The sequence below is a fragment of the Piliocolobus tephrosceles genome, chromosome 10 (assembly GCF_002776525.5).
Source record: "Piliocolobus tephrosceles isolate RC106 chromosome 10, ASM277652v3, whole genome shotgun sequence".
Taxonomy (NCBI): Eukaryota; Metazoa; Chordata; class Mammalia; order Primates; family Cercopithecidae; genus Piliocolobus; species Piliocolobus tephrosceles.
The window spans coordinates 6,828,349-6,896,831 of record NC_045443.1 but is presented as its reverse complement, the minus strand read 5'-3'; the positions used below and the strand labels follow the sequence as shown (position 1 = coordinate 6,896,831).

Here is a 68,483-nt window from a genome sequence, read left to right as displayed (position 1 = left end):
ACCTCTGCCTCCTGGGTTCAAGGGATTATCTTGCCTCATGCTCCCGAGTAGCTGGGATTATGGGCACCTACCACCACACCTGGCTAATTTTTGCATTTTTAGTAGAGATGGGGTTTCACCATGTTGGCCAGGCTCGCCTTGAACTCCTGACGTCGTGATCCACCCGCCTTGGTCTCCCAAAGTGCTGGAATTACAGGCCTGAGCCATCGTGCCTGACCTCAGTCTCAGTTCCCAAGACGCAGGCGGGGCCCATTTCCCTGTCAGGGTGGGGTTGGAGAGAGTTCAGCCCCTGCCGCTCCCTCGCCATCCCGCGGCCCCGCCCTCGCTTCCGGTACTTCTCACCTGCTGCCAGAGGATGAGGCAGCAGGAAGAGGAGTGCCGTCTTCAGGATTCCTGCCCGCCCCAAGGTTGACGACTGGTGTTTTTTTCTAGAAAGTCTCCTGCTTTCACTGCGGTCCCGCTTAGCGACCCGCCGCCGCCGCCAAGCGAGGCTGAGGACTCCGATCGCGATGTCTCATCTGATAGCTCCATGAGATAGAGACCTGCCTCTCCCTCGCACCCGAGGCCCTCGCAGCTGGGAACTCAGCAAGGCAGAGGGTGGGGCTGCACAGAGGGGAGCATCAGCTGCAGCAGTGCACCAGGCCTGGCCCCTGGGGACGGGCGCCCCTCCCTCGGGCTTCCTCCCTCGGTCTTGGCTTCTCCAGGGCTCTGGGGTGTCTGGAGCTAGGCTTGGCCCTCCCATTCTGGGGCCATTTCCACCACAGTTGGGGCTCTCCTGCCTTCACGTGTGGGTGTCTGCTACTTCCCCATCTTTAAAATGCTGCCAGAGCGATTGCGGCCCCTCACCTTGTCCACCTATCAGGAATGTGAATGTGGGAACTTTCCTCCATCCCTGTTGTCCGGAGCCAGCTCACTGTCTTCCGCACTGGTGCTGACTGGCCCAGGCACTGGCGTGGAATAGAACGCCGTTGGAGGCTACACATGGCCTCTGTAGCACACGCAGCTGGAGAGGGCTTCTGTCCCTGTCAGCGGCGGAGGGCGTTGGGGCTGGCCGGGGCACCTTGTCCCTGCTTTGGTCCACATGCTCATGCTGTCCACCTGCTGGGTGGAGTGTATGTGGCTGTGGCCCTCCCTCGTGGATGTGCCGTGCTTTAAAGAGGCCTTAGTGCCCGGGATGGGCACAGTATTTTGATGGGAGGTGGGAGCTCTTGCTCTCCTGGTCACTGCAGAATGACAGAGAAGGTGAAGCTCCGGGCATGCGTGCGCAGGTGTATGTGCGCTCAGGGTCTCTGTTTAAGTATTAGCTAAACATGTGCCTCCTCCGTGTCTGTCATACTCTGAGACCAACAGGCTACAGTGTCCCTGATTCTTCAAAAAGCCTAGAGAATCGGGGGAGATGCAATTCACAATGCCTTGGTATAGGAGGCTGTGTTGAGCTGACATTCAAATGGATTCTTTAATAATAATGAAACTGGCGAGTATTTAATGTGCACTTTGGTGTCACTGTCTCAAGCACTTCCTAATATTCACTAGTTTGAACTCTGAGGTAGGTACCTTTTTTTTTGAGATGGAGTCTCATACTCTGTTGCCCAGGCTGGAGTGCAGTGGTGTGGTCTCAGCTAACTGCAGCCTCCCCCTCCCGGGTTCAAGCGATTCTCCTGCTTCAGTACGCCTGTAGCTGGGACTGTAGGTGTGCACCATCACTCCCGGCTAATTTTTGTAGTTTTAGTAGAAACGGGGTTTCACCATGTTGGCCAGGCTGGTCTCAAACCGCTGACCCCAGGTGAGCCGCCCACCTTGGCCTCCCAAAGTGCTGGGATTACAGGTGCGTGTGCTCTACCGAGGTATGTACTTTTGTCTCCACTAGGTAAGTGCACGTGCAAAATGAGGCCTGGGAGTAACTGCCCAAAGCAATTGAGCCTTTCAGTGGCACAGCCAGGGGTCTGGACCTAGGTCCCAGCGACACGCCTTGCCCCTACCCAAGCTCCCTTAAGGGTGATGATGGAAAGTCACCTTGACACATCTCTTCCTCAAAACCGTGCGAGGTGGGTGTTAACTTTTAAAAATTTTAAAAGATTTAAGATTTTAAATCTTTTAAGATTCTATAGCGCTGCCCATCTGGGGCATGGTTTTAGGTTGTTTACCTAGATGAAGCCTCCTGAAGACCTTAGGGGCTGGTCACAGTGACGTCCTCAGATAAGACAGGCGGGCACAGCAAGCAAGAGTCCTTGCTCAAGACCTCACAGCTGGGGAGGCCAAGCTGGAATTACCCGCTGCAGCTCAGCTCCAGGCTGAGATCTACGAACCAGTCACCAGCCCAGCGTGAACCCCGACTTCCTCCACCAGTCACCCTCCCTGGGGCTGTCCCTAGAATAGCTTCTTCCATGTTTGGCCAACAGCAGCAGATAGCCTAGGACTAGAGCAAGGACAGGAAAAGGCCTTGTTCTCTGAGGTAGTGGTGCCAGCTTTCTGTAGCACTCAGTCTGAGCAGGAAGCCAATGGTAAGCAAGGCTGTTTGGAGGCCCTACCCTCCATCTGAGGGGAACGTACCAGGTCCCCCCCAGCAAGAATGTCTCACCTTGGCGCAAGCCCAGCTTCCCTTCCCTCCGCCCTAGACCCTAGGATAAGACAGGACAAAGAACCGGCTGAGCACAGGGGATTTTATTGATGGTACACGACAAGGTGGGGCTCCCTAGGCCCCTCCCCTCTTCAAGGGGTCTACATGGAAACTGTGAGGGGAGATTCAGTGGCGGGGGACTGAGTGTGGCAGGGACTCCCCAGCAGTGAGGGCCTCTCTCTTCCTCTTGTGCTCTCGCTGGGGCTGGTGGTCCAGGGGTCTTACTCCTTGGAGGCCATGTGGGCCATGAGGTCCACCACCCTGTTGCTGTAGCCAAATTCGTTGTCATACCTAGAAGATGAAGAGAGTCGTTAGGGCCCTTTTTCTGAGCCGGTCACCAGAGGGCGCCAGACTCTGCACCACTTTTTAAGAGCCTGTCTCTGGGCCCAGCCACATACCAGGAAATGAGCTTGACAAAGTGGTCGTTGAGGGCAATGCCAGCCCCAGCGTCGAAGGTGGAAGAGTGGGTGTCGCTGTTGAAGTCGGAGGAGACCACCTGGTGCTCAGTGTAGCCCAGGATGCCCTTGAGGGGGCCCTCCGACGCCTGCTTCACCACCTTCTTGATGTCATCATATTTGGCAGGTTTTTCCAGACGGCAGGTCAGGTCCACCACTGACACGTTGGCAGTGGGGACACGGAAGGCCATGCCAGTGAGCTTCCCGTTCAGCTCAGGGATGACCTTGCCCACAGCCTTGGCAGCGCCAGTAGAGGCAGGGATGATGTTCTGGAGAGCACCGCGGCCATCACGCCACAGTTTCCCGGAGGGCCCATCCACAGTCTTCTGGGTGGCAGTGATGGCGTGGACTGTGGTCTGGAAAAGGAGGGAGTGAGGCCCTGCACAGTGCTCCCCACATCACCACCCCTCTCCCTCCCTCCCTCCCTTGAAAAGAAATTATGGGAGAGCCAGTCCCCAGAAAAGCCCCAACCCCCAGGGTTGCATGCAGCCCTGGCACGGAGGAGGAGCCAGTCCTGGATGAGAAAGGCAGGAGCCTCCGTCCCATTCCCCAGCTCTCATACCATGAGTCCTTCCACGATACCAAAGTTGTCATGGATGACCTTGGCCAGGGGTGCTAAGCAGTTGGTGGTGCAGGAGGCGTTGCTGCAAACAAAGGGGGGGTGCAAGTCAGGGGAGCGTGGCCACAGGGTGCCAGGCTGGCCGCTTCTCCCCTGGCCCTGCCTTCCTCACCTGACGATCTTGAGGCTGTTGTCGTACTTCTCATGGTTCACACCCATGACGAACATGGGGGCGTCAGCAGAGGGAGCAGAGATGATGACTCTCTTGGCTCCCCCCTGCAAATGAGCCTACAGCAGAGAAGTAGACAGTTATAAACCCGGGTTCTGCCTCTGCAGGGCTCAGCCAGCTTCCCCTACCGCGGGCCCTCCTGCACTCACCCCAGCCTTCTCCGTGGTGGTGAAGACGCCAGTGGACTCCACGACGTACTCAGCGCCAGCATCGCCCCACTTGATTTTGGAGGGATCTCGCCTGTGGGGTGGGAGAGACAGGGATAGGACATATTGAGGGACAGGAGGTTACCATGTACCCAGGGGAGCCACACCACCCTAGCTGCCCCCCACAGCACATTTCTCCCACTGCCTTCCACTCACTCCTGGAAGATGGTGATGGGGCTTCCGTTGATGACAAGCTTCCCGTTCTCAGCCTTCACGGTGCCATGGAACTTGCCATGGGTGGAATCATACTGGAACATGTAAACCTGCGGGAATACGCGAGGGTGTGAAGGGGCTGCCTGGCAGCCAGGTGGCTCGTCCCACACCAGCTTTGGGGCAGCACTCACCATGTAGTTGAGGTCAATGAAGGGGTCATTGATGGCAACAATATCCACTTTACCAGAGTTAAAAGCAGCCCTGGTGACCAGGCGCCCAATACGACCAAATCTAAGAGACAAGGAAGAAGGCATGAGGAGGGGAGGCTTCTCCACAGTATGGGAGCTGCCCTAGGACACCTCCCCATTAAGAGGGCGAATGCAGCATCTCCTTACCCCCAGGAGGGCCCAAGAGGTCGAACTGTATCTCCCTTAAGCTCCCCTGCCAGGCTGGCCTGGCTTTACAGCATGGCTGCAACTGAAGGCTCCACTGCTGCCTAACACCCCCAGTCATAGGAAGCCCTTTCCAGGAGAAGCGGCCATGTGGGGCACTGCCACCCACAGTCTGGGCACAAGCTTTGCACGTGGCATTCAGCACCCTACTATGCCACCCCAGGAATGCTTGCTGCTGCCTGGCTCAGCTTCAAACTGCACCGTTTAAGAAGACTTGGACACTCAGCATCACCAAACTCAAAGGGCAGGAGTAAAGGTCAGAAATTAATTGGACAGGGCAAGCCCACCCCTTCTCTAAGTCCCTCCTACAAAAGGGATAAATTTTGGGCCCGGGCCGGGAGGGGGTGGGGGGAGTTGTTTTTTAACCCCCTAGTCCCAGGGCTTTAATTTGCAAGCTTCCTGTCCTTTCCTAGCTCTTTTCCAGAAATCAGGAGTGAGAGCACAGGTGTGTGTATGTGTGTGGGGAGAAGGGATGGGAGACAGCCCAAGCCCAGGCCCCCAGTTACAGAAAGGTCAGCAGCTATATTTATCCTCAGACCAGGGTGCGGTGGGAGATCTGGTTTCTGGAAGATGGAATGGGGAGAAGGGCAGGTTTCCCGAGGTTCCCAGACACCCAATCCTCCCGGTGACATTTACAGCCTGGCCTTTGGGGTCGGGTCAACGCTAGGCTGGCAGGGAAAGGGGGGGCCATGAGGTGAGCCGCCGCTGCAGGAAGGGGCCACCGCCAGAGGGGCCATTTTGCGGTGGAAATGTCCTTTTCCAATTACCGATGACTCAGCTCCCCCCGGCTTGGCACCAAGCCACAGCCACCACACCTCTGGAGAGAGGGGCCAAAGGAGGACCGCCATAAACCCACTTCTTTGATTTACCAGAGAATTATCTAGAAAAAGCATCACCCGAGGGGAAATCGGGCTTGCAGCTCAGGGGCCGACTTGAGAGCAGGGGCCGGGAAGCCTCGCTCCACCTGACTTCCCCGCCGCACGCGACTCCACCCACCGAGGCAGGAGCGCAGGGTTAGTCACCGGCTGGGTTTCCTAACGGCGGCCCATTCATTTCCTTCCCGGTTGCAACATGGCGGCCGCTCTACCGCAGGCGCAGCCTCCGGACGGGGATGCACCCGCTGCGCACTAGCATCCCCGGGCCTGCGGTGCCGGAGGCCATGGGGGAGGGGCTCCTCTGCGTCACGTGACCTCACAGAGCGCGAAAGGAAAGAAAGCGTCCCCAGCTAGGGGTCCGCGTCGGATGGGATCTCGGGCGGGAGTAGGGACCTCCTGTTCCTGGGGACTAGGGAAGGAAGGCTCCGGGGAGATGCCGCCGCAAGGGCGGAGCTGCACCGGGAGCCACAGCCTGGGTGCGGGGCTCCGCCAGGTCCGAGCGCTGACCTTGAGCTCTCCTTGCCGGGCACAGCTACCCTACCCCCATACGACAGCAAAGACCTGGAGCCCGCAAGGCTCGTGGACGCAGTTCGTGGGCGGCCCAGGGCCCCCCAGCCACCCACGAACTCACCCGTTGACTCCGACCTTCACCTTCCCCATGGTGTCTCAGGGATGCGCTGCGCGGAAAGAGAGAACAGTGAGCGCCTAGTGGTCCCGGTCGACACCCACGCCTCCCCTCCCCTCCCCCCACCAGCCTCCATGCCCAGCCCGCGCCGCATCACGTCCTCCGCCCGCCCCTGCAATGCGGAGGCCGCCAGGCCCGGGCCCGAGCCCGAGCTCACGCCCGCGCCCACCCCGCAGCGGCGCGAACCCGTCCGGCCCGCGCCCGCCCCTGCGGCCTTCAGGCCCGTCCCTAGTCTCCCGGGCTCCTCTCCGCCCGTCTTCACCTGGCGATGCAAAAGAAGATGCGACTGACTCTCGAACAGGAGGAGCAGAGAGCGTAGGGGGAGGCTGCGGGCTCAATTTATAGAAACCGGGGGGGCGCGGCGGCAGGCGGTGACTCTGACCCCGCCTCCCGCCGGGCTCAGCCAGTCCCAGCCCAAGGACTTGAGGCCTGAGCTACGTGCGCCCGTAAAACCGCGAGTAGCCGGGCCCTGCTTTCTCCCTGCTCTTTTTTTTTTTTTTTTTTTTCCCGCAGCCGCCTAGTTCAACTGGGCACGCATCAAGCGTGTGGGCCCCGACGGAGGGGGGAAGGGACTGAGACTGGCCCGATGGGAGGTGATCGGTGTTGGTTCCCAGGACTGGAGTGTGGGCAGCAGGAGACTAGGGAGTCAAGGACGGGGGCCCTTACACGCACGGATGAAACAGGACTTTGGGAGCGACTGCGATGGGGAATTGGAGCCGGAGCCCTGCACGTCTCGCGGCTGCACGCGGCCTGCCCCCTCCCCTTTCTTTCAAAGGCTGAGAGGCGGGAAAGTTGGGGAACTTCTCCTCGAGGCTCTGCGGTAGTGACACCGGAATAGCTGAGGCAAAGGGCTAGGAGGGGCCCGTGGGCCCTTCCCAGCCCCCACTTCCCCCTCCCCATCTCCTGGCTCCTGGCCTCTCTGGGACCGAGGCCTGGGCTGGGCACTGGGCAGTGGGGGCCTGGAGAGGAAGGAGGCTCGGGAGGCGGCTTGAGGGGGAGGTTTCTGCACGGAAGGTCACGATGTCCTGCAGCCCTGTAGCCTGGACCTGATGATTAGGGCAGACAATCCAGGCCCTGTGTGCGCCAGCGGCTCTCCCCGGGCTGGGGCCCCAGGCGGAGTTCAGGATGGCTGGTGGGGGCCCGGAGGCCTCCCACAAAGTCACTCCTGGAGACCCGTGGGCTGTGCTGCCTAGGGTGAGAGACAGTGTGCCTTTCACTCCATCCAGCCCGGGGCGAAGAGCGGGACGTGAGGGCGGAAGTCCCTCCCCGCCCTGGGACGTGCAGGCGAGCCAGGAGCCGGGGACTCCCCTTCGCTGGCTTCGCTGGGGGTATGGAGGGCAGGGTGAGTCAAGAAGAGGGAAAAAGTGGGAAAAGAGGTCTTGGGCACATGGTGGGAACAGGCCCCCTGCCCCTTCCCCCAGGGGATCCATTTCTCTGGTAGGAGGGCAGAGGGCCAGGCTTGTGAGTGTGGGGGGGGGAGCGTGCTGAACACTTGTAAGGAAGGGGGTGGGGTGGCCTTGGCCCATCAGCAGGTGCATGGGAGGGGGATCCTGGGCCTTTTGCTGGCCCAGCATAACCTGACACCAGCCCCCTGCCCTTCTAGCTAAAAGCCGTTTGCTAAGTTTAGCCCGCCTGGTGATAATCGTTGCTTAAAAGGCACCCACAGGACTCCAGTCCTCGTCCCTGCCTTTCTGGGATTGCCTTTCCTCCTGGGACCCAGCACCCGGCTGTGTCCTGGTCTGGCTGCCATTGGCATGGTTGGTGCGGGCTTTTCACAATGACCACCCAGAGCAGAGTAGCAAGAGCAAGGCAAGAGGGTCCTAAATGGGGGGGGGGGGGGGGGGGGGAGTGGAGGAAGCCCCACCTCTGACTCAGCTATTCCTGCATCTAGGACCATTAACCCTTTCCCATCCAGAGCGTTAAGAGCACCTCCATGCTCCTGCACCACCCAAGCGTGATTTGGGTGCGCCATCTTCCCCTCTGCCTCATGCTTGTCATTTTTCATTACTGTCTTCTCCCCGCAAACAGGGAGCACTACTGACGTAGTGTGCTGTTGTCATGACAGCCGAGGCACCAGTGTGGTCACGACAGCCAGCTCACAGCCTCCGGTTCTAAGGTGACTCAGCAGAGACTTGAGGAGCTGGAGAGGGGTGGGCAGGCTTCAGGAGCAGCCGGCCTGCAGCATAGCCCGCGCCCCCTGCAGACCTGGGAACAGTGAGGAATGCGGGAGACAGACCTTGTCTCCTGCAGAGCTGGAGGGGATCATGACCTGACCTGCGACCAGCCTGGCCCAGTCTGCTGCCAGCCTTTGGAGATGGGATTAGGGAACACGAGTGGGGGTGGGGTGAGGCACACAGAGGAGAGCAACCCTTGGTCTAGAGCAGGTTTTCTCGACTGTGACACTATTGACATTCTGGGCTGTGTAATTCTCTGTTGAGGGGCTGCCCTGTGCACTGCAGGATGTTCAGCTACATCCCTGACCTCCGCCCGCCAATGCTGCTAGCATTCTTCCCCCGCAGGCTATGACAGGAAAGGCCCCAGGTGTTGTCACATGTCCTCTGGCAGGCACAACTGCCCCCGTTCAGAAGCGCTGATCTGGAGCCGAGGCACTGCATAATTCTCCCCAGAGGCTGGCTGGTCACTGTGCAGGGTCCGGAGGTTGAGAGGGGAAAGGTGGCAGTGACGGGGCAGGAAGCTCATCTGCCATCCTGGGACAGGCCCTAGTTCTCTGGGCTCACTCATCTCTCTGCACTGATAACCCTCTCTCTGCTGCGTGAATCTGGGCTAATGTGAAAGATGAAACAAAAGACAAGCTTAGGAAAAAATGTCTAAAAGTATATAAAAATATTTATTCATTAGAAAACAAGGAGATTGGCAAACATATTCCAAAGTGAAAGCGGCTCAATGCAGTTCAATTAGGCTAATTTAAGAGAAAGGCCTTACATTTTAAAGATCATGTGTATTTTTTTTTTTTTTTTTAACAGAGTTTCACTCTTGTTGCCCAGGCTGGAGTGCAGTAGGGTGATCTCGGTTCACCGCAACCTCTGCCTCCCGGGTTCAAGCGATTCTCCTGCCTCACCCTCCCGGGTAGCTGGGATTACAGGTGCCCGCTATCACGCCTGGCTAATTTCTTATTTTTAGTAGAGACAGGGTTTCTCCACGTTGGTCAGGCTCGAACTCCCGACCTCAAGTGATTCACCTGCCTCAGTGTCCCAAAGTGCTGGGATTACAGGTGTGAGTCACTGCACCCGGCCAGTTTTTTTTGTTTTTTTTGTTTCTAAAAGACAAATATTTTACAAGGGAAACAATTCGAATTCCAGGTGACCCTACAGGACCCCTGCACAGGGAAGACGGGAGCGCGCTTCCTAGGGTCTGCGCCTGCGGGCCGATGCTCTGAGAATGGGGGTTGTTTTCTTGGGTGTCTCGTCTTCTGTCATCTCTGCTGAAAGATCTATGCAAAGAATTAGAGGAATAAGAAAAAGCTGAGTCACAAAGATGGTGAAAAATAGATACCAGAATCCAGGCTGTATGGGACAGAGCATCTACACTCAGCACAGCGGGTCCCGTGGAAACCAGCCCTCCGCACCCTGGCTGCGTGCCTTCTGGGCCGGGGACAGGCGGGAGCATCATACCTTCCTCACTGGACTCATCGCTTGAGAAGACAACTTTGGGTTTCTTTTTGGAAGCTCGCTGCTGGGTGTTTGGATGCCGACGGGTAGTACGGCGGGGCTCTGGTGTGACAAAGTCATTGTCTGAGGCTGTAGAAGCCAGAGGTTGGTGCCTAGAAACTAGAAAAGGCAGGAAAATGTGATTTAAAAAAGAAGAGACAAATCACTGCAGGAGGGGAAGGCCCAGTCTGGTCTCGCCAGTACAGCCTGCCTTACGCACCAGTGGATGGTTTCTTGGCTGATGGGGCTCTCTGGCTACCTGCTTGGCCAATCTCAAGCTCGTCGATTCCATCCAAACCTCTGGTATGACAGGCCCGAAGCTTCTGCTCAAATTCATCTATTACAGCCTGGAGGGAGAAAAGGCGATTAAGAGCAGGCCTGAAAACAGTTACTTCTGATTAAAAAGAAACAAGGCCATGGAAGACATGGAGGTGATACATTCTGGAAAAGACAAAGCGACCGCAACAGTAAAAAGATCAGGGGTTGTGGGGAGAGAGGGATAAATAGGTGGAGTGCAGGGGATTTGTAGGGCAGTGAAACTCTTCTGTATGATACTGCAATGGTGGGTACGTGTCATTACGTACAGTGAACCCCAATGTAAACCGTGATTTTGGGAGATGAGGTGTCAATGTAGGTTCAGCGTAACAAATGTACCTCCCTGGCGCAGGATGTTGACGGTGGGGAAGGCTGTGATGTGTAGGAGCAAGGGGTAGATGGGGACTCCCTGTACTTTCTGCTCAGTTTTGCTTTGAACCTAAAACTGCTCTGAAAAAGAAAAACTAAAACAAGAATTGGATGAGACACTGCTTTGGTTGTGTTTTTGGAGTAATAAAAAAAGAACTGGAGACAGAAAGATCTGGTCTTGGGTCACTCTGGCAATTTGGTTGCAACCAAGCTGGGGATAAGTAGGACGGGAACGCGACTGCAAGAGCTGGAGGCTGCCCAGGGTCGGCAGATGTCTCAGCCAGCCCGGATCCCGACAGGCACGGCAGTGTCCCGCACTGCTCACCTTGCTCTCAGGCTTGGCCCAACGTCGCAGCTTGCCCACAACTGACAGAAAAGCACTGAAGATGGACTCATCTGACAGTTTGTCTCCAAAACAGTCAAAATTGTCGAGCATCTTGCGGAGGCCTCGCTCTGTGAGGGGCAGCTGTGACACACAGTAGGCCAGGTCTCGCTGCTGCCGCTCAGTTCTGCAGACAGGAAGGGCTTTGTGAGGAACCGCGAGATCCAGCCAGTAAAGGCTCAACCTTCCCCATCCGCCTTCCCAGTCCCAGGGATGCCTGGTGCTGGCAGGGAAGGGGTGGGGAATGGACCTTTCTCCCCTGCAGGGCCCTGCTCAGTACAAAGAACCCTCAGGGAGGGCAGATACCGGGCTGTGCGGAACCGCTGACACAGCTTTTCCACCAGGCTCTCTGTCTGCTTGTCCTTGGTGATGTAGGAGAGGAGCTGTCTGCAGGAAGGGGAGATGAGGATGTGCGATGGCCCAGGGCCAGCTCTGCCATCCACCAGGACCAACCCTGGACCCTCCCCCAGCCCCATCTTCCCTGATGTTCTCTGCCAGGGCCTCTGCCTCACCCCTCCCCTTCAGCAGAGTCCCATTCAGCAGAGAAGGACCCCCCACCTCAGGAATTTTCACTGTGAATGGACATTAACAGGAACAGCTGCTCGGCAGTGAGTGCTACTGTGTGCCTGCCACCATCTTAGGAACTTTATCTTATTTAATATTTTCAAGAACTAAGGGTTAAGTATCATCAGCCTCAGAGGAAGAGGAAATAGGCACAAAGAGGCTAAGTTATTGCTGAAGGCTGTACAGCTAAAAAGTAGCCGAGGTGGAATTGAAAGACAGGTGTGCCTGATTCCTAAGCCTGTGCTATGTGGAAAATGTGCCCCAGGGCCCGGGGAACAATACTTCATGATGGTGTGGAAAGGCTCTTCCTCCACCCCCAGCTCGGGGTCTGACAGGCGGCTGATGATATCTGGAAGGAGATTATAGATTGCGTTGCCCTGTAAGACAGAGAGAGCGTGTTAAGGAGATGAGGTGACCGACATATTCGCTCTGCAGCAAGCCCTCAGTGCCTCGCTGCCTCTCACCTTGTGGGAGAGCTCGTTGAAGAAGTTCTTGGCCAGGGCAGCAATCTGAGGCTCGGGGTCGATGAGTAGCACTGCCATCTCGCTCACCTGCCCCTTCACCTTCACCATGTCCTTGAGGATCAGGTGGGTCATCACCAGCCCCGCTGTTTTCCGCACTTGGTGAGCAGGGTCCCGGAGGCTAGGAATGGAATTGCGGGTCATGGGGACCGAGACCTCCGGACTACACCCTAACCCTGGTAGAAAAGGCCCTCAGCCGGAATGGACCATCCCATGCTCCGCCACTCCAGAAGCAGAAAGCTGTCTAGAGTTGAAAGCTGGAGTGGGGGAAAGAGGTGAAGCTTCTAACCAGAAGTGTCAGTCCCACTGGGGTGACTCTTAGCCAGGGGCCTGTACAGGTCAAGTATCAAGCAGATGTTCGCAGTGAGGCCAAAGCCTAGGGGAAGAGCCCTGGTGATTCTCACACTGACTCTGAACAGACTCCGGAGCTCTTGGGAGCTGCCACCACGTTGTGAGGGGTCTCTTACCGAGCATACAGATGAGGAGTCCAGGGGTCCACCAGATTGGGAAAGCGGATGGCCAGATCCCCAGTGGCAACCATGAGGTTAGACCGGACAATGGGAAGTGGAGACTTTTCCAGCATGGTGAACAGAAGACGAAGCTGGGAGTCACAGAAAGTGGCACTAGGAACAAGAAGAGGATCATCAGGGAAGCCACTTCATCCCCATCTTCCTTGAGAAGGTGGTACCAACCCCACGGCCTACCTGATCATGCAGAACTTGCCAAGGGCAAGTGAAGCAGCTGCAGAGAGGTCTGGGTTGCTATAGAGGCCTGGGTTGTTGCAGACTTTAAGCAAGAGTGGAACAAAGGCAGCCAGTGTCTGTTTGCCTGTTGGAAGAGTAACTGCAGGTTTGGGACAGGTTATCTCAATTGGGAAGAAACTGCTGAGTGCAGCAAGTTTTCTCACCATCCAACAGTTCCATCTCGCAGATGCCGCGGATGAGTTCTGCTTCTGTGTCATCTGCTGTTGCCCCAGCCAGCCCCAGCTCCTCCTCCATGGTGGTCTCAGAGCTGGTATTCTAAAGGGAAGGAAGGCGGGGATCATGGATACGCAGACATCATTTCTGATTCCAGCCCATACTTTATTTGGCATGAACAATGTGAGGAAGGGCAAATTCTACAAAACCATTTAGAGAATTGTCAAATGTGTCTGTAGAGAGAAAGGATTCCTGAATTAAACAGGGAAACAGTGAGGTCCCCATTTGTTTTTAAGTTGCCAAAGCGTGTTTCTACACCTCTTCCTCATGGAACACATCGTTTCCTATGTATGGTAAACAGACGGATCATGCCAGACAATGGTTCAAAGTCACAGAGGTCAGACTTTTCTCCAGTGCTGCAAGGCTCTGTGTCTTATTTGTCTGCAAGACATCACTGCCTCTAGTGGAGAGAACACAAGGCCCCTCCCAGGCCAGGCCAGCAATGAAGGCTGATGGAAAGGGCGGGCGGGTCTGTGTGTGTTCTAACAAACCCTGCCTCAGACAAAAAGCCTCTATCTTATGCTGAGGTGTCTAACTCCACACTCTGCATTGACCTGAATCTTTCCTTCCTGGGTGATCACTGACAGTTTCATCATTGTTCACACGAACGTTTCCTAGGGTAGTAGCCACAGAGACGCAAATTCTTCGCTTCGTGTAACAGCAGAGGAGCAGATTGCCGGAAGGGGATCAGCCCAGCTCTGAGATGAGGTAATGAGATAATCTGGGAAGGGCTGAGGACATTCACACACCTTCTCCTTGGGATCTTTGGTCTTGTGCTCCTGCTCTTCCCGGAGAACTCGGCGCCGACAGAGCTCTCCACTCACTGCCTGCTCCAAGTGGACCAGCTGCTGCAGAGCCACATCCCCAGCCAGGGACAGCAGGTTCATCAACAGGAAAGTGGGGAGCATTGCGGGGGACTCCTCTAGAGGAGAGGGAGAGGGAAGGCGGGCAAAGAGACATTTTTAAGTCCCATCAAACCTGAATCTGATTTTTACTGATCTTCCCTTTGCTCACGTGCTATTCAAACTAGTGAAGTCAGAGTTGGGGGTGGGAACTGGCCCAACTTCAACTTGGACAAAACAAGACGGTGTACACTGAGGGTCGTCGCAGACAGTGGTGGTGGCAGTGGCTCCTGGCCCTGCAGGGAAACAGAAGCTGGCTGCCGCAGTGGCTCAACCCCTGCCCACTTACTCGGGTCCTGCTGACTGGTTCTCTTCTCTTCTAGCTTCTCCAGGGCCTGTTTCGCACAGCCCTGCAATATCTGGGCACAGATCACTTCGGGGCCCTCTGCCAGTTGGTAAATGAGGGTCACCGCCACCTCTTTGAATGGGATCCACAGTGGGTCTGGGTGGACAAAGCCTGCAGGGGAGAAAGAAGGGAGAAGCTGTTCACTGCAACAAAGGGCCCAAATCTGCCCAAGGCCTTTCCCGAGAGCTCACCTTTTGTGACCGTCTCCCGCAGTCGCTCAAACAATCTGTGTTCCTGAGGCAGCCGGAAGGGGGGGTGACGTTTGCCCAGAGAAGGCTGTGGAGAACAAGACAACATGGGTGTGTGTGCAGGGTGGACACAAGGATCTCCACTCTCCTTAGTTTAGAACCACCCCCACATACCTTCCTCCTGTCAGAGATGTTGGCAATGGCATGGCACACCTGCTGGGCCAGCCTGTAGTCCTGTGGAAGCTTCTCATCCAGCCCTATGCTCACCAGTGTGTCTAAATTGCTTCCCACAATTTCTGGCTTTCCTCTAGGGGAAGGAAGTCACAGAGTGAAAGGCAGTCATGGACTGGACTCAACGGGGGAGAAAGGACCAACAGGGATAGGTCCCAGCAGCCCACGCGGTGTCTAGAGCCTTGGAACACTATAGCGAGGCTCTGGCGCAAGGCCAGCCCCTTGGGTCCCGTTGCTTTACTGAATCCCACTACTTCTACTAGGCAAGAGGGCTGCTACTCTCACTATTCTCTTTTCCATTTAGGTGGCATTACAACTCACAGCAGAGCTCAGCTGGGCCTCACTGTGACAATGTCACTGAAGGAAAACGAGCCTTCTCAGAACCTTCCTTTGCTCTCCCACCCCTTTGCCTGAGGATTTGAGCCTCACCGTGCCATCATGCCAAGAAGCATGACAGAGGAACAGCGCTCCAGGGGACAGCAGGCGACCTTCTCGGTGGCCCGCTCCCACAGCAGCTGGGTCACTGCTGGTTTCAACTCATCGTTCCGCACAAACTCACAGAGCTAAGGAGAAAAGAAAAAGGGCTCAAGCCAAAAATGAACAATTCCTTGATCTTTGGTCTGCTTTTCTGAAGATGACATTGAGAACCTGAAGTAGAAAAAAGTAGTATTTAGGAATGGAAAAAGAAAGAGGAGGCTCAAAATGTAAGGCAGGGGTTTGAGAGGCACTTCTCTTTCCATTCTCTGCTTTTCTACTCCCATGTCTCCAAAACTATTTTATTCAAGTGACATATCGAAACTGACCTTTTGAGTTCCATGTGGGTCCACAGTTCTAAGTCTAGAGATTTCGAACAGGTTTTCTTGCCGTTATCACAAACTAAACATGTCTAACGTGGACGCCATCATCCTTCCTTGCCTTTTCATTTTGCCAGTGGTATCAACACTCTATCAGTTACATATGCTTAAAATTTCAGTCACCTAATTTTTTTACAAATCAGTCACTATTTTTCCTTTAAAAATTTGTCTTCAGTTAAGCCCATTCTGTCGTGATTTCTCCAATCCCCAAGTCCAGCCCCTCGTTACTGCCCACTGCAGCAGCCTCCACCGGCCTTCCTATCCCATAGGTTGGTCTCAGCCTCTGCCTCCCCACACCACTTCTGCTGCACCCCAGTTTGCAGCTGCTCTCCCCTGCCTCTTGTAGGGCTGTTGCCAGTAACTGGCCTATGACATCGTGGCCAATCACCACCACCAGGCTCTTTTCTTTTCCCCAGTGAGGAGAAAAATGTGGCTGGCAGGAGCACTCTTCCCAGCGGGAGCTGGAGGTCAGTGCCACCTCCACTCTCTGTGCCCACAGTGCAAACGCTACAAAGCAGAATGGTCTCACTCAAATGCTGGGTGCCTGGCTAACACAGTTAAAGTCCTAGACTCCTGAAGTCATTAAGGGACTTTCACAGTTTAGTTCCAACCTACATTCACAACTTTCTTACCTTTTCCAAATAATTTTTATTTTTTGAGACTGTCTCCCTCTGTCGCCCAGGCTGGAGTGCAGTGGTGTGATCTCGGCTCACTGCTACCTCCCCCTCCTGGATTCAAGTGACTCTACTGCCTCAGCCTCCCGAGTAGCTGGGACTACAGGTGCCCACCACCACACCCGGCTAATTTTGTTGTATTTTTAGTAGAGACGGGGTTTCGCCATGTTGGTCAGCCTGGTCTCGAACTCCTGATCTCAGACCTCAGGTAATCTGCCACCTTGGCCTCCCAAAGTACTGGGATTACAGGCATGAGCCACCGCGCCCGGCCTTTACCAGATAATTTGAACCAGAACACAATCTTCTTTGTTCTACAATGTGAACTGTGCTTTTTCTTGGGTTCTGTTTGAAATGCCCTCCCTCCTTGCTGATTCTCTAAATCCTACTCATCTTTCGAGACCCAGCTTAAGTCCTACTACCTTCAGGAAGCTTCCTTGACCATCTTACCCCAAACCGCTCTCTTTCCTACTCTGTACCCCTCAGTAGAACACAGAAGTTAAGAGTATGTTTTCTAGAGCTCTTACTGCCCGAGTTTGAATCTCAAACTTTGCCACTAACTAACTGTAACCAGCCAAGTTCAGTAACTTCTCTGTGCCTCAGATTTCCTATTGTAAAATGCAGGTAATACTACCTCACAGGGCTGTCGTTGAGGATTAAACAAGTTACTGTGAGTAACATGTGAGTGCCTGTCATATATGAAATACCATATAAGTGATGTTGTTATGTTATTGCTGTGACAACCATTACCTATACGACTTATTCTGGCACTTTATTATCTACCTACTGCATTGTTCTAAAAATGTTCTGTGGTTTTTGACTACTAACTAGACTGTTGGTTCCTTTAAAGTTGGCAACATGAAAGCAAATAGTCTTATACTTCTTTCTGGGGCTAAGTAAATTGCTAAATACATAGTAATAACTCAATAATACTTGTTGCCAGGCGTGCTGGCTCACACCTGTAATCCCAGCACTTTGGGAGGTTGAGGCGGGTGGATCATGAGGTCAAGGGTTCAAGACCAGTCCGGCCAACATGGTGAAATCCCGTCTTTACTAAAGACACAAAAAATTAGCTGGGCATGGTGGCACATGCCTGTAATCTCAGCTACTCAGGAGGCTGAGGCAGGAGAATCGCTTGAACCTGGGAGGCAGAGGTTGCAGTGAGCCGAGATCACGCCACTGCACTCCAGCCTGGGTAACAGGGCGAGACTCCATCTCAAAACAAAAAAACAAAAAACCCCCAAAATACTTGTTGAATGAATAAAGAAAGAGAAAGCAGGAAGCCTTACAATTTCCTCAAGACACTGAATGGTCCCAACCGAGGCATCCACTAGCAGCAGAGAGAGATTCTGAATCAAAGTCTGGGCCTTGGCTCTGTGGGAACAGCAGAGATCAGCGGTCGTTATAAGATTGGGGAGCTGAACTTGGCCAACAGTGATTAGGGCTATCCCACCAGTGTTAAATAACTGCTCTCCCTGGAAACCGAGCCCCACCCTAAGCCCCATTATGATGGACTGCCTATGGATCTGGAACTCCCTGGGAGACATACACTTCTTCCTTTAGGAGACAAGGAAAGTCCTGTGAGAAGCTGACCTTGGAAAAGTCAGCAAAGGCAAAAGTACCCCATATACCTGGCAGAGTCCCCTTTGGGGTTGAGGTAGAGTTGGCGGAAGGCATTAAGCACAGCTTCCCGGACACCAGGCTCCTTAGACCAGATGAGAGGCAGCATACGGCGCACCCCAAACAGGGCCTGGGGTACCCCAAATTGGAAGACCATCACAAAGAATTCAATCACCTCCTGCACCACTGAGAGAACATGTACAAATGTCACCCATCTACTTCGCAAAACCCCCTCAATACCTAAAGACAGAACCTTTCTGAATGTAGCAAGATGCAAATGGAGGCCTTCCTCATTTTCCCTGAGAATGTCGACTCCTCTTGTAATGCCTTATCATGAACCACTATATGCATTAAAATGTATAAGCTAGAGGAAGCAAATAGAAATAAAGAACCCCTGCCTTTTTTTTTTCTTTTTTTAAGACACAGGTTCTTATTCTGTTGCTCTGGCTAGAGTGCAGTGGCATGACCACAGCTCACTATAGCCTCAAACTCCTGGGCTCAAGCAGTCCTCCTGCCCAGGCTTCCGAGTACCTGGAACTACAAGTGTGTGCCATCAAGCCCAGCTAATTTTTGTTTCTTTGTAGAAATGGGGTCTTGCTATGTTGCCCAGGCTGCTCTCGAACGCCTGGCCTCAACCTATCCTCCTGCTTTGGCCTTCCAATGTGTTGGGATTACAGGCATAAGCCATCGCGCCCAACCGAGAACCCCTGCCTTTTAAAGGAGGAGATAGATGTATCAATAAAATATAGACAAGAACTCCAAGATCCATGGCCGAGTGCAGTGGCTCACACCTGTAATACCAGCACTTTGGGAGGCTGATGCAGAAGAACTGCCTGAGCCCAGGAGTTGGAGACCAGCCTGGGCAACAAAGGAAGGTCCCATATCTATTATTAATAAAAATTTAAAAAATTTTAAAATCCAAAAGAACCCCAAGGCTGTCCTTACAGAAAGGGACTCTGGCTTACCTGTAGTTGTGTTTTCATACATCATCTTGCTGGTAATGCCAATGGCCGCTGTAATCTTCCGGGAGAAGCTGTAGGCATCCTGCAGATACTGCACCAGCATCTCCTGCTTCACCAGTTCATCACTTCCCCTGGACTCCTCAGGCTCCAACACACTGGGCTTATTTTTACAGACAGTCTGTCCTGTGACCATGTTTCCTACAGACTCCTGGGGATTCTTTTCTTGTGTGGAAGCTGCTGGGCCTAAGGAGTTAGAGAAGTACAGGATGGTTTCTTTCGTTCAAGGGGATACAGGGAACTCCAATAGCTGTCAACATTCCTGGATATTTACTTATTTATTATTTTATTATTATTATTTTGGAGACAGAGTCTCACTCTGTCGCCCAGGCTGGAGTGCAGCGACACGATCTCGGCTCACTGCAAGCTCCGCCTCCCAGGTTCATGCCATTCTCCTGCCTCAGCCTCCCGAGTAGCTGGGACTGCAGGCGCCCGCCACCACGCCCGGCTAATCTTTTTTGTCTTTTTAGTAGAGACGGGGTTTCACCGTGTTAGCCAGGATGGTCTCGATCTCCTGACCTCGTGATCTGCCCGCCTCGGCCTCCCAAAGTGCTGGGATTACAGGCGTGAGCCACTGCGCCTGGCCTACTTATTTATTTTCCTTCTTTTTTTTCTTTTGAGATGGGGTCTCACTCTGTTGCCCAGGCTGTGCAGTGGCATGGTCACCGCTCACTGCAGCCTCAACTTCCCTGGGCTCAGGTGATTCTCTCACTTCAGCCTCCTGAGCAGCTGGGACTACAGGTGTATGCCATCACATCTGGCTAATTTTTTTTGTTATCTCTTACAGAGATGGAGGTTTTGTCATATTGCTCAGGCTGATTTTGAACTCCTGGGCTCAAGCAATCCTCCTGCCTTGGCCTCCCAAAGTGCTAGGATTACAGGCATAAGCCATCACATCTGGCCCTGGATATCTCTTTTCACAATGTGAAGATATGAAATTAGAACTTACTCTAAAATATCCTAATTTCTCAAAAACTATACCTAAAGTCCTGTATGGTCTGGATGGTCACCCTGTGACTATCAATCTTAGGCCCGTGGGCTGCTTCCATTCCAGAGCAAAGGCAATGCCAATTCATCTCTGGGCTCTTCAGCACCAGGTTCTGTTAACCAGGCCAATGATGGCATAAAGTAAATGCTCAGTAAATACTAGTTGACATGTGTTATTTATTGACTGAAGAAGGAAAATGATTACCTTTGAAGATAAGTCCTAAGATATTCAAGAGCCTGGTCTCCTCTGACTCCTCTGGGTCTATATGACTGAAGGGTTCGGACTCCTGGAAGTGGCCTGTGGCTTCTCGAGTGAGACTGATGGCCTGCCTAAAAGAACACGAACACCAGCCTGTTAGCACCCAGAAGAATGTCACTGCAGCCTTTCGTAAGAGAGCTTACCTCATGATTCCATCAAGTCCCTGGACCTACTGCCCAGAGAAAAGGAGCACTTAACATGCTTAAAAAAGTTGTGACAGGCCGGGCGCGGTGGCTCAAGCCTGTAATCCCAGCACTTTGGGAGGCCGAGACGGGCGGATCACGAGGTCAGGAGATCGAGACCATCCTGGCTAACACGGTGAAACCCCGTCTCTACTAAAAATACAAAAACTAGCCGGGCGAGGTGGCGGGCGCCTGTAGTCCCAGCTACTCCGGAGGCTGAGGCAGGAGAATGGCGTAAACCCGGGAGGCGGAGCTTGCAGTGAGCTGAGATCCGGCCACTGCACTCCAGTCCAGGCGACAGAGCGAGACTCCGCCTCAAAAAAAAAAAAAAAAAAAAAAAAAAAAAGTTGTGACAGCACCTGCTAAGGGGTAGGGCTCAAAACACTTTTCCTATTTTTTGCCCCGACTGCTCATCTGCAAACATTTTTCTTATTTCTGAAGCTACAAGGCATTACTACGGTCTTCAAAAAAACTCCAATAAGGCTTTGTAACGTTTTAAAATCATAAACCTACTCCAAACACCTGTTTAAAACTTTTCCTAAGTTTAGAAACAATAAACTTTCAATAATTAGTTAATTCGGGCACACGCAGACAGTAAGATTCTACGGAGTCATAAAAAATAACGGGGACATGTGAGCCCAGGAGTTCGAGATCAGTCTGGGCAGCACAGGAAGACCCATCTATACAACAAGTGAAAAAAGTTAGCCGGGTGTGATGCTGTGTGCTTGTGGGCTCAGCTCCTCGAGGGAGCTGAGGTGGGAGGATCACTGGAGCCTGGGAGATCAAAGCTGCAGTGAGTTGTGATCATACCACTGTACTCCAGCATGGGCAACAGAGTGAGACACTCTCTCTCTCAAAAAAAGATGAGAGTGGGAAACTATGTATAAATGTGTATATATATATATATTTTTTTTTAGAGACAGAGTATTGTTCTGTCACCTAGGCTGAAGTGTAGTGGCACGATCTTGGCTCACTATAACCTCTGCTTCCTAGGTTCAAGTGATTCTCATGCCTCAGCTCCCCAAATAGCTAGGATTACAGGTATGTGCCATCAGACCTGGCCAATTTTTGTAATTTTAGTAGAGATGGGGTTTCGCCATGTTGGCCAGGCTGGCCTCAAACTCCTGGCCTCAAGAGATCCACCAGCCGTGGGCTCCCAAAGTGCTGGGATTACAAGTGTGAGCCACTGCACCCGGCCATCTATAAATTTCTTTTTTTTTTTCTTTGAGACGGAGTCTTGCTCTGTCACCCAGGGTGGAGTGTAATGGAGCAATCTCGGCTCACTGCAACCTCTGCCTCCTGGGTTCAAGCAATTCTCCTGCCTCAGCCTCCCAAGTAGCTGGGATTACAGGCATGAGCCACTGCGCCCAGCCATAAATATTTTTAAAAACCACTGAGACACATAGTTAAGTGAAAAAAACAAGATGGTAGATCAGTGGGTACAGAATTCTATCAGTCATGTAAAAGGGGGAAAAAAGAATACATGTTTGACTGCTTATCTACATGTCATCTTCTTGCCATGTTGCCCAGGCTGGCAAAAGCCAGGCTTGGTGGTGTGTACCTGTAATCCCAGCTACTTGAGAGGCTGAGGCAGGAGAATCGCTTATTTTTTAAAATACATTTCCGCTTTTAACAAAACTTAAAAATCATTTAAGTCAGGCACGGTGGCTCACGCTTGTAATCCCAGCACTTTGAAAGGCCGCGGTGGGTATACCCCTTGAGTCCAGGAGTTCGAGACCAGCCTGGGAAACATGGCAAAACCCCATCTCTACCGAAAAAAAACAAATACAAAAAACTTAGCCAGGCATTGTGGCGCACACCTATAGTCCTAGCTACCTGGGAGGCTGAGGCGGGAGGAGCACATGAGCCTGGGAGGTGGAGGCTGCAATGAGCTCTGATTGTGCCACTGCTCTCCAACCTAGGTGACAGAGTGAAACCTTGTCTCGAAAAAAAAAAAAAAAAAAAAAAACAAAAAGTTTTGTTCTAAGCCAAGTGTGGTGGCATGTCCCAGTTAGTACTTGGGAGGCTAATGTAGGAGGATCACATCAACCCAGAAGTTCAAGTTCAGCCTGGGCAACACAGTGAGGCCCTGACTCCATTAAAAAAAAAGAAAAGAAAAAAGAAAAAGCAAGTTTTGTACCAATGTATGTTTATTTATTTATTTTATTTTATTTTATTATTATTATTTTTTGAGATGGAGTCTTGCCCTGTGACCCAGGCTGGAGTGCAATGCATTGATCTCGGCTCACTGCAACCTCCGCCTCCTGAGTTCAGACGATTTTCCTGCCTCAGCCTCCTGAGTAGCTGGGATTACAGGCGCCCACCACCACGCCCAACTAATTATTGTATTTTTAGTAGAGATGGGGTTTCACCATGTTGGGCAGGATGGTCTCGATCTCCTGACCTTGTGATCCGCCCGCCTTGGCCTCCCAAAGTGCTGGGATTACAGGCACGAGCCACCGCGCCTGGACTGTTTAAATTTGTAACTGGAAGCAATACAACTCTGGATTTGTAATCTGAATACTTGGGGCCAGCTCTGCTATTTACTTAGCTGTTTGTGACGGTCAAGTTATCTAACTTGATCTCTGTTTCTCCTTATCTGCAAAATGGGAAAGACAATCTGATAATATCAGCTACCTCCAAAATTGTGTAAAGAAACCATAAAACGTTATACAAACTTAAGGCAGACAATATAAAAAGCAGAGAGGAAAAGCTGCTGGTTGTGAGGCAAAAAACCTAGTTATTAAGAACTTAAGCTCCAGCATTTACTGCTGAGGATTTCTGAAGGAGGGGCAAAATCTTTAACATGAGAAGAAACCTTCTTCAGGCTGGGCCGGGGGGGCTCATGCCTGTAATCCTGACACTTTAGGAGGCCGAGGCAGGCGGATTACTTGGGCCCAGAAGTTCGAGACCAGCCTGCACAACTTGGCAAAACCCCATCTCTACCGAAAATATAAAGATTAGCCGGGCACGGTGGTTCATGCCTGTAATCCCAGCACTTTGGGAGGCCGAGGCAGGCAGATCACCTGAGGTGGGGAGTTCGAGACCAGCCTGACCAACATAGAGAAACCCTGTCTCTACTAAAAATACAAAATGAGCCAGGTGTGGTGGCGCATGCCTGTAATCCCAGCTACTTGGGAGGCTGAGGCAGGAGAATCGCTTTAACTCAGGGGGGTGGAGGTTGCGGTGAGCTGAGATCGCGCCATTACACTCCAGCCTGGGCAACAAGAGTGAAACTCGGTCTAAAAAAAAAAAAAAAAAATTAAAAAAAAAAAAAAGTGTGTGTGTGTGTGTGTGTGTGTATATATATATATATATAAAAATTAGCCAGGCTACTCAGGAGGCTAAGTGGGAGATTGCTTGAGCCCCAGCAGGTTGAGGCTATAGTGAGAGGCTGCAGTGAGCTGTGATTGCGCTACTGTACTCGAGCCTGGGCAACAGTGAGATTCTGTCTCAAAAACAAACAATCCTCTTCTAATTGACAGGAGAAAATAGTAGAATGCTTGGTGGAACATGCACTTATAAAACTATAGTCTCTATTTTTGCTTTAGCAAAATAAAAAAGAGAGACACTAAAGAAACATAAGGGACTCATAGGGCAAACAAGCCACTCTCCAGCCTTTTAAAAACAGCCCAATTAGGTAATAAGTAAATAAATACCAAGTAACTTGTGGCTGAGGTTTAAGAATACTTGTTGGCAGCTGAGTGCAGTGCCTCACACCTGTAATCACGGCACTTTGGGAGGCTGAGACGGGTGGATCACCTGAGGTCAGGAGTTCAAGACCAGCCTGGCCAACATGGTGAAACCCCGTCTCCACTAAAAATAAAAAAAATAAGCCAGGTGTGGTGCCGCGCGCCACTTGGGAGGCTGAGGCACGAGAATTGCTTGAACCTGGGAGGCTGAGGTTGCAGTGAACCAAGATCGTGTCACTGTACTCTAGCCTGGGCAACAGAGTGAGTGAGACTCCATTTCAAAAAAAAAGAAAGAAAAGAAAACAACTTGTTGACGGCTATAAAGGCTTTTGTTGTTAAGTTCTAGAGTCACAAAAACACTAGGAGAAATCTTTTCTCTAAGATCAGGATTCATACTAGGTTTGAAGATTAAGGTAGTATTAAGCATGTTTGATATTATTAGCTCATGAAATTTAGAATTAGAAAGTCCTTAGAGATCGTAAGATCTAATCAATTTCTTATTTTATAGATAATGAAACTGAGGCCCAGAAAGTTAAGCAACTTATTCAAGATCATGCAACTAGAACTTATTTATAGGTGCTCTTCTTCAATTGAAGGAGGACTAATGTTCAATTACAATATTGTTAACATTTAATTGTTTCAGTCGTTTCTTTAAACATTTATAAAGTAGAAACACATGCTTAATTGTGGACTATGCCTAGAGTCAGACGATTACTACATGAAAACATCTACCACCATCTGGCGGCAGCATATCTGAGTGCAGTTCATTTAAAAGAAACATATAAGTTTCTCAAAAGTTAACTCTAAACATAAACAGATCATGAAGAATATCCCATTCTTTTGCCTACTTGTAACTAGCTTTGGCAAGCAGTTGATGGATGCGTCCTTTCACCTCTTCAGTCGTCTCTGTATTGGCAATTTGCTCAGGAATCTCCTCCTCTCCCTGGGGAAGCCGTAGAAGCTGCTGCAGGGTAGACCTCAACTCTGGCAGCATGGCTTCCCACTCCTCCTCTGGGTCCAGCACTGCAGCTAAATTAGAGTGTCACTCAGTCTCTTTCATTGGAGGTTTTTATTTTTATTTTTTTTTGAGACGGAGTCTCGCACTCTCGCCCAGGCTGGAGTGCAGCGGCGCCACCTCGGCTCACTGCAAGCTCCACCTCCCGGGTTCACACCATTCTCCTGCCTCGGCCTCCCGAGTAGCTGGGACTACAGGCGCCCACCACCACGCCCGGCTACTTTTTTGGATTTTTAGTAGAGACGGGGTTTCACCGTGTTAGCCAGGATGGGCTCGATCTCCTGACCTCGTGATCCGCCCGCCTCGGCCTCCCAAAGTGCTGGGATTCCAGGCCTGAGCCACCGCGCCCAGCCACATTGGAGTCGCGCTCCTCCATTGCAAGGAGAAGCCTGTCTGGGGTTGGGACTCCAAGGCAGTAACTACTTACAAGCTGCTGCAGTTCGCCTCTGGGCCCTCATCTCTTGTAATTTCTGGGTCTCCTTCTGCAGTGGTCCAGCAAGGTCAGTATCACTAAGCTATCAGGTAAAATGAATAGCAGGGTCAGTAAATGACATACTTTCATACCTGTTTCCATTTAATTCCTTCTCTTTTGGTGGACCAAGTCTACTTACCTTGCAGGAAAAAGGATTATTGGCTAGAAAACTGGCCAGCAGCTGGATGGCATTTTTACATACTAGCACTGACTTGTCTGCCAGACGTCCCACAGCTAAAGCCACCACTGCCTGGAAACGTGTCAAGGGGAGAGCCTGTGTAGGGTAGGAAGAGAAGAATCTGCTCAAGTCCCACATCATCCATTTTGTTCAAGATGATCTTTAAGAATACTCTAAACTGAGCTACCCACTCACTCTAAATTACCTTTCTACAGAATATAAATTAGAAGTAATCCCTGTAGTGGTAAGACACATTAGAGTCCTTAAAGGGAGCCAGACATCCTTGTCCTTGGTAGAGGAAGACTTTTACTACTGATAATAAAAATGTGAATTCTAGACTTTTTGGGGCAGATATTTATCTTCAACACTGGATTCGTCTTTACACTGGTATATAGAGAGGCACCATATGTCTTTGCCACATAGAAAGTTGCTTACCTTCTGCTGGACAATTCGGGTGAAGAGCTGCAAAACACGGCTCCGCACAAAGGAGTTGACATCATGGCCATGGGCTTGTAAAGTATCCAGGAATTGGTCTCTGGTGTCTCGGGCTGCTGCTTCCAGTTGATCGCCATTGAGAACCTGCAGCACCATCTCTGCCATGGCTGCGAGCACAGCATTACGCATCATGTAATTCTGAGAGAGAGCAGCGTAAAGGGGGAAAACCTTTAGTCAAGGCGAAGCTTGCTTGTGCTTGGCCATAACTTTTTCGATTAACTGCCTAGGTATTCACTCTCAAGGTCACAGGAAAAAGCTGAATCCCGAAGAGGACTTGTTGCTCAGAGAATGCTAGAACAAACAAGGGCCAAAACCAATTTTTCCTCATAGGTCTCACACAGGAAAGCATGGTAGTAGCTAAATAAAAAAATCACATCCACTCACCAGCGCACATTTGAAAAGCATTTTTTACTACCTTTCAGCTGAGGTCTCAAAGCCTTTGTTATTTTTTATTTTTTTTTTGAGACGGAGTCTCACTCTGTCGCCAGGCTGGAGTGCTGTGGCACCATCTTGGCTCACTGCAACCTCTGACTTCCTGGTTCAAGTAATTCTCCTGCCTCAGTCTCCCAAGTAGCTGGGATTACAGGCATGAGCCACCACACCCAGCTAATTTTTGTATTTTTAGTAGAGACAGGGTTTCACCATGTTGGCCAGGGTGGTCTCAATCTCCTGACCTCATGTTCCGCCCACCTCAGCCTCCCAAAGTGCTGGGATTACAGGCGTGAGCCACCACGCCCGTCTGTGTGTTTTTTTTTTGAGACGTTGTCTTGCTTTGTTGCCCAGGCTGGAGTGTAGTGGAGCAATCTCGGCTTACTGCAACCTCAGTCTCCCGGGTTCAAGCGATTCTCCTGCTTCAGCCTCCCAAGTAGCTGGGATTATAGGTGCCCACCATCATGCCCGGCTACGTTTTGTATTAATAGTGATGGGGTTTCACCATATTGGCCAGGCTAGTCTCAAACTCCTGACCTCGTGATCCGCCCTCCTTGGCCTCTCAAAGTGCTGAGATTACAGGCGTGAACCACTGCGCCTGTCTGTGTTTTGTTTTTTGAGACAGAGTCTCGTTTTGTCACCCAGGCTGGAGTGCAGTTGTGCAATCTCAGCTCACTGCAACCTCCATTTCCCGGGTTCAAGCAACCCTCCCACCTCAGCCTCCCGAGTAGCTGGGATTACAGGCGTGCACCACCACACCCAGCTAATTTTTTTTGTATTTTTAGTAGAGATGGGGTTTCACCACGTTGGCCAGGCTAGTCTTAAACTCCTGATCTCAAGTGATCTGCCCACCTCAGCCTCCCAAAGTGCTGGGATTACAGGCATGAGCCACCACACTAGGCTTCAAAGCCTTTGATCCTTACTAGTAAATATCCCCTCCTTACCCTCCCACTCTCCTTTCCACCCTTTACTGACAGAAAATGAGACAGAAACATGGAAATCAGCCTTAGAGTGCCAGCAAGTCCAATATATAATGTTGTTGCCAGGCCAAGAACCGGAGAATAGGGTCTTGCACAAAAAGTTAAAGTAAATTAGATGAACAAGTGGACTGTCTTTGTCCTTGACATTCATCTAGGAGTGCCTAACATCAGTATGGGAATCAGCCAGGTTAGCATTCAGGGATGAAAGAGAACGGAGAGAGATGACATGGGTTGATTTGAGAAAGCTCAGTGAGGAAGCAAGGCAAGTCAGTTGGTGGGAAGACGCTTTATCCTGAGGAATAGATGGGACTCAGAGTCAAAGCTGAAGGCTAAGCATGGTAGTGCCTGTAATCCCAGCACTTTGGGGGGCTGAGGCAGGAGGGTTGCTTGAGACCAGGAGTTTGACACTAGCCTGGGCAATATGGCAAGACCCCATCTCTACAAAAACTAAAAAAATTAGCTGGGCATGGTAGTATGTGCCTGAAGTCCCAGCTACTTGGGAGGCTGAGGTGGGAGGATTGCTTGAGACCAGGAGATCGAGGCTGCAATGAGCTATGATTGTGCTCCAGTATGGGTGACAGAGCCAGATCCTGCCTCCAAAAAAAAAAAAAAATCAAAGCTGAGTTGCTCTTACTAGACTTAAGCTGTGGAAATGTCATCTCCTTTATCAGAACCTGGATAAAAGCAATGTGAATTGAAAAATTAACAGATTAATAAAGAGCTCTTTATTCAACAAACTTGAACTGCTTCTCTATAGAAAGGAAATGTCACAATGATAAATCTAGACAACTTGTCAAAACTACTTTCTTGTTCTGTTAAGAAACGGCCTTTCAACACTGGACTTAAAATTCCCAGAAAAAGCTCAGCGATCCCTAGTGGACCACCTACCTCTCCATCCAGGTGATCTAGCAAAATGCACATGCTGGACATCAGGATAGCTGGGACACGTTCTGCTAGTTCTGTCAGGAATGCTGCAAAGCCCTTTGTCCCTGAAGGGTCTCGACTCAGCTCTTGGGGACACTTTTGTCCAATCTCTCTACACAGGGAAGAAAACACAGCCATAGCAACATAGATCAATTATTCAGATCCTAGTAAAGGTACTACAGGGTAAGACAGGTATCTAATATCTGAAGGAATCTACGGTTGCACAGATAATGTATTTCCAATATTTCTTTATTCCCTCCCCAAGGAAAATGAGCATAAGAAACTTCGAGAAGGAAGATTCACCTTACAATCTCGCCTACTATGCTCTTCATTCCATAGTCAGTTGCCCACAGACTCACAGCTGCAACCAGTACAGGTGCCAGGTGTTCAAAGTGCTGCAGCATCTGGATGATCTTCACTGTAGCACCTGTGGAAGCACTAAACATGAGAAATTATGGGCAATATAAAAAAGGTGGGGCAAAGCAACGGGTAACTTACTGAGCATATGGTTATAACGCGTCAAGGCTACACCAAGCAGGTGTGTTATGGCGTCCCGAGTGGGGCGGTTCTTCTGGTGACTAATGGTGGGATTCTCCAGAAGGCGGTAGCAACAGCCAGTAACCAAACTGAGAAAGGAAGAGTTTGAGATGATGAAAGCAGCTGTCTGGATCCAATCATATCAGAGCCCTGCCTCATTCATTCTGTCGCCACTGCTCCCAAAGTCAAGGTTTTCTTTATTCTAGCCATTATCTTCTATAACAAGTTGCTTTGCTTTGCTGACCCCGGTTAGGTACTCCTTCCTTCAAGATTACCAACTTTCAACCAGTTGTGATGCTGACAAACAACCTGAATATATGATAAAAATATGACAGAGTTGGCTGGTATGGTGGCTCATGCCTGTAATCCCAGCACTTTGGGAGGCTGAGGCAGGTGGATCACAAGGTCAGGCATTGGAGACGATCTTGGCCAACATAGTGAAACCCTGTCTCTACTAAAAACACAAAAAATTAGCTGGGTGTGGTGGTGGGCGCCTGTAATCCCAGCTACTTGGGAGGCTGAGGCAGGAGAATCCCTTGAACCTGAGAGGCGGAGGCTGCAGTGAGCTGAGATCATGCCACTGCACTCCAGCCCACGCGATGTTGCGAGACTCCATCTCAAAAAAGAAAAAGAAAAAGAAAAAGAAAAAAAAGACAAAGTCACCAATGACTTCTCATTCCTAAATATAACGACTGACTCAATCCTCATTGCAAGTGATCTTTCACAGCTGCATGTGATACAGTTAATCACTTTCTCCTTGAAATATGTGCTTTATCTTGCTTCCAGAACACAAGAACAAGACTCCTTTCCCAGTGTCTTTGGCTAGTTCCTCTTCACACTCTTTTTTTTGAGACAGGGTATGCCTCTGTTGCCCAGGCTGGAGTGCAGTGGTGCGAACATGGCTCACTGCATCCTTGACCTCCTCATAGCTCAGGTGATGCTCCCACCTCAGCCTCCACCACGCCCAGCTAATTTTTCTATTTTTTGTAGAGACACAGTTTCAGTATGCTGACCTGGCTGATCTCAAACTCCTGGGCTCAAGTGATCCTCCTGCCTCAGCCTCCCAAAGTGCTAGGATTATAGGCGAGCCGTGAGCCATGCACCCGGCCTCCTCACTCTTCATGCTGGAGTGCCCTAGGGTACCAGACCTTGGATTCCTGCTCTCTTTTAGCTACACTTATTGATTTGGTGATTTCATTCAGTCTCACGGCTTTGAATTATATTATATTCCCAAAGTGCTATCTCTAGCCCAGACCTCTCCCCTGAACTCCAGATCTATATATTCAACAGCCGAATCTGACTTTACGTGGCTGTCTAATAAACACTTCGAACTTTGTATGTCCAAAACAGAACATCTGATCTTCCTCCCAAAACACCTATTCACAGCCTTCTCCCTATCTCAGTTATGGTTAACTCCAGTCTTCCAAATGCTCAGACCAAAACCCGGGAGAGTCCCCCTTGACTGAACTCTCCCTCACACCTCACACCCAGTCTGTTAGCAAATCCTGTAAGCTCTACCTTAAGGAACAAGTATATAATCCAACTACTTCTCCCCATCTCCACTGCCACGCCTTGGTCTAAGAGACCATCATTTCTTGCTTGAGTTATTGGAACAGCCTCTTAACTGGTCTCTTGCTTCCCCTTTCCCTCCATAGTCTATCTCAATACAACAGCTAGGGTGCCCCTGTTAAAGTACAAGTCAGATCACCTCACTTCCCTGCTTGTGGCTCCCCAGTGGCTCCATTTCACTCTGAAGAAATCCCAAAGTCACCATGATGACCTGCGGTCTGGCTCCCACTGCTCCCATGGCCTCATAGCCTAGCCCTCTTACCTGCTCTCAGCTGCCAACTCTCTGGCCTCCTTGCTATTGCTCGTACATGCTGGACACACTCCCTCCTCAAGGTCTTCGCATTTGCTATTCCTTTTCCTTGCCCTTCCTATTCCTCCACATATTCTCATAGCGCTCAGTCACCTCCTCTGGGTCTTTGCTCAAATGTCACCATCTCAAAGAACTTTTACTAGAGTAGCTTATCTATCTATCTATCTATCTGTCTGTCTGTCTGTCTATTGTTTTTGAGACGGGATTTTGCTCGTCACCCAGGATAGAGTGCAGTGGTGCGATCTCGGCTCATTGCAACCTCCCCTTTCAGGTTCAAGTGATTCTCCTGCCTCAGCCTCCCAAGTAGCTGGGATTACAGGCACCCGCCACCATGCGCAGCTAATTTTTATATTTTTTTAGTAGAGACAAGGTTTCACCATGTTGGCCAGGCCAGTCTTAAACTCCTGACCTCAGGTGATCCACCCACTTCGGCCTCCCAAAGTGCTGCGATTATAGGCGTGAGCCACTGCACCTGGCCTAGGGTAGCTGATTTAAAATCACAACCTTCTTCCATCACACTTATTTTACTTATTTTAAAAGTAGACTTCTGGTCTGGTGCGGTGGCTCACGCCTGTAATCCCAGCACTTTGGAAGGCCAAGACGGGCAGATCACCCGAGGTTGGGAGTTCGACACCAGCCTGGCCAACACGGAGAAACCCTGTCTCTACTAAAAATACAAAATTAGCCAGGCGTCGTGGCTCATGCCTGTAATCCCATAATCCCAGCTACTCGGGAGGCTGAGACCTCCAATCGCTTGAACCCAGGAGGCGGAGGTTGTGGTGAGCCAAGATTGCACCATTGCACTCCAGTCTGGGCAACAAGAGTGAAACTCTGTCTCAAAAGAAAAAAAAAAAAAAAAAAAAAAAGACTTCTGCTCTATAGTACAAACTCTAAAAGGGCAGAAACTTTTGTTTCCAGTGCCTGTAATGATGCCGGCTGCACAAGAAGGAGATTCTCCGTAAATACTGCTTCAGGAATAAACAGGCATTTAGAGATGAGAGGAATTCACATCAGTTTCTAACATTCCATTATCTAGTTCTTAGCAACTCCATGTTATGATTATACTTTTATTACTGATAGAACTGAGACATGAAATGAAGTATTTAAAAGGCAGATCAGCCGGGCACAGGGGCTCATGCCTGTAATCCCAGCACTTTGGGAGGCCAAGGTGGGTAGATCACCTGAGGTCAGGAGTTCGAGACCAGCCTGGCCAACATGACACAACCCCATCTCTACTAAAAATACAAAAATCAGCTTGTGGTGGCAGGTACCTGTAATCCCAGCTACTCGAGAGGCTGAGACAGGAAAATCACTTGAACCCAGGAGGTGGAGGTTGCAGTGAGCCGAGATTGTGCCATTGCACTCCAGCCTGGGCAACAAGAGCAAAGCTCTGTCTCAAAAAAAAGAAAAAAAAAAAAGGCATATCTAGCAACAGAGCCTCACTCTCACAGCTCAGTATTATCTGTAGCCATCCTCCCTACCCACCTGACAAATTCTTCTTCAATCATTGAGTGTTTCCACAGGTGACGGATGTCCAACTGAAGTAGCTGTGTTAAAAGCTGAAGAACTGGTTGCCGCTCTTCTTCCCAGTCAAAGCCATGGGCTGCCTTGGTCCGAGCTTTCTTACCCTAAAAAGGATCGTGTACACATTGAGGAAAAAATAAGGGAAAAAAGAGGGCCAAGATCTGCCAGTCTGAGTGCCCAAACAATCTAGTATGAAGACAAGATAGAAGGTAATATGGAAGAAATATTACAGGTTCCACAGTGCTACTTGTCCAGGAAGAAAATGTGTGACACTTTTGAGTTCTTTCTCCTAAACTCTCAATGAGGACAGAAAGGATTCATGGATCATTGGATTCCCTTCTTTCCCATCTATTCCCCTTTCTCCCCAGACCCCATATAACGTGAGCCCAAAACTCCAAATTACCTTCCCACCAAGGTCCAGGTCCACGAGGTTTGTCTGACTGGTCTCAAAGGATTCCAGGAGACGTATCAGAGCATAACAGTTCATTTTGAGGGCATTTAGATGGGCGTTTCTATCTGATCCACTCAAAGTTGTATCATCCAGGATAGCTGGAAGCTCCTGGGAGTGGCGGGACACCACTGAGGGGCAGAATATTGGAATCAGTTTCACTCACTTCTTTCATATACCCCAACTTCAGAACACCCAGCACTTACAGCCATCAGATTACCAAAGATCTGTGTTTCATCTCTCAGTGGCCATAACACAAGCTAAGTCCTTTGAGACCCTTGGCCCTGATAGCCTGAACATGCCCTGTTCCTACTCTCTCACTCCAGTCACCACAATTTCTCTCCAGCAACTGGAAGAATCACCCCCATTAAAAAGAGGTAGTTCAAAAGTAGGAAAAAGTTCTTGTTGGTCTGCCCTTACAGTGGACACACATCACTCTGTATTGCCCACCAAGATTACAGACCTTTAACAGGCCAAAGGTCCCTGGGCTTAGCCATACCAACTGAATCACAACAGCCTTGATATCATCACGTGGCTGATACAATGTAGGAAAAACAAACAAATAAACGATAACAAACACCTTCCATCCCCTACCCCCGACCCATCAACACCTTTTATCAGGAATTCCAGAGTATCTTCTTTGAGGCCAGGATCTATACTTCGAAAGTGACTATGAGGGAAAGAAAGTGTGGGGGTGAGATAGGAAGGAGCCTGCAGAGCCCTTTCTAACAGATCAGATCTAACCCGTTAATCTAATGTTTAAAAACACACGTGAAATTGTTCAACTGAATTAATATGGTGGCAAGTTGGGTACATGCTCATCAGTAGAGATATCAACATCCAGAAGCATTTATCAGTGAACCTATAACTTGGAATTTCAGGACTAACATGCACAGTTAGGACAAACAGCCACCCATTCTTTTTAAAGTACCAGTTGGGGGGCCGGGCGCGGTGGCTCAAGCCTGTAATCCCAGCACTTTGGGAAGCCAAGACAGGCGGATCACGAGGTCAGGAGATCGAGACCATCCTGGCTAACACGGTGAAACCCCGTCTCTACTAAAAATACAAAAAACTAGCCGGGCGAGGTGGCAGGCGCCTGTAGTCCAAGCTACTTGGGAGGCTGAGGCAGGAGAATGGCGGGAACCCGGGAGGCGGAGCTTGCAGTGAGCTGAGATCCGGCCACTGCACTCCAGCCTCCGCGACAGAGCGAGACTCCGTCTTAAAAAAAAAAAAAAAAAAAAAAGTACCAGTTGGGTGTTTCACTTACTGCAAAATGCTGTAGATAGTGTCAAAGTGCTCCAGCATAGCCAGCGGCCCCTGAGCTCGAAAGGCAGCTTGAAATGCTATGAAGATGGAAAAAACAAATCAATTTGGAGGGAAGAGAGATCTTTTTAGTAAATTCTGTCCGTGGCAGAAAACTAGGCTTATTGCTTGTATTGGTAGAATCACAAAAAAGAGACAAACAGTCCACTTCAATGTAACCTATAATGACGACGAGAGCCAGGCATGGTGGCTCACGCCTGTAATCCCAGCACTTTGGGAGGCTGAGGCAGGTGGATTACCTGCGGCTAGAAGTTCGAGACCAGCCTGGCCAACATAGTGAGACCTTGTCTCTACTAAAAATACAAAAAATTGGCTGGGTTTTGTAGCAGGCACGTGTAATCCCAGCTACTAGGGAGGCTGAGGCAGGAGAATTGCTTGAACCGAGGAGGTGGAGGTTGCAGTGAGCCAAGATTGTGTCATCGCACTCTAGCCTGGGCAACAAGAGTGAAACTCTATCTCATCTCAAAAAATAAATAAAATAAAATAATGATGATATCTTATATTTGTGCTACTATTAAAGCCTTGTTAGAGCTTCACCACACCTGAGCAAAAGCAGACAGTACCACGCCTACTTTACACCTTAGAGTGGTTGCACGACTTGTCCAACTTACAGTAGTTAAGAGGGAACACAAACTCAGGATCTTTAAAAAAAAAACAAACCAGTTTACCCTATTTGTGTCCTTTTTCTGCTTCAGGATCCCACAGTGCTTTTGACTGTCAGGTCTCCTTCGTCTCCTCCCGTCTTTATCTTTCATCATCTTGACACTTCTTTGAGGAGTACTTGTCACTTATTTTGTAGACTGTCCCTCAATTTGGGTTTGCCTGTTTTCTCACGATATGTTGAGGTTATGTATTTTTGTAAGATTACAGCAGAAGGGAGGGTCGGTCCTCAGGCATCGTATCGAGGTGCATGAAGTGAATGTCTTATTACTGCTGATGTTAACTTTGATCACTTCATAGTGCCTGCCACATTTCTCCACTGTAACATTATTTTCCCCTTTGCAATCAGTATTTTTGTGGGAAGATGCTTTCAGACTACGTAAATATCCTGTTTCACATCACATTTGCCCACTAATGTAAGCATCCATGAATGATTCTTGCCTGCCACAATTACTGCTGTGTTTACTAAATCGTGATTTTCTATCTCTATTATTCCTTCCACATTTACTAATGGGAATGCTGCTGTAACGATTAGTTGTCCCTTTCTCTTTATTTAGTTATTCACTTATTTATAGCAGAACGGACTTATGGATATTTCTCTTATTCTGTGCTTTAATCCATTACTATTTATTTTCGCTCAAATTGTCCAATACTTGGTCTCTGCGATCTCCTTCAACTTGGCCTGTGTCCTTTGAACATGCCTCCTTTTTTTTTTTTTTCCCCCAAGACAGGGTCTTGCTTTGTTGCCCGGGCCAGAGTGCAGTGATGCAAACATAGCTCACTGTAGCCTTGACCTCCTGGGCTCAGGTGATCCTACCGCCTACTCCCTACTGCCTCAGCCTCCCGAGTAGCTGGGACTACAGGCGCTTGCCACTACACCCGGCTAATTTTTTGTATATTTAGTACAGAGGGGGTTGCACCATGTTAGCCAGGATGGTCTTGATCTCCTGACCTCATGATCCACCCACCTCAGCCTCCTAAAGTTCTGGGATTACAGGCGTGAGCCACTGCGCCCAGCCCAGCTAATTTTTTTTTTATGTTAATTTTTTGTAGTGATGGGGTCTCACTTTGGTGCCCAGGCTGGTCTCGAACTCCTGGGCTCAATTGATCTGCTGCCTCAGCCTCCTGTGGGATATGATGGGGTTTCTCTTCAAATAGCCTGATCAATCCTTTATTCTTTAATTCGTAGTACCTCCCCCACTACCTTTTTTCCTTTTTCTCTGTTTTCCCTTTCTGCCTTTGTTACATGCCCGGACACACCACAGTACCAGGCTTATCAGTACCAGTACGCTCACATTCCCTTCCTTATTTGGAAAGAAGACTAGCTTTCCTTTATTACTATTTATTTTCTTTCTTACTATTACTTTTTTTTACTATTTCTTACTATTACTATTCCTTTCCTTATTTGGAAAGAAGACTAGCTCTCTAGCTCATTGCAGACACCCCTTCACCTTTTCCCCTCTCTCCCTTATGCACCCACCTTATCTAAAGTTCAAATGTCTGGCCAACTGGGCTAAATGTGCGACCCGACCCCGGCCAATGGGAAAAGGGTACAGGGGCAGGACTTGCATGAGGAATAAAGGCTCTCGTGCCCCTCTGTTCAGGTGTGCTCTCATGGCAACTGGCCAAGGAGAAGCACCCCTCTGTGTAGAAGTAAAATTGCTTTGCTAAGAATCCTTTGTTTGAACGTTCATTTTCCTTAGGATTTTCAGCGTTATTCCCAACACTTCCAAAGTACTGGGATTAAAGGCGTGGGCGACTGCACCCAGTTTCCCTTCACCTTTGTTCCCTGTCTTGTATCATGAGAGGGGCTGGGCTCATGCCTGTAATCCCAGCACTTTGGAAGGTGGAGGCAGTAGGATCGCTTGGGCCCAGGAGTTCAAGATCTGCCTGGGCAACATGGTAAGGCTCCATCTCAAAAATAAATAAATAAAATAAAAGATGTTCTGGGCTCATCTTGTACTTTCCCTGGCCCAGTCCTGTAATCAACCATTCTCAGTGGAATCCTGGCTCCTATTATGGAATAACAGTATGTAGAAGCCAAACTCTAGGCACTACTTGCACTCATTTCTATTACAGTATTACTGCCTTTGGCCCTCTCACTGGAGAAAAGTAGGACACATATGTATGTCTACAATTAATCTTCGAACAAGAAGATTTGAATTATGTAGGTCCACTTATATGCTAATTTTTTTCAATAAATATACTGGAATTTTTTCTTTCTTCCTTTTGAGACAAAGTCTCACTCTGTCTCCCAGGCTGGAGTGCAGTGGCATGATCATAGCTTACTGCAGCCTCAAACTCCTGGGCTCAAGCAATCCGGCTGCCTCAGCTTCCTGAGTAGCTAGGACAACAGGTGTGCTCTACCATATCCGGCTAATTTTTTTTTAAAGCTAGGTATGTCATGAATGCATAAAATATATGTAGATCCTAGTCTACTGTATCATTTACTACCATAAAATATATATGTCTATTTTTTTTTTGAGACGGAGTCTCTCTCTGTTGCCCAGGCTGGAGTGCAGTGGCACTATCTCGGCTCACTGCAAGCTCTGCCTCCTGGATTCACGCCATTCTCCTGCCTCAGCCTCCCAATTAGCTGGGACTACAGGCGCCCACCACCACACCCAGCTAATATTTTGTATTTTTAGTAGAGACGGGGTTTCACCGTGTTAGCCAGGATGGTCTTGATCTCCTGACCTCGTGATCCACCCGCCTTGGCCTCCCAAAGTGCTGGGTTTACAGGCATGAGCCACTGCACCTGGCCAAATATATATGTCTCTTATAAAGTTAAAACTTATCAAAACTTGATGCAGGCTGGATGTGATGGTTCACACTTATAACCCCACCACTTTGAGAGACTGAGGCAGGAGGATTGCTTGAGGTCAGGAGCTCCAGACCAGCTTGGGGAACATGGCAAGACCCCATCTCTACAAAAAATAAAAAATTAGCTAAGCGCAGTGGGGTGCACCTATAGTCCTAGCTGTTCCAGAGGCTGAGGTGGGAGGACTGCTTGAGCCTAGGAGGTTGAGGCTGCAGTGAGCTGTGATCATACCACTGTACTCCAGGATGGGTGACAGAGTGAGACCCTGTCTCAAAAAAAAACCCAAAAAAACCCACACACAAACACAGATAGTACATGGCATCATTCACAGCCCAAGAGAAATGGAAACAAATATAAAGATGCAATATTATGCCAGGCGCAGTGGCTCAAGCCTGTAATCCCAGCACTTTGGGAGGCCGAGACAGGTGGATCACGAGGTCAGGAGATTGAGACCATCCTGGCTAACCTGGTGAAACCCCGTCTCTACTAAAACATACAAAAAACTAGCCAGGCGAGGTGGCGGGCGCCTGTAATCCCAGCTACTCGGGAGGCTGAGGCAGGAGAATGGCCTAAAAAACCCGGGAGGCGGAGCTTGCAGTGAGCTGAGATCCGGCCACTGCACTCCAGCCTGGGCGACAGAGCGAGACTCCATCTCAAAAAAAAAAAAAAAGATGCAATATTATTTGTTTTTGTTTTTTTGAGACAGGTTCTTGCTCTGTCACCAAGGCTAGAGTGCAGTGACACTATCTCACACTCTCTTACCTACTAAAGGCACTGCTTCAATGACTGTTCCTTCTTCCTTCTGCATCATCAGCTTTCCCCTCTCTGATCATTCCTACTCAACATACACACATGTAATGCTGCCCATCTTAAAAGAAATACATTATATAAATTCATCATCTCTAATCTCTGTCATTCCATTTTCTTAAAAACCTATTCCAAGCAGGCTTTTGCCCCCACTATCTTCTGAAACAGCTTTGTCAAGGTTACCAGTGACTATGACATCAATAAATCCAGTAGTTAATCTGCAGTTGACCTCTCCTTTGTTTTTGAAAGACTCTCTTTATTTAGCGTCCATTTAGCTCCTTCATTCACTTTCTGCCCCAATGACTGCTTCTTAATTTCTTCTACTGGTTCTTCTTCATCCTCCTAGCCTCTAAATGCTGGACTATCTCAGGTCTTGGTCTTCAAACTGCTTCTCTTCTCCATCTACACTCACTCCAATCTTATGGCTTTAAGTGCTGTCTACATGCAGAGTATATTAAATCCTAAATGTGTATCTTTAGCTGACAACCTCTCCCTTGAACTCCACACTCACATTACCAACAATCTAAACCTCTCCCTCCCATATGCTACCCCATCTCAGTAAATGGCAACTTCATTCTTCTAGTTGCTCAAGTCAAAAAGCCTTGTAAGGCCGGGCATGGTGGCCCATGCCTGTAATCCTAGCATTTTGGGAGGCCAAGGCAGGCAGAGCACTTGAAGCCAGAAGTTCAAGACCAGCCTGGACAACATGGCAAAACCCCATCTCTACTAAAAATACAAAAATTAGCCAGGTGTGGTGGTGCACACCTGTAATCCTAGATACTCAGGTGGCTGAGGCATGAGAATTGCTTGAACCTGGGAGGCAGAGGTTGCAGTGAGCCAAGATCACGCCACTGCACGCCAACCTGGGTGACAGAGCCAACAGAGCAAGACTGTCAAAAAAAAAAAAAAAAAAAAAAAAGCCTTGTAATCATTCTCATTTCAGATTCCTTTACTAACCCTATAAATCCAATCCAATTCATCAGCATTCCTGTCAGCTCTACTTTGAAAATATATCCGAATCATGTTATCACCACTTCCCCTGCTATCCCTCCAGTCCAGTCTACTTGGTATTACCGTATTAGCCACTTAACTAGTCTCCCTGCTTCTCTCCTTGCCTTTTATAGTCTCTGCTCAACACAGTAGCCAGTGAATCTTTTGAAATGTCAGACCATGTCACTCCCATGCTCAAAACCCAATGGCTTTCAAGTTCATTCACATTGAAGTTCAAGTTTTTGCCATGATCTAAGAGGCTCTCTCAGTGCTTCTCAAACTAATAATTGCATCCAAATTGCCTGGGGGATCTTCTTAAAATACAGATTTCCTGGCCAGGTGCGGTGGCTCAAGCCTGTAATCCCAGCACTTTGGGAGGCCGAGACAGGCGGATCACGAGGTCAGGAGATCGAGACCATCCTGGCTAACACGGTGAAACCCCGTCTCCACTAAAAAATACAAAAAACTATCCGGGCGAGGTGACGGGTGCCTGTAGTCCCAGTTACTTGGGAGGCTGAGGCAGAAGAATGGCGTAAACCGGGGAGGCGGAGCTTGCAGTGAGCTGAGATCCGGCCACTGCACTCCAGCCTGGGCAACAGAGCAAGACACCGTCTCAAAAAAAAAAAAAAAAGATTTCCTGATTCAGCAGCTTTGACATCCTGGGTCTTGACATCCTGCATTTCTAATAAGATCCCAGCTCATGAGATCATGATATTAACACTGCTGATCTGAGGACCACATTTTGAGGAGCAAGATTCTACAATAATCTGTACCACTTCCTACCTAATCTCTTTTTCCTAGCTTACTCCAACTCTATTGGCATTCGCTCACCTCAAGGCCTTTGCATAGGCTTTTCTGTTTGCTTGGAGTGCCCTTCCCTGACAATCTGCATAGTTTATTTCCTTACTTTAAGGTCTCTGCTCAAACGTGACATAACAAACAGCAAGGCTTCTCTGATGATCCAACATGAAATGGCAGGCCCTACTATCTTTCTTCTTTATTATTATTTATTTATTTATTTATTTATTTTTTGAGACGGAGTCTCGCTCTGTCGCCCGGGCTGGAGTGCAGTGGCTGGATCTCAGCTCACTGCAAGCTCCTCCTCTCGGGTTTACGCCATTCTCCTGCCTCAGCCTCCCGAGTAGCTGGGACTACAGGCGCCCGCCACCTCGCCCGGCTAGTTTTTTGTATTTTTTAGTAGAGACGGGGTTTCACCGTGTTAGCCAGGATGGTCTCGATCTTCTGACCTTGTGATCCGCCTGTCTCGGCCTCCCAAAGTGCTGGGATTACAGGCTTGAGCCACTACGCCCGGCCATGTTATTTATTTTTAAGCTTTGTATAATTAATTTTAGAGACTATGTTGCCCAGGCTGGTCTCGAACTCGTGGCCTTAACAATCCTCCTGCCTCTGCCTCCCAAGTGGCTGGGATTACAGGGATGAGCCACCATTTGCAGTACACTTCTTTTTTTCTTTTTTGAAACAGGGTCTAGCTCTGTGGCCCAGGTTGCAGTGCAGTGGCATGATCATGGCTCACTGCAGCCCCTGCCTCCTGGGCTCAAGCAATTCTCCCACCTCAGCCTCCCAGGTAGCTGGAACTAGAGGTGCGCACCACCACACCTGGCTAACTTTTTTGTAATTTTGGTAGAGATGGGGTTTCACCATGTTGGCCAGGCTGGTCTCAAACCCCTGAGCTCAAGCAATCCAACTGCCTCGGCTTCCCAAAGTGCTAGGATTACAGGTGTGAGCCACTGAGCCTGGCCACACTGTCTTCTTTATTTTTCTCTTTGGCTCTTACAACCATCTGACATACAGTGGTCCTCAATAATCTGTGTTCTCACTTTCTGAGGTTTCAGTTACCCGTGGTCAATCTCAAGTCTGAAAATATTAAATGAAATATTCCAGAAATAGGCTGGGCGCCGTAGCTCACACCTGTAATCCCAGAACTTTGGGAGGCCAAGGTGGGCAGATCACATGAGGTCAGGAGTTCGAGACCAGCCTGGCCAACATGGTGAAACCTCGGCTCTACTAAAAAATAAAAAAAAAAATAGCTGGATATGGTGGTGGGCACCGGTAATTCCAGCCACTTGGGAGGCTGAGGCAGGAGAATTGCTTGAACCCAGGAGATAGAGGTTGCAGTGAGCCAATATCTTGCCAGTGAACTCCAACCTGGGCAACAGAGCAAAACTCCGTCTCCAGAACAACAACAAAAAAAAAACCCAAAAAATTAGCCAGGCGTGGTGGCACTCGCCTGTAGTCCCAGCTACTTGGGAAGCTGAGGCAGAAGAATTGCTTGAGCGCAGGAGGTGGAAGTTGCAGTGAGCTGAGACCGAGCCACTGCACTCCAGCCTGGGCAACAACGCGAGACTCTTATCTTAAATAAAAAAAGAAACATTCCAGAGATAAACAATTCATAAATTATAGGTTGTGTGCCATTCTCAGTAGCATAAAATCTGGTGCTGCCCTGCCGCCTCCTGCCTGGGATGTAAATCATCCCTTTGTCCAGCACATCCACACAGTATATGCAACCCTACTCACCCGTTAGTAGAACCACCTTGATTATCGTATCAACTGTTGCAGGGCTTCTGTTCAAGGAACCTTTATTTTACTTAATAATGGCCCCAAAGTGCAAGGGTAGTGATGCTGGCATAGTTATAATTGCTCTACTTTATTAATATTGGTGTTAAACAGGCCAGGCGCGGTGGCTCACGCCTGTAATCCCAGCACTTTGCGAGGCCAAGGCAGGCAGATCACAAGGTCAGGAGATTGAGACCATCCTGACCAACATGGTGAAACCTGTCTGTACTAAAATACAAAAAATTAGCTGGATGTGGTGGCACGTGCCTGTAGTTCCAGCTACTCGGGAGGCTGAGGCAGGGGAATCTCTTGACCCTGGGAGGCGGAGGTTGTAGTGAGCTGAGATTGCGACACTGCACTCCAGCCTGGGTGACAGAGCGAGACTGCCTCAAAAAAAAAAAAAAGGTGACAAGAACAAGATCATGTCCTTTGCGGGGACATGGATGGATCTGGTACTCCATCCATATCCTCAGCAAACTACTGCAAGAACAGAAAACCAAACGCTGCATGTTCTTTCTCACAAGTGGGAGGTGAACAATGAGATCACATGGACACAGACAGGGAGGGGAACAACACAATGGAGCCTGTTAGGGGGTGGAATAGCAGGAGGGGGAGCATAAGAAAAAATAGCTAATACATGCTGGGCTTAATATCCAGGTGATGGGTTGACAGGTGCAGCAAACCACCACGGCACATGTATACCTATATATCAAACTTGCACATCCTGTACATGTACTCTGGAACTTAAAAAAAAGTGACCATTTTTAAAAATGATGCATCATTATAATAACTGAAGAGCAATTTGTCATAGTATGCAGCATGTTCACTTGGTGACACATATATCCACATGATATGGACAGAACAGTATACCTGTGGACACTGTGGGTTTGCCATCCATTAGCCTGCCACCACACTCTGCCTTATTCCTTGCTTACCAAATGGTTGATATGCTCAAGTTTAGGGAGGCTCCTAGGTAATAATCTTGATCCGTTTAACCAGTCTGGGTAACTCTATTTCTCTCACCTGTACAGTCCTGTGCCCTGTAACATTTTGGTAAACAATAGATCATATATGCGACAGTGGTGCCATAAAAATATAATACAGCTGGGCCGGGCGCGGTGGCTCAAGCCTGTAATCCCAGCACTTTGGGAGGCCGAGACGGGCGGATCACGAGGTCAGGAGATCGAGACCATCCTGGCTAACACGGTGAAACCCTGTCTCTACTAAAATACAAAAAATTAGCCGGGCGTGTTGGCGGGCGCCTGTAGTCCCAGCTACTCGGGAGGCTGAGGCAGGAGAATGGCGTGAACCCGGGAGGCAGAGCTTGCAGTGAGCTGAGATCAGGCCACTGCACTCCAGCCTGGGCGACAGAGTGAGACTCCGTCTCAAAAAAAAAAATATATATATATATAATACAGCTGAAAAATTCCTATCATCTAGTGACTTCTTGATGACCTTGACCCTGTGTAGGCCTAGGCTAATGTGTGTGTGTTTTAGTTTTTAACAAAAAAGGCTGGCCGTGCATGGTGGCTCATGCCTACAATCCCAGCACTTTGGTACATGTCTGTGGTCCCAGCTACTTGGGAGGCTGAGGTGGGAGGACTGCTTGAGCCTGGGAGGTTGAGGCTGCAGTGAGCTGTGATCAGGCCACTGCACTCCAGCCTGCAGTCCCAGCACCTTGGGAGGCTGAGACGGGAAGATTGATTGAGCCCAGGAGTTCGAGACTAGCCTGGGCAACATAGGGAAACACCATTTCTATAAAAAATAAAAAAATTAGCCAGGTATGGTGGTGCATGTCTGTGATCCCAGCTGCTTGGGAGGATGAGGTGGGAGGATTGCTTGAGTCTGGGAAGTTGAGGCTGCAGTGAGCCGTGATCATGCCACTGCACTCCAGCCTGGGCAAGAGAGTCTTTACCTTGTCTTTCAAAATAAAATAAAGAATAAAAAGTACAAGATAGAAAATTCCTTTTTCCACTTCTGGACATTAGAGCAAGAAGCTGCCATCTAGCCTGGTGCAGTGGCTCATGCCTGTAATCCCAACACTTTGGGAGGCCAAGGTGGATGGGTCATTTGAGGTCAGGAGTTCAAGACCAGCCTGGCCAACATGGTGAAATCCCGTCTCTACTAAAAATACAAAAATTAGCCAGGCGGTAGTGGCGTGCCCCTGTAATCCTAGCTACTTGGGAGGCTGAAGCAGGAGAATCGCTTAAGCCTGGGGAGGCGGAAGTTGCGGTGAGCTGAGATCACACCACTGCAAACCAGTCTGGGCAACAGAGTGAGACCCCATCTCAAAAAAAAGAAAAAGAAAAAGAAGTTGCCATCTAGCAACCGTGAAAGAAAGGCCAAGAGGAGACAAGCTGGGGCCATATTGTCAAGCTGCTGCATTAACCAACCGTTCTTCTTGTAGGTGATAACAAATGAAGTAGGTTATAATCTCTATATTTACAGATGAGGAAACCAAGTCACCGAGGGAATTAAGTAACTTGTCTAAGGTCAGAGTAGTAGAACCAGGATTCAAATCCAGGCAGCCTGGCTCTAGTCTTTAATCTCCATACCTCTCCAAAGCAACCTAGCTGCTACAAGACCGCTTCCAACAAGCACAAGGACATTATGAAGTCTTTCTGGTAATGCAAAAGGTGCTTTTGATCATTTACAGGTTTCAGTAGGTGACTGCACTGTACATATATTGCATGGTGTTGCAATGGTACATATATATTATGGGTTTTTTCCCCCATAATTGTACATCTTGGAAGGAAGATATCTAGACTCTAAAAAGGTATTACCAAAAACGGGTCAGGTTAAGTCCCAGACATTCTGAAAAAGCGATCCCTTCCTATAACTCTTAAATCCACCAGGACTTAATTTTGACACATGGTAAGGGGTAAAGGTGGAAAATAACTTTTCCCCAAAGAGTAATCACATACGCCAAGACTGTTTTTGACTAATCTAGAAAAGGCAGTTAATGAATGTACTCTTTGTGTCATGCATCCCATGCAATGTTAGGATAAAACAGGAAAATAGGAAAAATATATTTCTTGCTCTTATGATGCTTCCAGGTGCAGTCAGACAGAAATGACAATGTAGCAATTCCATGTAGGATGGTCCTTTGAAAGAGCTAGGTACAGTGACAGCTGTGGAGTCTTACCTCTAAGCTGCGGTGGAAGATGTTTGATGGACAGTACCTCTTGCACAACATACTGATTCACCCCTCCACTTTTCAACAACTCCTCTGGCGATAATGGCAGATGGAACTCATACATTTGGGGAGCCATTCTTCTCCTACAGGCTCACAGGGCTAGAAACCAAACAGTGAAAAGGTCAGGGTCTATATTCAAGACCTGTCTTCGTATCTGGTTCTATTACCTTCCCATCCCCAACATATATAATGGTTTTTAGTTTTATAGCAAGCTAGCAGCATTATCTGGTTCTGTTACTTCCCCATCCCTAACATATATAATGGCTTTTGGTTTTATAACAAGCTAGTAACATTATCTTACAGGATCTGAGATTGACCCTGGACTAGAAACTAATTCTAGTAGTGACATTCGCACTTGATCGTGTCACTTAAACCCCTGGACTTTATCTGTAAAAACGGGATTACTAAACTCTGATTACTTCACAAAGTTGCTCTGATGATCAAACGAATCAAGCAGTATAAAGGTGTTTGAAGAACTATAAAGTGACATATTAATGTGCAAAGTATTATTATTTCCATTTTTATGTGCAAAGCTCCTTAAGTATAGAGAGAATGGTCCGATCTCATCTGAGGCCAGAACAGTGCTCCAGCATGAGCTAGTGGGCTTCCTGCACCAGAATGGTAAGAGCATTAACAATGATGATTTATTTATCCTGTGCCAGGTCTGTTAGGCTATTTGCATGCATCATATCTGATCTAAGTCTCCTAACCTCAATCCCATGAGGTGCATAATAATACAAATGAGTTTATAGAGCGGATATTGAAGTAAGAAAGTTAAGCAATTTGCTTAACATCTTCCGTTGCGGATCTGTCAGACTCACAGTTTCTCCCACATCGCGCCCCAAGGATATACCTACTAGACCTCCCTGCTTATTGTATATTGCCCAATACTGGGTCATACTGCCATGTACTCGATTTTTCTACTCTTTTACGACCTGCAACACCATATCTTACCTGGGGATCTCACCCGCGGCTCTGACTCCGGCAGTCAGGCTAAAATGAAAAGGAAAAAACACTCGTGCACAACACGCACCAATTAGCGAGGCAGTTTTCAAGTTGGCGGAGAATCCGGCCAATCCCCGGCAGACAGAGGCAAATGGCCGCCTCTGAGTCTGGCAACGCGCGGGCAAAGCCACAAATACCGAATTCAAATCTCAACGGCTGCCAGGGGGCCAATCGCGACGCTCGCTGGAGCGGCCGGCCAATCACAGCGCCGCCTGGGGCGGCTCCAGCCCCCACTCCCACGCCTGGCCAGTCTGCGAATGTCTCCTTGCCCGCAAGGTACCCCTTTGCCCGGTCGGCGGGGAGGAGGCCGTATTTCTGCCGGCCAGAGATGTCACGTCCCTGGCTGAGCAGCAGTAGTGCCCTGGAATAGTGAATCATTCAGTCACCCCCAGGAAAGGAGGCCAGTCCACGCTGGGAGTTAGAAGGCATCGCCTCTAATCCAGGTTTCTCCATCTCCTCCGCTAAGTGACGTCCAGCAAGTCACTTAACTTTCAGGGCCTCAAATTTCCTTCCCAGTAGTAAAATGGGAGTAATAAAAACAGCTACAGCGCAAGACTGTTGTGAGGCACAGAGAAAGGGCTTGGTCTTTGGAAGCGGGTTCCAGGTTCTCAACCTTCATTTCCTTCACAGTTGAAGGACGCCAAAAAAGCAGAAAGGGTGAATTTTCTTGAAATCTCAGTTTTGGGGAATCTTAGCGACGAGTCGCGGACCTCAGCTCGTCCAGCGCTCCAAAACTTCCGGCGGGCGGACCGGAAGCAATGAGGCGGGAAGGGTGGTAGAGGCCCCTCCGGCCGGAACCCGGGGGGCGGGACTTGTGGCTGTAGTTGATGGGGGCGTAGGTGGGCCCGGCGCCCACGGCTACCTGGGTAAGGCCCAAGATGGCTACCTTCACGTTAGTACTCGTGTGAAGTCAGCGGGGACGGTTCCTGTCGTCATCTTGAGGGCCACTTCTGGCCCTCACTCCTGGACTTAATTTGGTGTGTTGTTGAAGCGGAGAGACTAGAGAAATGGCAGGGAGCCTCTTATCCGGGGCAGGCAGGCGCCTGTGGAACTGGGTGCCTCTGGCGTGCAGAAGCTTCTCTCTTGGTAAGTGGCTGATGTAGACACCCGGATAACTGCTTCGTAGTATAATAGGCGGCTCAGATTAATTCCCTCCCTTCCCCATCCCTAGGTGTGCCAAGATTGATCGGTATAAGGCTCACTCTCCCGCCCCCCAAAGTGGTTGATCGTTGGAACGAGAAGAGGGCCATGTTCGGAGTGTATGACAACATCGGGATCCTGGGTACGACTTGACCTTCGACGTGGTATACAATTTCAGAATAGCAATTCCTCTGTAACGACTATCTGTTTCTCCTGTGTAGAGAGTGGTACTGTGCTCAATAGTAAGAGCAAACACTTAGGTAGCTGTTTACATTGTGTTTGTCACTGTTCTGAGTACCCTCATATAATTTTTACTTCATAAGTAAAAATTAACAGTTTTTCCAAAGTTAATAAATGACAGGATCAGAATTTTAACCCCAAGCAGTCTGGCTCCAGAGTCTGTGCTATTGTTCTGCACTGTAATGTGTCTTTTCTATAGGTGCTGCTAAGCAAGATGTAACTGGGTTGAAAGCTTAGCTGGTGTAGGATGCGTTCTCTTGTCTTGGATCTAATGTGTTCTCTCACATTACACAGGAAACTTTGAAAAGCACCCCAAAGAACTGATCAGGGGGCCCATATGGCTTCGAGGTTGGAAAGGGAATGAATTGCAACGTTGTATCCGAAAGAAGAAAATGGTTGGAAGTAGAATGTTCGCTGATGACCTGCACAACCTTAATAAACGCATCCGCTATCTCTACAAACACCTTAACCGACATGGGAGGTTTCGGTAGAAGAGAAAGCTGAGAACTTCGGAAAAGGCTCATCTGTCACCCTGGAGAAGGGAAACTGTACTCTTCCCTGTGAGGAAACGGCTTTGTATTTTCTCTGTAATAAAATAGGGCTTCTTTGGAATTTGATAGTCACATACTTCTGTTTTCCTCTAGATGCCTAGATGCTGCCTCTACTTACTCACGTGGACTGTGAAGGCCTTTTTTTTTTTTTTTTTGAGACGGAGTCTCCTTCTGTTGCCCAGGCTGGAGTGCAGTGGCGCGGTCTTGGCTCACTGCAAGCTCCGCCTCCCGGGTTCACGCCATTCTCCTGCCTCAGCCTCCTGAGTAGCTGGGACTACAGGCGCCCGCCAGCACGCACAGCTAAATTTTTGTATTTTTAATAGAGACAGGGTTTCACTGTGTTAGCCAGGATGATCTCGATTTCCTGACCTCATGATCCGCCCACCTCGGCCTCCCAAAGTGCTGGGATTACAGGCGTGAGCCAACGTGCCCGGCCGACTGTGAAGTCTTGACTCCTCCTAGATCTTAGGATCTTAGGTTTGGGCTTCACACCACTTGCCTTTTACAATCTAGCTATACCTAATGCCTTTAAAAAAAAGAAAAGTTGATGAGAATGTTACTGGCAATTTTTGACATAATGCTGTTATGTTAATAGTGTTTCTAAGGAGCCTTCCACACTGAAATGAAATATAAGAGAAAAATGGAGTCATACTTCTGTATTACTCTAATAAAATATTTATTAGGCATATTCTTTGAGTAGGAACTATAGGAAAAACAAAAGTGAGGTGTCCTTTCCATTTAAATATGAAACATTAAGTACCATATGAGTGGTAGAGATGGGGGATACTAAGCCTGACTTGTCATCAGAGTTGTCTGGATGTTTTAACATTTCAAAAGCCTAGTCTCAACCCCTAAAGATTGATCAGTAGAGCTGAGTTGAGTCTAGGGCATCTATATGTTTTGTTCTTTTTTAATAATAGTTTTTAAAAATTACAGCTGGGCATAATGGTGCCCACATGTAATCCTAGTATTTTGGGAGGCTGAGGTAGGAGGATTGCTTGGAGCCAGGAATTTGAGACCGGTCTGAGCAACATGGTGAAACCCTGTCTCTACTAAAAATAAAAAAAAGTGGCCGGGTGCGGTAGCTCACGCCTGTAATCCCAGTACCTTGGGAGGCAGAGGCAGGCAGATCACGAGATCAGGAGATCAAGACTATCCTGGCTAACATGGTAAAACCCTGTCTCTACTAAAAATACAAAAACAAACAAAAAAATTAGCCGGGCGTGGTGGCGGGCGCCTGTAATCCTAGCTACTCGGGTGGCCAAGGCAGGAGAATCACTTGAACCCGGGAGGCGGAGCTTGCAGTGAGCCGAGATAAGTGCCACTACACACCAGCCTGAGCAACAGAGTGAGACTCCATCTCAAAAAAAAGTTAGCTGGGCATGGTTCTGCATGCCTGTAGTCCCAACTACTCATACTTCTGCGTGCCTGTAGTCCCAGCTACTGAAGAGGCTGAGGTGGGAGGATCACCTGAGCCCAGGAGTTTGAGGCTGCAGTGAGCTGAGATCGTGCCACTGCATTCCAGCCTGAGCAACTGGGGTGAGACTCTGTCTCAAAAAAAAAAAAAAAAAAAAAAAAAAAAAAAAAAAAAAAAAAAAAGTGACGTTAGGGCTGGGTGCAGTGGCTCACACCTGTAATCCCAACACTTTGGGAGGCGAAGGCATGAGGATTGCTTGAAGCCAGGAGTTCAAGACCAGCCTGGGCAACATAGCAAGACCCCGTCTCTATATTTAAAAAAACAAAAACTCTATAAAAATGATGTTAGATTAATAAATATTTGTTGTGGGGCATGGCAGTTGGTGCACACTTATAATCCCAGCTACTCTGCAGGCTGAGGTGGGAGGATCCCTTGAAGCCAGCAGTTGGAGGCCAGCCTTAGGAACATAGCAAGACCCCATCTTTAATAAAAATAAAGAGTACTTGTTAAATTACAGGTGGGTTTTGGATAAATGGATTGGTGGGTATATATGAAAACATGGTCCCGGGTCTTAGGGAAATGTTTTGGAGAGTCAGTTTTCAGAGGGGTGGCTGGAAGGAGCTATGCATGAGAATGGAGAGGTTGATGTGAAATGTGAATGACTGTGATACTTTACATGATTTGGTGGTACTAGAGTGGAGAAAATAAAATATTTACGACTGTGCTAAGTGCAAGGTGCCCTGAAGAAGATATCTACATATCTTGGTAGAGTGTCTGATTGTTAGGGAAGAGAAAATTAATAGGTCAACAGGCATTTATAGAATATTTCCTGGTTCAAAGATACAAAAGGTCTTGTTTTCAAGGACAGAACAATCTTGTTTGTGGTATGAAACAGTATATAACATTTTCTTTCAATAAATACTGAATTACTATGTGCAAGGATATTTGGAGGAACAAAAATCACCAAGGTAAAGTTGGTTCCTACCTCTAAGTAGTCTTCATTCTACTTAAAAGATGTCTGGTGGCTCACACCTGTAATCCCAGCACTTTGGAAGGCCTAGGTGGGCGGATCACAAGGTCAGGAGATTGAGACCATCCTGGCCAACATGGTGAAACCCCGTCTGTACTAAAAATACAAAAAAATTAGCCAGGTATGGTGGTGTGTGCCTGTAATCCCAGCTACTCGGGAGGCTGAGGCAGGAGAATTGCTTGAATCCAGGAGACGAGAGAGGTTGCAGTGAGCCAAGATCGCGCCATTGGGCCCCAGCCTGGGCAACAAGAGTGAAACTCTGTCTCAAAGGAAAAAAACAAAAAAGAAAAGAATGTTCGCCAGGTGCAGTGACTCATGCCTGTAATTCCACTTTGGGAGGCTGAGGCGAGACGATCAGTTGAACCCAGGAATTTGAGATCAGCCTGGGCAACGTGGTGAAATGCTGGCTCTAAAAAAAAAAAAAAAAAAAAATAGCTGGGCGTTGGTGGCATGTGCCTGTAGTCCCAGCTACTGCGGGGGCTGGGCAGAAGGATTGCTTGAGCCTGGAGAGTCGAGCTTGGGACACTGCACTTCAGCCTAGGCAACAAAGCGAGACCTTGTCTCAAAAGAAAAAAGAAAAAGAAAAACAATGTATTTGCTAAATCAGTGGTCACAAACCACAAATGTGAGGCTATATTAATCTGCTCCAATAAAGATATCCCATCCAGGCCGGGCGCGGTGGCTCAAGCCTGTAATCCCAGCACTTTGGGAGGCCGAGATGGGCGGATCACGAGGTCAGGAGATCGAGACCATCCTGGCTAACACGGTGAAACCCCATCTCTACTAAAAAAAAAAAAAAAAAAAAAAAAAACTAGCCGGGTGAGGTGACGGGCGCCTGTAGTCCCAGCTACTCTGGAGGCTGAGGCAGGAGAATGGCGTAAACCCGGGAGGCGGAGCTTGCAGTGAGCTGAGATCTGGCCACTGCACTCCAGCCCGGGCAACAGAGCAAGACTCCGTCTCAAAAAAAAAAAAAAAAAAAAAAATATCCCATCCAACAGACAGTTAGCACTGGGATTCCCACTTGGTTAAATTGGCAGCAGCTTCATCTAGTTTATGCAGGGGCAAGACTGGAAAAAAGAAAAAAAGAAGAGATGTGTATGTAAACAAAATGAATTTAAATATGATGATGAAAGTGAGTCCCATGAGAGTGGTGTTTTTTTGTTTGTTTGTTTTTTGGGGTTTTTTTTTGGTTTTTGTTTTATTTTTTGCTGAGGGGATGGTCAGAAAAGGTATCCGTTGAAAAGATAGTATTAGAATGAGGTCTTGAGGCCAGGAGCAGTGGCTCATGCTTGTAATCCCAGCACTTTGGGAGGCCAAGGCGAGCAGATCACTTGAGGTCAGGAGTTCAAGACCAGCCTGGCCAACATTGTGAAACCCCCGTCTCTGTTTAAAAAATACAAAAAACAAATTAGCTGGGCATGATGGCACGTGTCTGTAATTCCAGCTACTCGGGAGGCTGAGGTGGGAGGATAGCTTGAGCCCAGCAGGTGGAGGTGGCAGTGAGCTGAGATCATGCCACCACATTCTAGCCTGGGCAACATAGCAAGATCCTGCCTTAAAAAAAAAAAAAGGAAAAAAGAATTCACCCATTGCAGGAGGCAGATGAAGAAGCATAGTTATGAAATCCAGTATGTCGTGACATTCAAAGTTTGTTAACATCTATGTGTATAGGTGTAGAGAGGAAGAAACACCTATCTTTTCCTGAGGAAGCAGGAATGGGGAGGAGAACGGCTTTAGAGAAGAGGTGACCACTGAGTTGTCTTAAAGGAATGGAGGCTAACAGGCTTTCCAGGCAGTTGAAGCAGAAATAAAGGCCCAGAGGCAAGAAACAGTATGGTGTGCATGAGAAAGCTATGAGTAGTATTTACTGGTGGAGCTACTGCTTGTGGCAAAAGACAGGAAAAGAGATGGGAGGCAAGAGTCAGATCCTGAAGAGTGTAATGAATATTAAAATTTAGCCTCTAGTGAAATGGTGCACCCACTTTGGAAAAGTGGCAGTTCCACAAAAAGTTAAGCGTAGACAAGTCATGAGTTCGAGACCAGCCTGGCCAACATGGTGAAAGCCCATCTCTCCTAAAAATACAAAAATTAGCTGGGCATGGTGGCGGATGCCTGTAATCCCAATTACTTGGGAGGCTGAGGCAGGAGAATCGCTTGAACCCAGGAAGCGGAGGTTGCAGTGAGCCAAGACTACACCATTGCACACCAGCCTGGGTGACAAGAGTGAGACTCCGTCTCAAAAACAACAAAACAACAACAACAACAACAAAAAGAAACCAAAAATTAGCCGGGCATGGTGGCAGGCACCTGTAATCCCAGCTACTCAGGAGGCTGAGGCAGGAGAATCGCTTGAAGCCGGAAGGCGGAGGTTGCAGTGAGCTGAGATCGCACTACTGTACTCCAGCCTGGGCAATAGAGGGAGATTCAGTCTTGGAAAAAAGAAAGAAAAAGAAAAAAAAAGAAAAGAAAAGAAAAAAAAGGCATCCTCTTATTTTTCTTGATCTTAAATGGAATACATGTCTATTAAATATTTGTTATTAATATCTAGCATGTAACTTTTACCAAGTTAAGGATATTTCCTTCTGTTCCAAGTTTAACATTCTGTTTTGTTTCAATTATAGAGTTGAGTTTTTAAAAATTCCTTTTACAATATCAAATGAGATAATCAAAAAAGAGCTAAAACCTCATCTTTTACAACAGGAATCTAATTGATTTCTATAAAACTGATAAAGTAGCTGGGTTCAGTGGCTCCGGCCTGTAATCCCAGCACTTCAGGAGGCTGAGGCAGGTGGATCACCCAAGGTCAGGAGTTCAAGACTAACCTGGCCAACATGGCAAAATCCTATCTCTGCTAAAAAATACAAAAATTAGCCAGGCATGGTGGCGCACGCATGTAATCCCAGCTACTTGGGAGGGTGAGGCAGGAGAATCACTTGAACCCAGGAGGCGGAGGTTATAGTGAACTGAGATTGTGCCACCCTACTCCAGCCTAGGCGATAGAGCAAGACTCCATCTCAAAAATAAATAAATAAATAAATAAATAAATAAATAAATAAATAAATAAATAAAATTGATAAACTGGTTGGGCACAGTGGCTCACGCCTGTAATCCCAGTACTTTGGGAGACTGAGGTAGGCAGATCACTTGAGACCAGCCTGGGCAATATGGCAAAACACTGGCTCTACAAAAAATACAAAAATTAGTCTAGTGTGGTGGGATGCACCTGTGGTCCCAACTACTTGAGAGACTGAACTGTGGCTGGGTGTGGTGGCTCACGCCTGTAATCCCAGCACTTTGGGAGGCCGAAGCGGGTGGATCATGAGGTCAGGAATCTGAGACCAGACTGGCCAACATGGTGAAACCCTGTCTCTACGAAAAATACAAAAATTAGCCAGGCGTGGTGGCGGGTGCCTGTAGTCTCAGCTACTTGGGAGTCTGAGGCAGGAGAATCACTTGAACCCGGAGGCGTAAGGTTGCAGTAAGCCCGGAAATGGTACCACTGCACTCCAGCCTGGCGACAGACTGAGACTCCATCTCAAAAAACAAACAAAACTTAGTATGGAGTAGAAAAAAAAACAGACTAACATTTAAAACAATATTTATGTAATTAAAAATATATGAACAGAAACAATGCACAGGCGGGGAACGGTGGCTCATGCCTGTAATCCCACCACTTTGGGAGGCTGAGGCGGGTGGATCACCAGAGGTCGGGAGTTCAAGACCAGCCTGGTGAACATGGTGAAACCCTGTCTCTAACAAAAATACAAAAATTAGCTGGGCTGGTGGTAGGCACCTGTAATCCCAGCTACTCAGGAGACGGATGTTGCAGTGAGCCAAGATCATGCCACCTCACTCCAACTTGGGTGACAGAGCAAGACCCTGTCTCAAAAAAAAAAGGCAAGCAAGCATGTTTGCCAAACACAAAATGATAAATATCAAATGATTTAGAACATCGTCTATGGCGAGAGAGTGAAATGGGGAAAAAGGGAATATACAAAGGAAACGAGGCAGGACCTTCCATGGCTAAGCGAAAATGCACGTCAGGAATCAAAGAGTATAATTAACTCCATCTTTTGCACCTGAGGTCTCCTAGAAAACCAATGTTCTATTTTTTTTGTCCTTAGGGACATTAATACTCTAAGAAACACTCATACAAGAAACCGCTCCTGATGGGCGCGGTGGCTCACACCTGTAATCCCAGCACTTTGGGAGGCCGAGGTGGGTGGATCACTTGAGGTCAGGTGTTCAAGACCAGCCTGTCTCTACTAAAAATACAAAAATTAGCCCGGTGTGGTGGTGCATGCCTCTAATCCCAGCTATTCGAGAGGCTGATACAGGAGAATTGCTTGAACTCGGGAGGCGGAGGTTGCAGTGAGCCAAGATTGCACCACTGCACTCTAACTTGGGCAACAGAGTGAGACTCCATCTCAAATAAATAAGTAAGTAAATAAATAAATAAATAAGCAAACAAAGAAAGTGCTACAAATTGGGTGGCTTAAACAACAGAAATTTATTTTCTCATAGTTCCAGAGTTAGAAGTCTGGAAATCAAGGTTTCAGCAGGGTGGGTACCTTCTGAGGGCTGTGAGGGAGGACCTGTTCGATGCCTTCTCCTAGTTTGATCTCTACCTTCAAGTTGTCACGGCATTCTTCTGTGTGTGTGTCTGTCTCCAAATTCCCCCCCTACCCTTTTTTTTTTTTGAGATGGAGTCTTGCTTTTGTTGCCCAGGCTGGAGTGCAGTGGCACAATCTCAGCCCACTGCAACCTCCACCTCCTGGGTTCAAGCAATTGTCCTGCCTCAGCCTCCTGAGTAGCTGGGACTTTAGGCACCTGCGACCACGCCCAGCTAATTTTTGTGTTTTTAATGGAGATGGGGTTTTGCCTTGTTGGCCAGGCTGGTCTTGAACTCCTGACCTCAGGTGATCTACCTGCCTCAGCCTTCCAAAGTGCTGGGATTACAGGCGTGAGCCACTGTACCTGGCATCACATATTAATTTTTAGAGGACATAATTCAACCCATAACAATAGCCTTCAGTCTTTTTCCAGGACATTCTTATGGTTTTGTTGTTGTTAGTTCTTGAAATTCATGCTTTCTTACGGCTTCTATAGATTCCCCAGGTTTGATTTTGAAAGAGCGAGCCAGTGACCTGTATTAGCTAGTCATCTTGTCGGGAAACTGGATTCACACCCCTACCTAACTCCCCTTTTCTTTCTTTTTTTTTTTTTTGAGACGGAGTCTCGCTTTGTCGCCCAGGCTGGAGTGTAGTGGCCGGATCTCAGCTCACTGCAAGCTCTGCTTCCCGGGTTTACGCCATTCTCCTGCCTCAGCCTCCCGAGTAAGCTGGGACTACAGGCGCCTGCCACCTCGCCCGGCTAGTTTTTTGTATTTTTTAGTAGAGACGGGGTTTCACCATGTTAGCCAGGATGGTCTCGATCTCCTGACCTCGTGATCCGCCCGTCTCGGCCTCCCAAAGTGCTGGGATTACAGGCTTGAGCCACCGCTCCCAGCCAACTCCCCTTTTCTTATACCTCCCATCTTCTATTTCTCTTCATTATAGTTACCTCAAAATTTTGGCTTAAATCAGTAGAAGTAGACAACGTTTACATCAGTAGGACTTTGTAAATATTGTTTATTACTGAGGCAAGTGGTGTACTGTGGCATAACTTACGTTTCTTTTTTTTTTTTTTTTGAGACGGAGTCTCACTCTGTCACCCAGGCTGGAGTGCAGTGGCGTGATCTCAGCTCACTGCAAGCTCTGCCTCCCGGGTTCACGCCATTCTCCTGCCTCAGCCACCCGAGTAGTTGGGACTACAGGTGCCTGCCACCACACCCGGCTAATTTTTTTTTTTTTTTTTTTTTGTATTTTGGTAGAGACAGGGTTTCACCGTGTTAGCCAGGATAGTCTCGATCTCCTGACCTTGTGATCTACCCGTCTCGGCCTCCCAAAGTGCTGGGATTACAGGCATGAGCCACCGCGCCCAGCCATAACTTACATTTCTTATTTTAAACATCTTTATATCGACTGAGTGCCATGGCTCAAGCCTATAATCCCAGCACTTTGGGAGGCCGAGGCAGGCGGATCACCTGAGGTCAGGAAGGAGTTCGAGACCAGCCTGGTCAACATGGTGAAACCCCATCTCTAATAAAAATACAAAAAATTAGTCAGGTATGGGTGGCAGGTACCTGTAATCCCAGCTACTCGGGAGCCTGAGGCAGGAGAATCGCTTGAACCCAGGAGGTGGAGGTTACAGTGAGCTGAGATCACACCACTGCACTCCAGCCTGGGCAGGAAGAGTGAAACTCCGTCTAAATAAATAAATATCTACGTGTGTGTGTGTGTGTGTGTGTGTTTTGTTTGTTTTTTGTTTTTTGTTTTTTTGAGGCGGAATCTCCCTCTGTCACCCAGGCTGGAGTGCAGTGAGGTGTTCTTGTCTCACTGCAACCTCTGCCTCTTGGGTTTGAGAGATTCTCCTGCCTCAGCCTCCTGAGTAGCTGAGAGACTACAGGCACCTACCACCATGCCCAGATAATTTTTGTACTTTTAGTAGAGATGGGGTTTCACCATGTTGGCTGTGGTTGGCCAGGCTGGTCTTGAACTCCTCACCTCAGGTGATCCACCCTCCTTGGCCTTCCAAAATGCTGGGATTACAGGTGTGAGCCACTGCACCCAGCCAAAAATCTTTATATCTTCATTGCAATGTAATTCTCACAACATATAATTCACTGTTTTTTTTTTTTTTTTTTTAATGTTTTTTTGAGATGGAGTCTCACTCTGCCACCCAGGCTGGAGTGCAGTGGTGTGATCACTGCTCACTGCAGCCTCCAACTCCCGGGCTCAAGTGACCCTCCCACTTTAGCCTCCCGAGTAGCTGGGACCACAGACATGCACCACTACACCTGGCTAATTATTTTTATTTTTGATAGAGATAGGGTTTCATCATGTTGCCCAGGCTGATCTCGAACTCCTGAGCTTGGGTGATCACCCTTGGCCTCCCAAAGTTCTGGGATTACAGGCTTGAGGCATTGAGCATGGCCTCAATGGTTTTTAGCAATTTCACACCCTCACTGCAATCAATTTTAGAACATTTTCATCATCACCTCTAAGTGAAACCCCACACCCCTCAGCCTCACCCCCAATCCTCCTTTATGGATTTTTACCTATTCTGGACATTTCATATACATGGAATCACACAATATGTGATCCTTTATGACTTCTTGCACTTAGCATAATGGTTTCAAGGTTCACACCTACGTTTTAGCCTTTTGTTTTTTGGATAGTGGAGATGCGGTTTCACCATATTGGCCAGGTTCGTCTCAAACTCCTGACCGCAAATGATCCATTCACCTCGGCCTCCCAAAGTCCTGGGATTACAGGTGTGAGCCACCATGCCTGGCCTTTTTTGTATTTTTAGTAGAGACAGGGTTTCGCCACATTGGCCAGGCTGGTCTTGAACTCCCAACCTCAAGTGATCCACCCACCTCAGCCTCCCAAAGTGCTAGGATTACAGGTGTAAGCCACCATGCCCGGCCATTTAAAAATTTTTTTTTTTTTGGTAGAGACTGGGGTCTTGCTGTGTTGTCCAGGCTGGTCTCAAACTCCTGAGTTCAAGTGATTCTCCTGTCTGAGCCTCCCAAAATGCTGAGATTGCAGGCATGAGCCACTGTACCCAGCCTGTTGTAGCACGTATTAGTACATACTTCATTCCTTTTTATTGCTAAATAATATTCCATTGTATGGATTTACCACCTTAAATTTATTCATCTATCAGGTGATGAACATTTGGGTTGTTTTCAATTTTTTTTTTTTTTTTTTTGAGATGGAGTCTCGCTCTGTGGCCCAGGCTGGAGCGCAGTGGCAGGATCTCAGCTCACTGCAAGCTCCGCCTCCCGGGTTTACGCCATTCTCCTGCCTCAGCCTCCCGAGTAGCTGGGACTATAGGCGCCCGCCACCTCGCCCGGCTAGTTTTTTGTATTTTTTTAGTAGAGACGGGGTTTCACCGTGTTAGCCAGGATGGTCTCGATCTCCTGACCTCGTGATCCGCCCGTCTCGGCCTCCCAAAGTGCTGGGATTACAGGCTTGAGCCACCACGCCCGGCCTTGTTTTCAGTTTTTTGGTGACTCTAAATAATGCTGTTATGAACATTTTTGTACAAGGTTTTGTGTGGGCATGTATTTTCATTTCTCTTGGGTATATAACTAGAAGAGGAATTGCTGGGTCGGTCATATGGTAACTCTGTGTTTAACAGTTTAAACAACTGCCAGACTCTTTTCAAAATTAGAAATTCTGGCCAGGCGTGGTGTCTCATGCCTGTAATCCCAGCACCTTGGGAGACGGAGGCTGGTAGATCACTTGAGGTCAGGAGTTCAAGACCAGCCTGGCCAACATGGTGAAAACCCGTCTCCACTAAAAATACAAAAATTAGCCTGGCCTGGTAGCAGGCACCTGTAATTCCAGCTACTCAAGAGACTGAGGTAGGAGAATTGCTTGATTGCTTGAACCCGGGAGGCAGAGGTTTCAGTGAGCCAAGAATGTGCCACTGCATTCTAGCCTGGGTGACAGAGTGAGACATTGTCTCAAAAAAAAAAAAAAAAAAAAAGCCTCCCTTTCATGTATCTAGCTCTATTTATTCATATACCCCATCGGATCTGTGAAATACTTGATCATAGGTTAGATGTGATGGCTCATGCCTATAATCCCAGCTCTTTGGGCGGCCAAAGCAGGAGAATAGATTGAGCCCAGGAGTTTGAGACCAGCTTCAGCAATACAGGGAAACCTCGTCTCTACAAAAAAATTAAAAAATTAGCTGAGCATGATGGCACACACCTGTAGTCCCAGTTACTCGGGAGGCTGAAGTAGGAGAATCACTTGAGCCCAGGAGGCAGACGTTGCAGTGAGCCAATATTGCACAACTGCACTTCAGCCTGCGTGACAGAGAAATACTTTGTCTTAAAAAACAAAAAAACAAATCCCCAAAACCCAATCATATTTTTATTATTATTATTATTTTTGAGACAGAGTCTTGCTCTGTCGCCCAGCCTGGAGTGCAATGGCGCAATCTTGGCTCACTGCAACCTCTGTCTCCCGGGTTAAAGTGATTCTCCTGCCTCCTGAGTAGTTGGTACTACTGGTGTCTGCCACCATGCCTGGCTAAGTTTTGTATTTTTAGTAGAGACGGGGGTTTCACCATATTGGCCAGGCTGGTCTCGAACTCGTAACCTCAAACGATCTGCCAGCCTCAGCCTCCCAAGGTGCTGGGATTACGGGTGTGAGTCTTGTATTGATTGATTGATTGATTGATTGATTTGAGACGGAGTCTCGCTCTGTCGCCCAGACTGGAGTGCAGTGGTGCGATCTCGGCTCACTACAAGCTCCGCCTCCTGGGTTCACGCCATTCTCCTGCCTCAGCCTCCCGAGTAGCTGGGATTACAGGCGCCCGCCACCGCGCCCGGCTAATTTTTTGTATTTTTAGTAGAGAGGTAGTTTCACTGTGTTAGCCAGTTTGGTCTCGATCTCCTGACCTCGTGATCTGCCCGCCTCGGCCTCCCAAAGTGCTGGGATTACAGGCGTGAGCCACCACGCTCAGCCGAGTCTTGTATTTATTTTATAATCAATCTCACACACACCTTTTTTTCTCCCTCTCCCTCACATACCCTGTTTTCTCTTTTTAGACGTTGGACTATTAATTAGACATTGGACTGTTTGGCTTAATTTTCTAATTTTCTTATTTCCTGTCTCCATCTCTGCTGGTTCTTGTTCTTGGTATCTTGTTTCTTATTTGTTTGGAATTTTTGACCACAATTTATTTTTCTTGGAACTGTATCTGTGGAAATTCCCTGAGGCCTAGATTAAAGATGAGTTCATCCAGAAAGGATCTGCATTGCTTCTGCTGGGTTCTTGGTAGTACTGTCAATCCAAAACCACTTGACATTCTTGCCGTTTTCTTTTTAGGATCAACAAACAGTTTAGGCAGAAACACCACAGCCTGTGGTTATATATTCTCTGCAAATATTTAAAAGAAAAAAAATAAAACAACTCCAGCAGGCACCTAGGTTCCAGACAAACAACTTTCCATGGAGTGCCCTAGGGGCAGTTTGGGTTCTAGTATATTTTTAATTCATTCTTACATGAGGATATAGTCCTTTGGGGTTCTGGCTTTATGGTAAGGGCTTTCTATTAGATTTCCAACCTTGGGTAAGCCCTGGGCTTTCTTTCCTGTGCCACAGTGGTAGCCTGGGAGGTGCTATGCTCAAATTAAACTTTATAGCAAATACCCTCAAGGCAAAATAGTCTTTGGGACTCAGCAACTTCCCTGTTTACTGGCTTTCACTTAGTTTTTCATGTTTAAATAGTCTTTAGTTTCAGGCCAACTCATAAATAGATTTTATCTATAGAAGAATAAAGAAGGCCGGGCGAGGTGGCTCACGCTTGTAATCCCAGCACTTTGGGAGGCCGAGGCAGGCAGATCACGAGGTCAGGAGCTCGAGACCATCCTGGCTAACATGGTGAAACCCCGTCTCTACTAAAAATACAAAAAATTAGCCGGGCGCGGTGGCGGGCGCCTGTAATCCCAGCTACTCGGGAGGCTGAGGCAGGAGAATGGCGTGAACCCGGGAGGCGGAGCTTGCAGTGAGCCAAGATCGCACCACTGCACTCCAGCCTGGGAGACAGAGCGAGACTCCGCCTCAAAAAAAAAAAAAAAAAAAAAAAAGAAGAAGAAGAAGAAGAAGAAGAATAAAGAAGAATAAAATAGGAGGAATAACTCTATCTGATGCTTACTAATATATAGTTGCAGTAATCAAGACAGTGTGATATTGGTGGGAGGACAGACACATAGATCGATGGCACTAATGAGAGAATGCAGAAATAGACCCCTACAAATACACGTATCTGATTTTTTTTTTTTTTTTTTTTTTGAGACTGAGTCTTGCTCTGTCGCCAGGCTGGAGTGCAGTAGTGCAATCTCGGCTCACTGCAACCTCTGCCTCCCAGCGATTCTCCCGCCTCAGCCGACCAAGTAGCTGGGACTACAGGCATGCGCCACCATGCCCAGCTAATTTTTGTATTTTTGGTAGAGATGGGGTTTCACCATATTGTCAGACTGGTCTCGAACTCCTGACTTCAGGTGATCCATCCGGCTCAGCCTCCCAAAGTGCTGGGAGCCACTGGGTGAGCCACTGTGCCCAGCCTGTGTGGGTTTTTTTTTTTTTTTTTTTTTTTTGAGACAGAGTCTCTCTGTCACCCAGGCTGGAGTGCGGTGGTACAATCTCAGCTCAATGCAAACTCTGCCTCCTGGGATCAAGTGATTCTCCTGCTTCAGTCTCCCGAGTAGCTGGGATTACAGGCACCCACCACCACACCCGACTAATTTTTCTGTTTTTAGTAGAGATGGGGTTTCGCCATGTTGGCCAGGCTGGTTTTGAACTCCTGACCTCAGGTGATCCACATGCCTCCACCTCCCAAAGTGCTAGGATTACAGACATGAGCCACGGTGCCCCGCCAAGACTATGTGACGAGGATTAAGAAACAAATGACAGACTTGGAGAAACCACAAATTGGACAAAGTACTTTTTTCTTTTTTTGAGACGCAGTCTCGCTCTGTTGCCCAGGCTGGAGTGCAGTGGCAAGATCTCGGCTCACTGCAGCCTCCGCCTCCCGGGTTCAAGTGATCCTCCTGCCTCAGTCTCCCGAGTAGCTGGGACTACAGGTGCCCATGCCTAGCTAATTTTTGTGTTTTTAGTAGAGACGGCATTTTGCTGTGTTAGCCAGGCTGTTCTCAAACTCCTGGCTTCAAGTGATCCGCCCTCCTTGGCCTCCCACATTGCTGGGATTACAGCTGTGAGTTACCGCGCCCGGCCCTTTTTCTTTTCTTTTGGTGATAGGGTCTCATTTTATCATCCAGGTGGGAGTGCAGTGGCGTGATCTTGGCTCACTACAACCTGAACATCTGGGCTCAAGCTATCCTTCCGCCTCGGGTCCCCAAGTAGCTGGGACTACAGGAGTGAGCCACGGCTCCTGGCCCCATTTTTTCTGTCTTTGGGGGCTTATAATGTTTTGCAAACTTTTCCAAATTGTCGTTTTTTTCCCCCTAACTTGCCATTTTGATGTGGTTTCAGGAGGAGAATGGGATAAACACATATGATGAATGCATTATGTTTCCAAGAGCAATTGTTTAAGGCTTTTCAGAAGACCTGTGACATTTGGATAGATAACTTTGGTGGATTTTTAGAGAATGGATGTGAAGGATGGCAAGAATGGAAGCAGAATGATGTATCATCGATCTTAGGAGGCACTTGGTTTTTTTTGTTGTTGTTGTTTGTGTGTGTGTGTGTGTGTGTGTGTGTGTGTGTGTGTGTGTGTCATTTCAATATCTTCTAACTGGGATGTTTCACTTTAGCTATTAGTCAGACAGCGGTCAAACTATATTTGTCATACCTGCTCATGAGCATCAAAGCTTGCCAAATGGATGTCTGAGGCTTGGAAGAAAACTCTAGAGCCTGGAGAGGCACACTCTTAGGAAATGCTGCATTACCAAAGCCCTTATGACATGCACAGAGGACTACATTGTGTAGAAATTCGTGGACATCCAAGACTGAGTCAAAAAAATGAATCACTAACAATCAGTTTCTGAATGTGAAGTTTTAGGGATAGTTACCATGTTACTGTTTTCTATTTCCCTTTTTATGCATGCACAAGAGTGAAATATGATAGAAATCAGTATGTATATAAATCGGTATTTTCAATACATGTAAAACAAAAATGTTAAGTGGTAAGGAAAGAATTTGTCACAGATAATTTGTAACCTTTTTTCTTTTCCTTTTTTTTTTTGAAACAGGGTCTTGCTCTGTTGCCCAGGCCGGAGTGCAGTGGCCTAATCTCGGCTCACTGCAACCGCTGGCTCCCAGGTTCAAGCGATTCTCTTGTCTCAGCCTCCCCAGTAGCTGGGATTACAAGCGCCCGCCACCACGCCCGGCTAATTTTTGTATTCTTAGTAGAGACAGAGGTTTCGCCATGTTGGCCCGGCTGGTCTCGAACTCCTGACCTCAGGTGATCTGCTTGACTCGGCCTCCCAAAGTGCTGGGATTACAGGTGTGAGCCACTGCGCCCGGCCATATAACCTTTTTTCATAGTGGAACATAAAATAATGGTGAATTTTCCAACTGATAGAGTCCAGGAAACGGATAATAGTGAGCAGAGGGGAAATAATTACCCGAATAAAAAGAAGGAAAAATCAGCTGGACTTGGCAGATAACTGGGGGAGAGGTAAAGGTGAACGGGAGGCCATCTAGGATGGTTTCCAGGTTTCTGGTCTGGGCTACTGAGTCGATGTGGTAACCTGGACTGGAGCAGGTTTGGGAGGGAGTTCAATTTAGGAAGGCTATGTTGAAAGAAACGGATGAACGAAAGTTTCGTGCTTGCTTTGGTGGGACTGAACCCCGCATCTGCTATCTGGCACCGGGAGCTTGCGGCTGTGTCTCGAGGTTCCCGCACCCTCAGAGCGTTAGTCAGAGGCGGGGCGGTGGGGGCGGAGCGAGGGCCAGGGCAGGGCACCAGGGCTGGGCACCAGAGCTGGGCGCGCACCAGGGAGCCACCGCCTCCCGCGGAACGCGCGAGTCCCGGCGCGGGGCGGGGCAGGGGCGGGCACGGTCTTCAGTAACTGCCCAGCAATTGGTTGGGAGACACCACAAATGCCTAATGAACTCCTGCAGCGCCCCCCGAAGGCACAGATCTCACCTCCACCCCGCCCCGTCCCTCCGCCAGACTGGAGCGCAAACTACGGTTGCATTGATCACTGAAGGATGCTCAGAGCAACCTCTCCTTTCCGGAGTCGGATGAGAGGAGACTTGGGACTGGAAATTGGCAGGGGCGGGGCGGGCTAGGCTTGTAGCGCCGGGCGACCGTCCTGGGCATGGATTGGGCCGCGGGGTTGTCACCGTTATTCGGGAGGCGTGGTCAGCGCTAATAAAGGCGGGGGCCGGCGCGGCAGCTGCAGTAAGTTCCACCGCAGCTAGACCTCGGAGTGGTCAGCGCCGCAGCGTCCCCCGCCGGGTGTCTCGCCGCAGCCTCGGGAGAGGAACAGACCCTCGCTCTCTCTGTCAGAAAAATGTGAGTTGACTCTGGTGTGGGAGGCTCGGCACCTCCTTGACAACTCTCACTCCAAGCTCCCGACTCTGCGGGACGGAAAATGGCGCATTGCAGCAGCTGCAGCAACGCGGGGAGCCACCACCGCGCGCCGCCTCCGGACCAGGCCACCCCCAGGGAGGGGGGCCAGCACCCCATTCTCGCACCAGCCACAGCTAGCACCCCACGGGCGGGGCAGGGGCGCAGGGGTCCCGCAATCATTGCACCCTCTCCTGTCGTCTGAGTGGCGCCTCATTCTGGTTTTGGTATTAGTGGAGACTCGGAGAGGGCGGGGGCTGGGGGTGGTGGATGAGGACAATTGGGCAAGGGACTCGAAAGGCATTTCTGTCATCTGGCTAAATCACTGCTTAGCGCTTCAGGAAAGACAGTCATGGGTGCAACTGCCAGTTGTTAACTTGGGTTGCCCTCCAATCTCTGGATTTGTTTACCCCTCACCCAAAGTGTGATGTCTAGCCGCCCTCATGGCAGTGAGCAAAGTTCCAGAAACTTATCTACCAGTTCTCTGGCACCAGGTGAGCAGTTCAGAAAGACTCAAGGGGTAGTGGGATAGTGGCCTGTCATCCCAAGCGGCTGTTCATGCCAAGGCCACTCGTATAGGAGACGTTTTTCTATCACCGAGTCTTACCAAATATTTGGAGGAGAAATAGGGAGAGCTGAGCTTTCCCCCTTTCCTCCAACTCACACAGTTTAGTCTCCAGCGATCTTCAACATCACCCGCTTCACAAGATCCTGTGGGAAAACTACGGCTAAACAAATGAAGTACTTCTTTTTCAAGACCTCAATATGTCTAATACAGATTTTTCTTTCTGCTTACTACCCTGGCCTGGTCCTAGATGTATTTATGTTGCTTCTATAAGTGACAAAAAAGGGAAAGATTTACTTGTGTTACATAAGGGTTGTAATTATCCCTAGATATTTTACCGCTGAGTGTTTCCAACTCCCAACAAATAGTAAGTGAAATTGGCCTTGCAAATACTTCATAGCCATTTCACTTTTTCTTTTGATTTCTATGGTTTTAACCAGATATGAGTGTTCTATGCATTTTGGGCAAGCCGTAGAATTCCAGTTGTTTTCATTTTGGGGAGGGGGCCTCCAGATAGTATCCACGTGGGATGAACAGAAGGCAACGGAGAAATCCTGGTGGCTAGTGGGGCATCATGAGGTCTCTGACCTTAATCTTGTCATTGGTGCCACCATCCTGGACTGCTTCCAACCCTGGCTGCTACCTAGTCATTGAATTTTCTGCCCTAAGTCGAGAACTAGATTGCTTAGCTAGCTCAGTGGCAGGACAAGAGTCTTAAGGCTCCCATGACTTTGTATCTATCTTTGCTTTACCTCCTTTGCACCTTAGAGAGAAATGGGAAAGCGATCCTTTACGTGGAGAATGAGTCAGGTGTAATCTGCTACTATAGCCTCTCTGAGGAGTTATTCTCTATCTTTTTAGACTAAAAGAAATTCACTTAATCAAGGAGGAGGAGCTTCTGGGTATTAGTTCTATTAGTCAAATAGTTTCCTTTTTGGTAACTTTGTGATGGTTTCATTTTTGTTGCATTTACTCTTGGACTGCTCCTGTGAAGTATGTTTGGTGAGATTCTCCTTCTGTCTGAGTTCTTACTGTAATTTCTGTTCTCCATCAAATTTGAGAGATCTCCCCACTGCCTGTGGGTGCTTCCTTGGCCGAGAACATCTCATGACTTAGGTTATACTTCTGGGAATTCTTTAGGAGGTGAGTTTAGCCTCCATGTTTTGGGACACGGAGAGGAGTTTGTCTTGAAGACCACACACTAGCTTTGAGTGGTACAGAATCAGAGAACATTCTCTGTGTGTATAGTACAGTAAACCAAGATCTCTCTTTGGGATGTAAGTAACCAAGGGACTTACATCTCTGTAACCAAGACTCTGTGCCAAATCCAGAAAAGGAAGGGACAGAATGTCTATAATGCGTGCACATTGAGGACAATTTCTAGCATCTTTGCTTCCTGTCTATGCTCTTGGAACAGTTTCCATAACTAATGTAATTGCTTTGGGCCCCAGATTCTATCTAAGTGAAATCCCCGTTTTCTCTGCCAAAAACAAAGCAAACAAACAGTCCTAACTCACTCCACCTACATAGACTTTGCCTTTGGTGATTTTCTAAGCTGCTGTTATGGTAGCTCTGATTTCCTCATCTTGTGTGAAGCATAACCAATAACTGGGCATTTAAACCAATAACCATAACCAATAACTTGAATATAAAAAGGGGTGAACTGACAGACATTACCGCGTACAGCCTCCCTCCTGGCTGCTTTGCAGGGTACAGCCTCCCTCCTGGCTCCCTTCATGGACTGGTGTTGAGTGTCTGCAGCTTTTCCAGGCACACAGTGCAAGCTGCCAGTGGATCTACCATTCTGGGGTCTGGAGGATGGTGACCTTCTCATAGCTCCACTAGGCAGTGTTCCAGTAGGGACTCTGTGTGGGGGCTCCGACTCCACATTTCCCTTCTGTACTGCCCTAGCAGAGGTTCTCCATGAGGGCCCTGCCCCTGCAGCAGACTTTTGCCTGGGCATCCAGGCGTTCCCATACATCTTCTGAAATCTAGGTGGAGGTTCCCAAACCTCAGTTCTTGACTTCTGTGCATCTGCAGGCTCACCACCATGTGGAAGCTGCCAAGGCTTGGGGCTTCCACCCTCTGAAGCCAGGGCCTGAGCTCTGCATTGGCCCCTTTCAGCTATAGCTGGAGTGGCTGGGACATAGGGAACCAAGTCCCTAGGCTGCACACAGCATGGGGAACCTGGGCCTGGCCCACAAAATCACTTTTTCCTCCTGGGCCTCCAGGCCTGTGATGGGAGGGGCTGCTGTGAAGGCCTCTGACATGGCCTGGAGACACTTTCCCCATGGTCTTGGGGGTTAACATTAAGTTCCTTGCTATTTGTGCAAATTTCTGCAGCTGCCTTGAATTTCTCCTCAAAAAAGTGTTTTTTTTTTCTTTTGTACTTCATCATCAGGCTGCACATTTTCTGAACTTTTATGCTCTGTTTTCCTCTTAAAATGAAATGCTTTTAACAACACCCAAGTCACCTTTCGAATGCTTTGCTGCTTAGAAATTTCTTCTGCCAGATACCCTAAATCATCTCTCTCAAGTTCAAAATTCCACAAATTTCTAGAGCAGGGGCAAAATGCTGCTGGTGTCTTTGCTAAAGCATAAGAAGAGTCACCTTTGCTTCAGTTCCCAACAAGTTCCTCATCTCCATCTGAGACCACCTCAGCCTGGACCTTATTGTTCATATCACTGACAGCATTTTTGTCAAAGCCATTCAACAAGTCTCTAGGCCGTTCCAAACTTTCCCACATTTTCCCGTCTTCTTCTGAGTCCTCCAAACTGTTCCAACCTCTCCCTGTTACCCAGTTCCAAAGTTGCTTCCACAGTTTTGGGTATCTTTTCAGCAACGCCCCACTCTACTGGTACAAATTTACTATATTAGTCTGTTTTCATGCTGCTGATAAAGACATACCCAAGACTGGAAAGAAAAAGAGGTTTAATTGAACTTACAGTTCCACATGGCTGGGAAGGCCTCAGAATCATGGCGGCAGGCAAAAGGCACTTCTTACATGGCGGCAGCAAGAGAAAATGAGGAAGAAGCAAAAGCAGAAACCCCTAATAAAACCATCAGATCTTGTGAGATTTCATCACTATCACGAGAATAGCACGGGAAAGATGGTCCCCATGATTCAGTTGCCTCCCTGAGTCCA

The 68,483-nt window shown here is 48.6% G+C and overlaps 5 protein-coding genes and 1 non-coding gene across 23 annotated transcripts in view; 3 read left to right on the top strand and 3 right to left on the bottom strand.

Moving 5' to 3' along the window:
• IFFO1 (intermediate filament family orphan 1) overlaps window positions 1-1,492 on the top strand; it is a 16,653-nt gene extending 15,161 nt beyond the window's left edge. For 9 of the 12 annotated variants that reach the window (XM_023232344.3, XM_023232343.2, XM_023232337.2 and 6 more), the window contains one exon: window positions 433-1,490. In XM_023232344.3, coding sequence (XP_023088112.1) covers window positions 433-538 — 106 coding nt within the window. In that variant the 3' untranslated portion in view covers window positions 539-1,490. Of the gene's footprint in view, window positions 1-432 lie in introns of all 12 variants that reach the window. The other 3 variants (XM_023232345.2, XM_023232338.2, XM_023232340.2) reach the window with 2 other exon arrangements.
• Window positions 1,493-2,643: 1,151 nt separating this feature from the next.
• Window positions 2,644-6,607, bottom strand: GAPDH (glyceraldehyde-3-phosphate dehydrogenase). 2 transcript variants are annotated; one of them, XM_023232349.2, is made up of 9 exons: window positions 6,494-6,607; window positions 6,178-6,223; window positions 4,411-4,510; window positions 4,223-4,329; window positions 4,010-4,100; window positions 3,804-3,919; window positions 3,635-3,716; window positions 3,016-3,428; window positions 2,644-2,908 (listed from the first exon to the last, which is right to left on the bottom strand). In XM_023232349.2, the coding sequence occupies exons 2-9, from the start codon at window positions 6,204-6,206 to the stop codon at window positions 2,839-2,841; spliced, it is 1,008 nt and encodes a 335-aa protein (XP_023088117.1). In that variant the 5' UTR covers window positions 6,207-6,223; window positions 6,494-6,607; the 3' UTR covers window positions 2,644-2,838. The 2 variants fall into 2 exon arrangements, with proteins under 2 accessions (XP_023088117.1, XP_023088116.1); XM_023232348.2 differs by having other exon boundaries at window positions 4,223-4,510.
• Window positions 6,608-9,058: 2,451 nt separating this feature from the next.
• NCAPD2 (non-SMC condensin I complex subunit D2) lies at window positions 9,059-46,980 on the bottom strand. 4 transcript variants are annotated; one of them, XR_002735668.3, is made up of 32 exons: window positions 46,185-46,980; window positions 45,180-45,329; window positions 34,127-34,202; window positions 33,471-33,529; window positions 32,815-32,990; window positions 32,373-32,515; window positions 28,970-29,097; window positions 28,775-28,898; window positions 28,436-28,583; window positions 26,079-26,276; window positions 25,605-25,739; window positions 25,421-25,508; window positions 24,827-25,007; window positions 20,051-20,175; window positions 18,805-19,044; window positions 17,851-18,025; window positions 17,509-17,593; window positions 15,124-15,257; window positions 14,638-14,770; window positions 14,467-14,551; window positions 14,219-14,386; window positions 13,777-13,949; window positions 12,958-13,069; window positions 12,755-12,878; window positions 12,518-12,673; window positions 11,994-12,171; window positions 11,812-11,906; window positions 11,216-11,352; window positions 10,909-11,092; window positions 10,120-10,246; window positions 9,864-10,019; window positions 9,059-9,682 (listed from the first exon to the last, which is right to left on the bottom strand). XR_002735668.3 is itself a non-coding variant. In XM_023232350.3 (32 exons), exons 2-32 carry the CDS (start codon window positions 45,304-45,306, stop codon window positions 9,597-9,599), a joined length of 4,200 nt encoding a protein of 1,399 aa, XP_023088118.1. In that variant the 5' UTR covers window positions 45,307-45,329; window positions 46,185-46,980; the 3' UTR covers window positions 9,059-9,596. The 4 variants fall into 4 exon arrangements, 3 of the variants coding, with proteins under 3 accessions (XP_023088118.1, XP_023088119.1, XP_023088120.1); XM_023232350.3 differs by having other exon boundaries at window positions 11,272-11,352; XM_023232351.2 differs by lacking the exon at window positions 46,185-46,980 and having other exon boundaries at window positions 11,272-11,352; window positions 34,127-34,229; window positions 45,180-45,296.
• LOC111555977 lies at window positions 33,066-33,395 on the bottom strand. Its single transcript, XR_002735690.1, has one exon. It is a non-coding gene; the product is annotated as a small nucleolar RNA U85 (small nucleolar RNA).
• Window positions 46,981-47,014: 34 nt separating the features above from the next.
• On the top strand, window positions 47,015-48,227 carry MRPL51 (mitochondrial ribosomal protein L51). Its single transcript, XM_023232353.3, has 3 exons — window positions 47,015-47,321; window positions 47,407-47,517; window positions 47,910-48,227. The coding sequence occupies exons 1-3, from the start codon at window positions 47,243-47,245 to the stop codon at window positions 48,104-48,106; spliced, it is 387 nt and encodes a 128-aa protein (XP_023088121.1). The 5' UTR covers window positions 47,015-47,242; the 3' UTR covers window positions 48,107-48,227.
• Window positions 48,228-64,386: 16,159 nt separating this feature from the next.
• VAMP1 (vesicle associated membrane protein 1) overlaps window positions 64,387-68,483 on the top strand; it is a 9,792-nt gene continuing 5,695 nt past the window's right edge. For all 3 annotated transcript variants that reach the window (XM_023232484.1, XM_023232486.1, XM_023232485.2), the window contains exon 1: window positions 64,387-64,718. In XM_023232484.1, the coding sequence (XP_023088252.1) occupies window positions 64,717-64,718 (2 nt within the window). In that variant the 5' untranslated portion in view covers window positions 64,387-64,716. The remainder of the gene's footprint in view (window positions 64,719-68,483) is intronic.

Bases quoted from the DNA above. Each gene is read 5' to 3' on its own strand.
- GAPDH (XM_023232348.2), bottom strand. From the start codon at position 6,206: ATGGGGAAGGTGAAGGTCGGAGTCAACGG. The intron at 3,717-3,803 runs GTGAGGAAGGCA...CTTTGTTTGCAG, and splicing joins AACAGCCTCAAGATCGTCAG to CAACGCCTCCTGCACCACCA. The intron at 2,909-3,015 runs GTATGTGGCTGG...TTCATCTTCTAG, and splicing joins TTTGTCAAGCTCATTTCCTG to GTATGACAACGAATTTGGCT.
- NCAPD2 (XM_023232350.3), bottom strand. From the start codon at position 45,306: ATGGCTCCCCAAATGTATGAGTTCCATCTGCCATTATCGCCAGAGGAG. The intron at 25,008-25,420 runs GTAAGTAGTTAC...ACTCTAATTTAG, and splicing joins GAGGCGAACTGCAGCAGCTT to CTGCAGTGCTGGACCCAGAG. The intron at 13,070-13,776 runs GTGTGTGAATGT...CCTTCCCTTTAG, and splicing joins CCAAAGATCCCAAGGAGAAG to AATACCAGCTCTGAGACCAC.
- MRPL51 (XM_023232353.3), top strand. From the start codon at position 47,243: ATGGCAGGGAGCCTCTTATCCGGGGCAGGCAGGCGCCTGTGGAACTGG. The intron at 47,322-47,406 runs GTAAGTGGCTGA...CCCCATCCCTAG, and splicing joins GTGCAGAAGCTTCTCTCTTG to GTGTGCCAAGATTGATCGGT. The intron at 47,518-47,909 runs GTACGACTTGAC...CACATTACACAG, and splicing joins TGACAACATCGGGATCCTGG to GAAACTTTGAAAAGCACCCC.